This window comes from Acinonyx jubatus, chromosome D2, assembly GCF_027475565.1.
Source record: "Acinonyx jubatus isolate Ajub_Pintada_27869175 chromosome D2, VMU_Ajub_asm_v1.0, whole genome shotgun sequence".
Classification (NCBI taxonomy): Eukaryota; Metazoa; Chordata; class Mammalia; order Carnivora; family Felidae; genus Acinonyx; species Acinonyx jubatus.
In genome coordinates, this window is record NC_069393.1 from 17,530,975 (window position 1) to 17,603,063 (window position 72,089).

The window sequence follows — 72,089 nt, forward strand, 5'->3', positions numbered from 1 at the left end:
GAAATGCAAACAAAAGTTATTATGAGGTTGTGGGGAATAAGCTTAGGAATTCCCTGAGCCTGCACGATGGGTTAACAAGGCAGAAAGAATTAGACAGCCATAGGATACTCACACCCAAGTTTGGGCAAACAAGATTAGGTAAACAGGGCAAAGGCCCCCAGTATAGGACAAACGGGGCCAAGGCATCCAGTATAGGACAAAGGTATAGGAATAGGAAATCTCAGGATGAAAACATCCAAGACGTGGCAAACAAGATTAGGTATGCAGGGCAGAGATGCCCCCGAACTTAGTTCAATAGCAGAAACCTGCTTTCAAAGGAAGGAAGGACCAAATTACCAAATTAGGTAAATAGGTAAATAAGGCTATAGACCACTGCTGGGTGAAGCTGCCCAGAGCAGAGCTAATTAGCAAAAGAAAGGTGCCTTGTTGACCCTGAGGTAGCATGCTCTGTCTGTCTTGTCCCCAGACCAGTTTAGGTAAACAGAGGTGGGCCCTCGTGTCTACTGTAAACAACCATCGACTCAGCGCCAGCATTTTGTTTTATATTGACCCAAACCCCTAATACCGCATATCTTCCAAACCCCTTTCCCTCACGCCCATGAGTTAATGTTCAGTTTCACTGTCTCTTTGTGCACGTCCATCATGCTTGTAAGCCTTCCAATCCTAATAAAAACGGATCAAGGACCCCTACTAGGGGCTGTTGTCTCCTCCCAGACATTAGCCTCTCTCGCATTTTCAATCCTGTGTCCCGCTCTCTTGCTGGACAAGACAGAACTCCAGACCCAGAGTCTACGACGAGGTGGGGCAGACATACATCTAAAGATGAGTTTGGCCTTTTAGACTAAGTATTTGGGAAATAATGTAATTTGTAAATAACTTAAAGGGCACCTTTGAAATACATGAACTAAGGACACTTTAATAGTCTAATATCTCTCTGTACTGCATAAAATTAAGAACATAAGAGTGGAATCTTCAAAATGTTTTTTCAGAATTTGAAATTTGACATATTATTGCTGGATTCTTGGAGAAGGGAAGAGCAAATAGGGGATACTGTGGTATGATAATGGAAATCTATTCTGAGAGGAGAACAAGATTCTAGGAAGCATAAAACCACTTGCTGGAAGATACCAAAAAGTTCTCACTGACACAATGTGCCTGCTCATATTGCCAGCGCACCTCATCTGATATAAATGGTAAGAACCAAGCACAAAAGATCATAAGATGGTGAAGAAGAGGAGGAAGACCAAGTAAGTAATGCTATTTATTATTTTTTGGAGATTCTTTTATGTGCCAAGACCCCTGGCAAGAACAATATATATGTTTTGTTTTTATTCTTCACTACATTAACAGCGAGTTAAGGAACAGTTATCCCTATTTTAGAAATGTTCCTATTTTATCAATCAGCAGTATAACTGTTGAAGAGCTTAAACAATCTGTCCTGCTCTTGAGTAAAAGCATTTCAACAAGGGATCTGAACAAAGGACCATGCTAACATCTACGCTTGTAACCAGTTTCAAAGAGATTCCCCCAAAGAACAATAACCATGAAATTCTGTCTTCCAGAGCCACCTCTCTGTGCAGACCCATCCAGATTGCCTAGGTCAACTTTGTGAGAATGGAAAGGTCTCCAGCTCTGGAGACAGGGGACAGAAACTTGAGCAGACCAGCTTCATGTGGGATGAAAGTCTATGGCACTGACATCCCAGACCCAACTGCAGCCTTCTCTTCCTTTTGGGGGATCTCTGTTTGCAGGACCACTTTGTTTCAGACTTGTACATTCCACTACGTACCAAAGATCTCCCCCTAAGTTTACAAGGTGTCCGCAGAAAGTACCACTTTCCTCCTTTATCTTTGCTTCCCCACATTTATACTCTGTCTCTTCATAAACACAGTAATGCAGTTTCCCAGGCAGCTACATGGGCTCATTCTACCAACTTCTCCTATCTTGCCCCATCCTTCCCATCTGCCGCCCAGCCAGGCCTAATCGTTTCTTCCCTAAGCTCCTCCAGGAGCCTTCTGATGCACTCTCTTTCCCCCACCCCCTGGAACTAGGACCCACACTGATTCCATGATAGCCCTTCTGGAACATGTGTCCAGTCCTCTGCATAAGACCTCTCCATGTGCATCATGGCTCTCACAAGATTCAAAGATGTGTGCTTACGGCACGGCACAGTTCAGATCGTCTTTCATTCTCTTTAGGGTCTCTCCCATCATCCCTGCAAACTCACTGTTTCCTCCCACTGTACCCTAGATCCAAGTTTGGGGAAGATGTTACGTGTTTCACAACTTTGTGTTTTTTTGATCCATTTGCTCCTTCATCTGCCATGGTCCTTAGTCTCCTATACTCTAGACGTCAGCTTACTTACTTCTCTCTGCCGGTGGATCCTGAGTCTCTTGAGGTTAAACTAGCACCAAGCAGTTTGACATATGTGGTTACTTATCAAATATTTGAAGAGTCAAGAAAAGAAGAAAAAACAGTATTTACATCGAGCTTTCTATTATACCAAGTGTTTTCAATTTGCATAATTGGTACTTTGAAAGAGAGATTCAAGCAAAGTATCACTACAGTTCTGAAACAGAAACAAAGAGGCTAGAATAACATTCATGAGAGTGGTAGACAGTGACTTAACACCAAAGAAGAGTGAATTTTTAGTAGTGTGAGTGATATTCTAGGGCATAGGCAAAGGTCTTGTTAGGAAAGCATAGACTGTGGTCAGAAATACAAATCTAAATTCTATTTTACTGGGCATTTACACATTGTTTTGGGCAACAATGGTAGAAAGCTTAGGCCATGACATAAAACACTTTTAGAAACAAGTGATTGCTGAGGCTAGGACTTCCAACACTATGTTAAACAGCAGCGGTGAGAGTAGACATTCCTGTCGTGTTCCTGATCTCAGGGGGAAAGCTCTCAGTTTTTCCCCATGGAGGATGGAAAATCTATAACTAATTCTGAAAGCAATAGGGAGTTAGTAAAGATTACTTCTGATTTCTCTGAGACCTAATTAAATCTCTATTCAAGAGGATCATGGAAAGTTCTATGACTCAAAAATGAGATTTATCAATATCCAAACTCCCAATCTTATTTAAAAGAAAGAATATTTCAAATTATTACTATCACACAAATACATAAAATAGTTGTATGTTTACTTATTCCCACTAATAAATTATAAGCAAGCTGGATGAGAAAAGTATCTTAACTTTCTCTCCAAATCACAAAGTACCTTGTTATGTACAGAAAAGATAGCTAATAAACGCTTGCAGCATTAAACAGTCCTCAAAATATTGGCATTCAACAAAATATAGTTAACCCAGAAATGAACCTAAATCTAGTTTATTCCTCTTTTTAAATTTCTCAAGACACTCTGCAGTCATCTATATAATCATTGTAAAGATCAATTCTCACTCTTTAGAATTAAAAAAGAATGCATATGTGAGATATTTTTTTCCCGTGTTCAATTCTTAATACACTCAGTGCCTGGTAGTAAATGTTTGTTCAGGATCCGCCTCAAGTCAGACCTGTACTTACCAAACATCTCCATTCGGATTTACCTTATTATACCACATATGTAATCCATTTAAGAAGCTTTCAGTGTATTTATTATTGCACTAGACAATTCAAAGAGTTTTCTGTTGAAAGCACCAGCTTCCGTGTTATTTAGAAGATATTTCCTATACTGTCATATTCTGTTATTCCCGTAAGTATTTTTGTACTTGTTCTTCTTCTGCGCATTGTGGTTCCTCGCTGTTAGGAGGCTGAAGAAGGAGATATATACATTTGCATCACAGCTACACAGGAACTCGGTAGCTATTTTACAGTTAACATAATTCTTATATTTTCAAATCTTCTGTGTTCTTGGCTGTATTGGACACAGGATGATACAAGACAAGGGGACACAGAGTCTACAAAAGACAAGACCGAATAGGATCACTTAATATGATCCAAAACACTCAAATAGTTCTCCACGTGCAGATTATATGATCTTCCAGGGGGTCAGTGTTGCTTCGTTAACTGGCGTCCTTACATAATTGCCATCAACTAATTAAATTTAAAAAAATTTATTGAGCACCTTTTACTGTGCAAATTACTTTCCTGGGCGTCCGGAGTGAGATCTGTTTTCAAACAGGGAGTGAATATACTCTCTCCTTTGTTTTAGCTACAATTATTTTCAAAAGATCACTATCATGTCTTTAAGTCTCTGTACATATTTTCACATTTTCTTGTGGCCAAAGCTTGGGCATTTGAGAAAGTCCAGCTTAGTTTGTTGAGGATGAAACAGGGCAAAAAAGTTGACAGGTGGACTTTTTCTTTTCCTGTCCAACCATCCACTGTGCCTCCAGCAGCTGTTAACAGGCCGACGAGTTGAGTGAAATTCCCAAGACGACACGTGGAGCATGTTGCCTAGTACCGGGCGACATCACAGGAAGCCCATGAAGCTGTCCATACTCTCAAGGCGACTGCCATTACTTGTTCCCACAATGGAGCACTTAATTCGGGGTTATGCATTACTTGAATGAACTAGGTGCCGTTGGGACCCACATCCCCATGTTATAGATGCTATAACGCCCTCCCCTTTATGGATGGGAGTGTTCTCGAAGTAAACGTGTAAAGGGCAGGCTGCTAGACCTCAAGTTTCTAGCTTAGGCTCCAGCTCTGTGCTCGGCTTCTGGTAACATACTTGCTTCTGAGTCTGGAGCCAGAAGAAAATGAGCTGGGGGGTCCCACAGTGCCCAGATACCCTATTCACAGTACATCATGTTAGACACACACACACACACACACGCACACACACACACAAAATCTATTCTTTACCCACTCGAACATGAAATAGTTCAAGGAAAATCGAATCAAAGTATACTCAGTGTGATATAAGAGCTATTCTCAGAGAACAGCCTGGAGAGTTTGGGGAAGAATGTAGTTTCCTTCCTGACCTGAATTCCAGCACAACTATCTGGCAGCTGTAACAATATCCCTACGAGAAATACTGGATGTCTGCATGGCATTTAGTCTGAACTCAGTGAAAATGAAACTCCTGGAAAGACGTGTCTCTGTCGTGTGTCGAGGCCCAGTGGGTGACAGAGTCTGATATGATCCGAACCGTTAGAAGAGCTTGCTGTGCTGAGGATTTCCGTACCGAGTTAACTTACTGCCGTCATCTGCTTCCTACGCTCATTTGCAGTAACCAGCTTTGACGGGGAGTTCTTACATTTAACACCAGGAAACATGCATCTGGAAGCCAGATTTCTTGTAGTTTTTATAGACATCAATAATACACTATTAGAAAGGAGAGAAGCCATTCAGTTTTAGTTGTACAATTGAGTCACAATATTTATTATGGATTTATTTTACGTGTATGTTTATGTATTGCTTCACAATGTTTATTATGGATTTATTGTGTGTATGTTTGTATATGTGTATGTACATGCGTGTACATATAACTTTAGTTTCAGATGGCCCCTCCAACCCATAATTCATAATTTTTCATTGGTCCTGAATTATAGTCATTGAATTTTTTTCAATTTTTTTTTAACATTTATTCATTTTTGAGAGACAGAGAGAGAGCATGAGTGGGAAAGGGGCAGAGGGAGGGAGACACAGAATCCGAAGCGGGCTCCAGGCACCGAGCCATCAGCACAGAGCCGGACATGGGGCTTGAAGATCTCACGAGCCGTGAGATCACAACCTGAGCCAAAGTCGGACGCTCAACGACTGAGCCACCCGGGCGCCCAGATATAGTCAGTGAATTAAAAAAAAAAAAAAGATAGAGATTGCTATAACTGACTGTAATATAGTTTATATATTGATAGGCTTCTGTTATCTGGTAATGAGTTCATCAGTAGCTGTGAATTTTCTATATAATGGAAAGCAAAATCTTTAATGGCCACTACAACAATGTAACTTTTTCAATGAAAAATACATTATAATAGATTCTTGGTGTTCTTAAGGGAAAAGATCCTGGTAACATTGTTAACCTTACATTTTGTTAAAACTTTGATAAGTAGTTAGCTGATCCAATGGGGTAAGGTATATTCTGAATCACTCTACACTTACCAACCCAAGAAAAACAAGGTGACACTGAGTTGTGGGTGGGACAAGTGGGCTTAATCTCTTGCTGTGCCTCCTCCTTGAAATATTAATCTTGCTTAGGTTTTGTGTTTCAGGGAAATGCCAAACACTTACATAGTATTAAGCTTCAAATTAAGCCTTGAATCATAAATTCCACATCTATTAAAACCAAAAGAATTACTCTGGCTGTTTCTCTTCTCTTTTCAATTATTTCTTATTTTTGAACCATGACCTACAAGTTTGAAGTTATGATGACATAACCTTTAAGTAAAGTAAAATGTTGTTACTCTAAGCACATTACAGACTGAAAATCGTCAGTTGGGCCATTTGTGAAAAATAAGGGCTGAGGAATACAGTACTCTACATACATCCTTAAAAATACAGCATGCTTTAAAGAAATTCAGTACAAGATAATCTGAGAGGCATGTGTATTACTTAAATTATGATGATCTAAAACAGTATTTCTGAGTATTCCATAAAGGAAAAAAATTAGTTTAAAAATGATTGGAAATACATCAACTAAGAGCTACCACTTTAAGTATGGTGATTAAAACTTCATAACATAGTTAATAAAAAATCTTTTAGAGTCAACTGCACATGAGTTCAAATTCAGATTTTAGTTCTCCCTTGCTGTATAACACAATATTTCAACATCTCTAACTCTCAGTTTCTTCACATAAAAATGAAAATATAATTGTACTTTCAACGTAAGGGAGATTGGGAAGTGTTAGAGAGAGCTTCATGCATTATCAACAACCTCAGCACTCCAATATCTGCTTACAAAATCATCTGTGTATACCAGATTATGGTAGTTTTAGAGGAAATTATTAAGTAGTAGTAGAGAAGGGATCTAACTTTGTTAATCTTGATGTCTGACCAAGGAAGTAAAATAATATACAAAATACCAGGGTGCCTGGGTGGCTCAGTCATTTAAGCGTCTGACTTCAGCTCAGGTCATGATCTCACGGTCCATGGGTTCGAGCCCCGCGTCCGGGCTCTGTGCTGACAGCTCAGAGCCTGGAGCCTGCTTCGGATTCTGAGTCTTCCCCTCTCTCTCTGTCTCTCCCCCGTTCATGCTCTGTCTCTGTCTCAAAAATAAATAAATAGTAAAAAAAATGTTTTAATAATAATAATATACAAAATATAACCTACCATATGCTTAGAAAATACATGTGAATAAAATAATGAACACTTAGCATATGTCATTCTACACGACTGCCATATTCTCCTTTTTTTCGGGCACAGTAACTTATTTCTAAATTGGTAAGACCCATGGGGCACCTGGGTGGCTCAGTAAGTTAAGCCTCCATCTTTGGCTCCGGTCATGATCTCACAGTTTATGAGTTCAGGCCCCGCATCAGGCTCTGTGCTGACAGTTCAGAGCCTGGAGCCTGCTTTGGATTCTGTCTCCCTCTCTCTCTCTCTCTCTCTGCCCCTCACCCATTCATGCTCTGTCTCTATCTCTCAAAATTAAACTTAAAAAATTAAATATACATATATGCAAAATATATATATGTGTGTGTGTGTGTGTGTGTGTGTGTGTAAGACCCTTAGTTCTCAGACCAAAGATATATTAAGAGAGAATTCAATGAAAGAAAAGGAACAGGACTATAAGATTTTCCTATAATCCCTTATTTTTTTAACTGTAAATTATTTAATTTGTTTAATATTTTTTGTATAATTGACATATAAAATAATATTACTTTCAGGTATAAAACATAATAATTCAAAAAAACCCACGATGATTCAATTTTTATATATATTGCTAAATGAATGCCACAATAATTCTAGTTAACATCCTTCACCAACATAGCTACAAATTTTTTTAAATATCTTTTTAAATATATTTAAATATCGATTCTCTTAGCAACTTTCAAACATGCAATAAAGCACTGTTAACTACAGTCACCATGCATACATTACACGTACATTACGTTACATCCCCATGACTTATTCATTTTATAACTAGAAGTGTGAGCCTGCTCACCCCTTTCACTCATTTTGCCCAACCCCATGACCTGCCTCTGGAAATCACCCAGTCTGTTCTTTGTATCTATGAACTTGTTTTTCCTTTGTTTTTAAAACTGCACATATAATGAGACCATACAGTATTTGTCTTTCTCTGTCTGACTTATTTCACTTTGCCTAATGAGCTCAAGGTCCATCCACGTGGTCACAAATGGCAAGATTTCTTTCCTTTTCATAGCTATATAGTATTTCATTGTGTCTCATTTACACACACACACACACACACACACACACACACACACACACACAAACACACACACATTCAGTTGTTTCCACATCTTGGTTATTGTAAATAATGCTGCGTTGAACATGGGGATGCACATTATTTTTTTAGAATTCATTGTCTTCTTTTCCTTCAGGTAAATACACAGAAATGCAATTGCTGGGCCATGTGTTAATTCTAGTTTTAATTTTTGAGGAACCTCCCTACTGTCTTCCAGAGAGGCTGCACCAGTTTGCATTCCCACCAACATTGTCAAGGGTTCCCTTTTCTCCACATCCTCACCAGCACTTGTCATTTCTTGTCTTTTTGATAATAACCATTCTACCAGGGATGAGGTGATATCTCATGGTGGTTTTAGTTTGCATTTCCCTGATGGTTAGTGATGTTGAGCACTTTTTCATATACCTGTTGACCATTTTTATGTTTTCTTTTACTTTTTTTTTTTTGCTATTGAGTTATATGAGTTCTTTATGTATTTTACATAGTAATCCTTTAAGATATCTATAATTTGCAAATATTTTCTCCTATTCCAAAGTTGCCTTTTCATTTTGTTGATGGTTTCCTTTGCTGTGCAGAAGCTTTTTACTTTGATGTAGTCCCACTTGTTTATTTTTGTTTCCGTGTCAAATTAAAAAAAAAAATCATCACCAAGATGGATATCACAGAACTTTTTCCCTATGTTTTAATCCAAGAATTTTATAGTTTCAGGGGTATACTCAAGTCTTTAATCCATTCTGATCCGATTTTTGATTATGCCGTAAGACATAAATTAATTGACCATATAGGCATGGGTTTATTTCTAGACTCTCTATTCTGTTCCATTGGTCCATGTGTCCATTTTTATGCCAGCACCATACTGTCTTTTATTACTATACCTTTCTAACGTAGTTTGAAATCAAGAAGCATGATGCCTCCAGCATGTTCTCCTTTCTCAAGATAACTTTGGCGATTTGGAGTCTTTTGTGGTCTTACTCTCTCTTCTGGAGAGAATTCTTGAATCCCATCTGTCTGTTATTAATCACGATAGCTAATGAAGGCAATCCGTGTCGCAAAGTAAGAATTAATCTCAAACATCCCTGTCATGTAAAATTTTATCAACAATTTTTGCATCCATCCTCATCTGCCAACAAGCGAAAGTAAAATACAATAATGTATATTAATGATGAAGAACTAGGAGACCAGGTATTATTTTTAGTAGTATCCTTATAAGTGTGCAGAATCCATAAAAATTCTCCTAAATAAAAAATAAAAATCACAAGAACCTCTAGGGTCATCCTCTGATCCCTTTCTTGGCTTCACTCTAGATGCTGCTGCCGGACCATCAATGACCACAAAACACTGAAAGAAGATGGGGATGTGAGGCAAGGTCTTAACACCCAGCCAAGCCCATCCAAGCTGGTATTACTATCTATTTAACATGCAAGGTATTGCTGTGGTGATGTTAAAAATAATCATTTTTAAGTGAAAGTAGCTAGAGTTTTGCTTTCATTAAACTCATAAAATGGAAAAGATAAGATTTATCATCAGTAAGGGATTATGTAAAATACTGAATCCTTTTTTGATTCATAGACAGGTACCTGAATGAGTGTCTGACTATTTGGCACTGGGGCGTAAAGGGGGTCCTGAGAAGCTGTCAGAATTTGAAGTGGACTGAACACGTTTAGTATAGATTGTGACATTCTAGAAAAGACAGCAATTTATTCCACATAAAAAGACACAGATGTGTGAAGTAGAGAGAAAAGGAGGATGCTGATAAAGATGATGGAAATGATATTAGAATCTATATTGCATTATTTCAACAAATTTATTTATTTATTTATTTAATTTTTTTTGGATTTTTTTTTTTTTTTTTGAGAAAGAGAGGGAGAGCATGAGCAGAGGAAGGGCAGAGAGAGAGAGAGAGAGAGAGAGAGGATCCGAAGCAGGCTCTGCGCTGACAGCAGCAAGGCCAATGTGGGGCTCAAACTCACAAACCACGAGATCGTGACCTGAGCCGAAGTCAGACGCTTAACTGACTGAGCCACCCAGATGCCCCTCACCAAATTTATGATGCAGGTATTGATAGCTATTCCCATTGGACTGCTTAAGGACCTATGTCTCAGAGAGGCTGAGTTTTGCCCAATGGAACTGGTCAAATCTAAAAATTCTAAAATCTACCCTTGTAACACTGGCTGGAAGAAGAGTTTCAGTATTTCTATGACAGACAAAAACTACTGGGAAATAAAACTCATATATCCATATATCTTTTTAAAATGTTTATTTATTTTTGAGAGAGAGAGAGCGTGTGCACACAAGTGGGGGAGAGGCAGAGAGAGAGGAGAACACTGAATCCAAAGCAGGCTCCAGGCTCTGAGCTGTCAGCATTGATAGTATGACACAGGGCTTGAATGCATGAACCATGAGATCACGACCTGAGCTGAAATCGGGAGTCAGATGCTTAACCAACTGGGCCACCCTGGCACCCCTCCATATATCTTTATGGACTCTGTATTTAACAATGCATATTTGAAAAGAGTATCTGATACAAATGAAAGACATTCCATGCTCATGGATTAGAAGAACGCATATTGTTAACATTTCCACACCACCTAAAGCAATCTACAGATTTAATTCAATCCCTGTCAACATACCAACAATATTTTTCACAGAACTAGGACAAATAATCCTAAAATTTGTCTGGAACCACAAAAGACCCTGAGTAGCCAAAGCAATCTTGAGAAAGGAGAGCACAACTGGAAAGTATCACGATCCCAGATTTCAAGTTATATTACAAGGCTGCAGTAATCAAAACAGTGTGGTACTGGCCAAAAAATAGACACACAGATCAACAGAACAGAACACAGAGCCCAGAAATACCCACACTTAGATGATCAATTCATCTATAATAAAGGAGGCAAGAATAAACAATGATGACAAAGCAGTCTCTTCAATAAACAGTGCTGGGAAAACTGGGAAGCTACATGCAAAATAATGAAACTGCACCACTTTCCAACACCACATATAAAAAAAAAACACAAAAAAAACAAAAATAAACAAACAAAAAAAAACCTCAAAATAAATTAAAGACCTAAATGTGAGACCTGAAACCATAAAACTCCTAGAAGAAAACATAGGTAGTAATCTCTCTGACATCAGCGGTAGAAACATTTTTCTAGGTATGTCTCTTTAGGCAAGGGAAACAGAAGCAAAATTAAACTACTGGGACCAGAACAAAATTAAAAACTTTGCACAGCAAAGAAACCATCAACAAAACGAAAAAGCAACATACTGAATGGGAGAAGGTATTTATAAATGATGTATCTGATAAGAAGTTAATATGCAAAATATATAAAGAATTTGTACAACTCAACACCAAAAAGCTCAAATAATCCAATTAAAAATGGGCAGAATAGACATTTTTCCAAAGAAGACCTACAGATGGCCACTAGACACATGAAAAGATGCTCAACATCACTTATCACCAGGGGAATGTAAATTAAAACCACAATGAGATACCACCTCACACCTGTCAGAATGATGAAAATCAACAACATAAGAAACAATAGGCGTTGGCGAGGATGTGGAGAAAGGGAAACCCTCTTATACTGTTGGTGGGAATGAATGCAAACTGTGCAGCCAGTGTGGAGAACAGTATGGAGGTTTGTCCAAAAAGTTAAAAATAGAACTACCCTATGACCCACTATTTCCACTATTGGGAATGTACTCAAAGAAAATGAAAACAGTAATTTGAAAAGATATATGCACCTCTATGTTTATTGCAGCTTTATTTACAGCAGCCAAATTATGCAAGCAACCCAAGTATCTATCCATGGAGGAATGGATAAAGGAGATGTGGTATACACACACACACACACACACACACACACACACACACACACACACACTGGAATATTACTCAGCCATAAAAAGAATGAAATCTTGTCATTTGCAACAACATGCAGGGAGCCGGAGAGTGTAATTTTAAGTGAAGAAAATCAGTCAGAGGAAGACAAATACCATATAATTTCACTCATATGTGGAATTTGAGGAAAAAAACACAAGGAACAAACAAAGGGGAAAAAAGACAAATGAAAAGACTCTTAAATATAGAGAGCAAACCGATGGTTACCAGAAAGTGTGGCGGGGGTGGGGAGGGGGGTGATGGATTAAATAGGTGATGGATTAAAGAGGGCACTTGTTGTGATAAGTACTGAGCAATGTATAGAAGTGTTGAATCACCACATCATACCCTTGAAACTAATATAACACTGTATGTTAATTATACTTAAAGAAAAAAAGAAAAAAACATAAAAAATGAAAAATCAAAACAGAAGAGATCAACTGATAATATCAGAATTAATTAATTAATGTGCTTATTTGCCAGCTGACAGGTCACTTTTTTATTTAAATTTCTTACTTCAATAGACTTTTTCTCACCCTCTGAAATATAGAGTAGCTAAGGTAAGTCATTTTGCCACCTGAAGTCACTTTCAACCAGTTCCTAAGCAACTGAACATTTAGGGGCCATGCCTGCTTTATGCCTGTTATTTCAGTCCCTACAGGTAAACTATTAACATATAATGGAAATTACATAGTTTTGGCACTTAGGGAGAGCTGGGTCTGAATCCTGGTTGAGACCGTCACTATGTTGTGACTTAGAACAGGTAATTTGTCAAGATGAGGCAGGGTGAATGCAAAGTGTGGTACATCCACAATGCACGTCTGGCATTCTTTTACTACTAAATAGACTCAGTTTTTCTGTCTGACATTCTAACTCCCAGTGAGATAACTCCTGCTTGTAGCCTCACCGCAGTTACTTGGAATCCTTCCTTCTCCATAACTCTTCTCCAACTGATTCTGTGGGAAGCTGGACTGTGGCTTCATGCTATATGTGGACTTCTCACCAAGGACCATGGAAGACTGTGATGGCTGTTGGTCACCTGAACAACGTCTACCATGATGTTAACCTGAAGCTTCATGGATATGGCATATTGTTTGATATACAAGAGTCTTATTTTCCTCATCTCTACACAGGAACAATACTATCAACTCAATGGGTTGTTTTAATTAAATGTCTATCACCAAACATTTATCACAATGTCTGACACATAGAGACTATTCAGAATACAATAGCTAGAGTTATAACTGTCTTTAGTATGAATGGATATTCATGAATGGATATTGTAACATTGTAACATTCCTAAATGGATATTGTAACATTCCTAAACCACGTTCAGGCCCCTCATGTCCCTTTTTTCTCAAGCCTTAGATGATTAACTGCCCTAATAGAGGGAAATTCCACATTTCAGTAATTTTCCGTGGGCCCTGACTCCACTTGGTTTTGCTTCTTTTTCTTGTTATTCATTCCTATTTGTGCAACGTCAGACTGTAGCTAATTTAAATAAAGCAACGTATCCTGTACATTTGGGATTGCTCTATAATTCTCATGGTAGAAAAGAGACTTAGAATATGGTGCCCAGTACAGTGAGACTTTGCCCCACCATAGGCCATCTGAATTTGTTAAAAATAATTTAACTCTAAGGGATACCTTAGATCTTCCAATGTAAATCAACCCTCTTTTATTTATTTATTTTAAATAGAATTTATTGTCAGATTGGCTAACATACAACCCTCTTTTAACGTTAAATTATAGGAAAGGCTCAGAATGGTCTATTCATGAAATTCTTATATTTCACCTTCATATATTCTCAAAATCTCTGATTCTTTTGTAGCTGACTGAACTCAGTCCCTGGAATTCTGAAGAAGCTCTGCTCTGAGAAAACACAGGGAAGAAGTGAAACCTATCCATACATATGGTTCTTTGATTGGGTGTATGATAAAACATCTGGATTATTTTAGCATTTGTTCCACAAAGTCCTAGATGTGGAGGCAGTGGGGTAGAGTCTTCGATCCCTTCTATGTCTCCCTTTGTCAGAACGCTTGATCTAGAGCCCTGATGATCTCCTGTCCGCTGTTTCCCCCAATTCATGCTACACTGACAATGAGGAGTCCAGAATTAAATGCCTGAGTTCTAATCCTTTCTGAGGGCATATTTTTTATGACTAAATGTTTTAGCTCTAATTAGCTTACCTAATGTCTGTCACTGCAAGTAGGAAATAAAATGATGAAATTCGAATCTAAAATGTAAAGTGATGGAGATAATTGTTTAACGTGTATCTTTAGGTCTTGTTGCCATAGCTGAATGAACTAAGTCATATTGTACCAAATGAATGTGATTTGAAGACCTAAGCAATGATTCTTAACGCTCACCAGTTAATTAGGACCATGTTAAGTATAATAAGCCCCACTACTTACTGGGATTTAATGTCCAGACACATAGACTTCGGAGTCTTTGGATTCAACAGGCACCGCCTACAAGCAGGCTAGCTCCGTACAAATCCACCCCGCGACCCAGCTGCTCGACGCAGTTGTGTTTTAGGTCATTCAAATTATTTTATTATTTATTAAGAAAAATCGACCTAATACAAAAACTGCTATGTCTTTTAATCTTTGCTCCCATCCCATGATCACCAGTCATATGCTCTCAAGGGAACGTGGCCACGTGAACTGAACTGTAAATCGCATTTACACCATTGCCACTTGGGTGGTATCACTGTAACTAATAAAGCATTCTCTGTACGTTGTCAAGATTACCCTAAAATATTTTAATGTTAAGTAACGGTAAGTTTATGGAGCATATTCTTATATTTTTAGATACATTTTTTTTCAATAAAGTATCCATATTACTTAATTACACAGGTAGCATAATTCCTCCTGCTATGGACTAAATCTTCCTTGCAAAGAGATGTGATGAAGTCCTAACCTCCACTACCTCAGAATGTGACTTTATTTGGAAATAGGGTCTTTATGGAGGTAATCAAATTTTAAAATAAGGTCATTAGGGTGGGCCCTAATCCAATATGATCGGGCCCCTATGAAAAGGAACAACTTGGATACAGATATGGTATAGACAGAGGGAAGATGATGAAGAGACACAGGGAGGAAACCATATGAAGGTGGATGCAGGGATTGGGGCTATGTTGCCACAAACCGATGAACGTCTGGGGCTGCCAGAAGCTGGAAGACACAACCCCGTGGGGTCTGGATGGAGTAAAGCCCTATCAACACCTTGATTTCATACCTCTGGCCTCCCAAATCGTGAGGCAGTAAGTTTCTCTTGTTGTGAGCCACGCAATTTGTGATAGTTTGTCACTGCTGTCACAGGAATCATACATCTTTCTTCCTTCACTTATTAATTTTATTGTGTAACACTTTGGTAATGAGTCTATTCCTTTACAATTAGAGCCAATTAAGACTTATGAATTCCCTTTCTAAGTGCAAGGTTATGTTCTAAATGTTTTGCATATACAAACTCATTTAATACCCACAACAATCCTTGGAAGTAAATGCCATTATTTTGCCTTTTCCAGACGAGGAGGCAGAGTCACACAAAGGTCAAACAATAGGCTCAAAGAACCACAAAACTTTCTTGGATACGTTACGTGTGTTTGTCTTTCATATTGATGGTGGTGTATGTTTCCTATGGGCTTCACTTTGCTTGATAGATTACCAACCACTCAAGATAAATGTGAATTACTTGGGAGTCAGGTTGCTTCATCCAAGTGGTTACAACCTCTCAAGCATGAACATGTAAACATGGGAAGTGACCTCATCTTGTTATAGTTGTCATTCTCCACTTGCTCAGAAAAAGAGACCAATGGAAAGACCCGAAGAAAAGGAAAAGTCAGTCTTCTTTATCCAAGAGGCTATTATTTCCTGCCACTCCTTATGTTTTGATATGTCCCAGACAGAATGGTAAGGCAAGCAGTAAAAAAATTCCTCAAGACTCACTTAGTTTCAGTGAATTTCTTTTGATGCATTGATGTTAAATTTGACTACCAATTCAGGAAGTGTGCCAAAATGTTTCCTTCGTTCCATTTACTCACTTTCAAGAGATGTTAGCATGATATGTCATAGCACACCAGTGTGGTCTAAAACACCCTTTTTACATAGCTGTCACACATTAATAATGATTTAAAACCAGTAGAAGAAACTTGTTCCCACTAGTAATTCTATTCAACCTGTGTTTGCAAATTATTTGCAAAAGCGCATCAAAACTGTAAACAGTCTGAGATTTTGCCCTTCTTTTAAATGAGAATTTACTCCGTCACAGTATCATGAGCATTGGCAGAAGACATAGGACTCCTTGGTCAGAGACACAGGATTTTATGACTCTCAGAAACAGCAGCAGTCAGAATACTAACAGTTTCTTGTGCTGGTTCCCTAGGTGCTAATTCCCAAAGGGCTACAAGGAAAGGGCCAGATTACAGGTGGGTAGAGAGTACAAGAGAGGAAACCTGAAGTCAGATAACCCGAGTGTTTTATAAAGGGCACTAAACATGCCTGCCCTTTGCTCTGGAGGCACAGGTTATCTCTATCTTCCAAGACTGTAAGCAAACATGCCCTTTGCTTTACAGGACAATGTCAGTTCTGTCTTCCAACGAGTCTCCATGCAAACACTTTGAAAAGATAATCAAGAAGTTAGTTCCTCTGCTTACATGACACGCAGAAACATGAGAACCCATAGAGCTGTCTCCCCAAAAAGCATGCAATTAATTCATCCTGACTGACCCTTAGAAATAAATGACTTAGTTGATTTATGGAGATCTAGTAATGTGTTCGCTCAATTCCATTGACAACTCTGGAGTCAACAGTAATGAGGCTAACGAAGAAGCACATGTCACAGCAGTAAGAGCGGGACAGCAAAACGACTATGCAACAGACACGAGATCAGGAAAGGGGAGTGAAATAAGTGGATGTCAGGTCGACACCACTGGGTCTTCCACTTCTGGCTGAGACAGACTAACAGGGATAGGAATCACCCAGAACGAATGAACAACTACACAAAGACACGAAACAACGGTGGTGAGACTGTGTACAACACAGATCACTGAGGAAGGGGAAATAATGACGGTATCCCCACGATTGCCTCACCCGCTGCCTCAAGACAGCTCCCAGGCTGTGGCCCCAGCCCAGAAGTCCCCCTGAATGGAGGGGATGGAGCCGGAAGGCCAGGAGGCTGAGGAAGCCGGGGCACACGGGGAAGAATACTGGACAGGAAAGAAGTGAACAGAGAGACACCAGCTTGGGGATGTGAGAGTCCTCCTTGTGTCGATGTGTTCTGAACATGTGTGTGAAGAGGCCACTGGCCTCCAGAGAAAAAACCACCGGAACAGAGCACAGGGCGTAACCACAGAGCCACACAGGGCTAGGAACGGCCGGGCCAGAGACAATATTTGGGTGGGGCAAAGGTTTCTTACTCACAGCACCACATGCATGGGCCGTAAAAAGAAACAACTGATCAATCATAATGCATCAAAGTCAAGGATCTCTGCTCTTCAAAAGTCAAGGGAGTGAAAAAGAAAACAAACCACAAATTATTTTCAGATTGTACATTCAATAAAGAACCTATATCCACAATATATAAAGACTCACAATAAATAAGACAACTAATTTCTCACAAAGAGGCAAATGGTTTGAGCTGGCCCGTCAGCAAACAGGATACATGATGGTAAAAATGCACTTGAAAAGATGCTCGACATTAGTAGCTGCAAACCAATTAAAGAGTCAAACTCAAGGACACACCTGTTAAATCCCCATAAAAATGTCTAAAAATAACAAAGCTGCACCAAGTGTCGAGGACAGGGCACAACCGGAATTCTCGTACACGACTGTGGGATTGCAAAGGGGCAGAAACACTTGGAGAGGCTGTCAGCTTATTCAAAAGTTCCTGACACTTCCACGTAATTCAGCCCCTACAGGAATGGGGATTTACCCTTGATAAATACGAGCACATGTTCACACAACGACCGTACACGAAACGTCACAGCAACTTTACTCGTGGTAGCCAGAACCAGGGACAGCCCAAACCACAAGCCCATTAACAAGTGATGGAAGAAGAGAATTGTGACAGGTCTATATAATACATTAAAAATAAAATAAAATAAGCCAAAATGCAACAAGCAAAGGATCCACACAACGTGGCACCTCAAACTGACTCTGCTGAGTGGAAGCCAAAGAAAGAAAGAGCGGGTATTACATGATTCCCATTCTATAAAATCCTAGAAAATGCAGGCAAACTCAGGGTGACAGACAGCACATCAGCTGTGCCTGGGGACATGGTCAGTGGCTGGAGAGGTGGGCTGCGAAGGAGCCCACAGTATTCCATGTGGTACATTCGTCATCGTGACCATCATAGTTTCACCTGTGTACGTGGATGTGAAAACCAACCGGATAGTACATTCTCAATATGTGTCGTCAATTGCTCATTTGCTCATAAGGTTGTAAAAAATATGGGCGAAAGGGTCCTACAAATAGTCTTGTTGATTAAGAAACAAAATGCAAACAGCGAAAAGGGTTCATTTTGTAAAGTTTAAAGCCACAATATCCCCTTTATATGTCACTTTTACATGATCTCAGTTTAGATAATACATATATTTTTAAACCAAATCCAGAGGGAAAACAATACTCGTTTTCCCGCCAAAAGTATTTTAACGGGATTGTCATGGTGATTTTAGGAAACAGGTGTAATACACATAGATATAATTATGGAATTTTCCAAGCGAATTACTATAAAGGACTTTGGAAACTTAAAGCAGGTAGTAGGATCGTAAAAGCGCCATTGAAATACCAGCGAAGACAAGGGGTCCTCCCCCCTTTGTAACATAGTTGGCCGCGTACTATTTACCCAAACCGCCTGGAGGTCCGGTGCGGTGTGTGCTGCTTTACCCCTTCATGTTCCTAAATTCTACAAAGCACTCAACAAGGCCAAGCAACACAACGAACTTTGCCGAATAATAATAATGAAAAAGCAAACACTATTGATCACTAGGTAATAGAGACAAAAGTTCACGTTGTCAAGTATATGACTCCAGGTTTTTGACAGAAAAGTGTAATGAATATAAATTCGTGTAAAAGGAAGTAGGCGGACTGTATTTTTTCGCAGTTTTGACTTCACGTTAAAATTGAGTGGAAGTGGGGCGCCTGGGTGGCTCGGTCGGTTAAGCGTCCGACTTCGGCTCAGGTCATGATCTCACGGTCTGTGAGTTCGAGTCCCGCGTCGGGCTCTGTGCTGACAGCTCAGAGCCTGGAGCCTGTTTCAGATTCTGTGTCTCCCTCTCTCTCTGCCCCTCCCCTGTTCATGCTCTGTCTCTCTCTGTCTCAAAAATAAACATTAAAAAAATATTAAAAAAAAAAAATTGAGTGGAAGGGACAGATGTTGTCTTTTTCTTTCCAAATAATGTAAGAAACTGATATACTTTTAAAAATATATATATCATAACTGTGAATTAGAAGAAAAACCAACCTTGAGGCAACATTAGTGGAGGTCAAGGTTTGTAATTTGTGTGAACACATTATAATTTCAGTCCAAATAGTCTTTTATTGTTTGGAGACTCCCACACGGCAAAGTGCTTACTTTGGGAGTATATTGCGATGCTGTTTCTGAGGTCTGAAATCCAAGAACACAACCCATTTTTAAAGTTGCCATTTGCTATGGACCTTGAAATTCTGATAAAAGGTTATGTGCTTCAGATATATTCCCTTTGAAAAGCCACATCCTTTGAGGTTAATTTTGTTTTATGATTATCTCCTTCTGCTTTTTATAGCTACTTCCAGAACCTTCCTTGGTCCCCCCTCCTCCGTGGTCGCAGGTCACACACCACAGTAAACCCCATGCTCTCCTCCTTCCCCACTCCGTCCTAACGTCATCTCCGCACCCGACACTTATGCCCTCGCGACTCCTGGTGACTTAAATCTTCACAGGCTTCATGCTTCTACGTCTCAGCATTTCTGCCTTCGTCCTTCCCCTGACCGCAGGCACCTGCTCCCGCAAACATGCCTGTTTCTCAGGCAGGACACACCAGATGACACGTGACATCACCACCAAACGCACAGCAGCTGGAAACAACAAAAGGTTAATTCCCGTTCTCATAAAAGTTTCCATCAATCTAAGTCCTCAGGGGGGCTCTCCCCCTGCACTCGGTCAACATCCGAGGCCACCTCAGCTCATACCAGGTCCTTTCACCAACAGGACCCTTAGGTTTGTAAATGCTTCAGCCCAGAGGGCAGAAAACCACTCCCAGCTCTTCCTTTGGCCACAGCCAACCACATGGTCACGCCAATCCCCAATGGAAGGATTTGCTGAATCATGCTGTTTTCTTGGTCGAAACCGTAGTTCTGGGTAGATTCAGCCATTAGCCCACTGCATATGCATACGTGTGCACCATGTATGTGCACAACACGGCCAAGCGGAGTAACGTGGACCCTCAGTGAGGCCATCTTCCCACATCCCGGGATTGAACAGTGCTTACCTGTCCCACACAACATCTACAGACCTCGCTCTCTCCTTAAATCTCCAGCACATCCATCGAATTCTCTTTCTCGGCGGATAAAATGCCTATCTCCAGAACCATACGTTTCTTATTTTTTTATAAACCATAAGGTACACAAGTCACTGCGGAAAAGGGCGCCGATACTGCCCCACCGAACGAATAAAAGGCCTCAGAAGAGACCATCCCTCCCTCAGCGCCCACCTCCCTCCTGTGCCCTTCCCTGGCCGCCCCCCAGATCCTCTGCACCGAGATCTTGACACTCCCGTCTTTAAATGCTGGCCTCCTCCTGGGTCGTGCTTTTTTCTTCCTACCCTTGCTGAGCACACACACTCTTACGGTCACAAATGATGTCTACCGCAGAAGCATCCAAGGTTTTATTTCCACGTGGACCGCAACCTGACTGCACACTTGCGAATACAGCTGCCAACTGTCCAGCCCTGGATCTCAAACCCAACAACCCCTCGTTGAGGTCCTAGAGGTGGTACACATCTTCACACCACACCACCTGCCATATCTCAGTATGAGATGGCTTCATGTCTCCAGCTCCTCAACACAACTGTCAGAGCCCCTATTTAATGACTCTAACCAGCACCCCACCCATGATGACCCCCTTTAACCAGCATCACACCCCATGATGATTGCCTTTAACCAGCACCCACCTCATGATAATCGCCTTTAAACAGCACCCCACCCCATGATGATTCCCTTTAACCAGCACCCATCCCATGATGATCCCCTTTACTCACCACCCCACACCAGGATGACCCCCTTTAACCAGCACCCCACCCCATGATGATCCCTTTAACCAGGATCCACCCCATGATGAACTCTTTAACCAGGACCCCATCCCATGATGATCCCTTTAACCAGCACCCATCCTATGATGACCCCCTTTAGCCAGCACCCAAACGCATGATGATCCCCTTTAACCAGCACCCCACCCCATGATGACCCCCTTTAGCCACCACCCGAACCCATGATGATCCCCTTTAACCAGCACCCGAACCCACGATGATCCTGTTTAACCAACACCAACCCCATGATGATCTCCATTAACCTGCACCCCAGCCCATGATGACCCCCTTTAACCAGCATCCCAACCCATGATGACCCCCTTTAATAAGCACCCCACCCCATGATGACCCCTTTTAACCAGGACCCCACCCCATGATGTCTCCCATTAACCTGCACCCCACACCATGATGACCCCCTTTAACCAGCGCACCACCATGATGATCCCCTTTAACCAGCACCCCACCTGATGATGACCCCCTATAAGCAGCACCCCACCCCATGATGATCCCTTGTAACCACCACCCCACACCATGATGATCCCTTTTAACCAGCACCCCACCTGATGACCTCCTTTAACCAGCACCCCACCCCATGATGATACCTTTAACCGGGACCAACCCCATGATCCCCTTTAACCAGGACTTACCCCATGATGATCCCTTTTAACCAGAACCCACCCCATGATGATCCCTTTAACCTGGATCCACCCCATGATGATCCCTTTAACCAGGACCCCATCCCATGATGATCCCTTTAACCAGCACCCAACCCATGATGATCCCCCTCCTCAGCTAGTTATCCTCTCCCCAGTGCTGTATTTTTATTCTCAGCACCTTTTGCTGCTATGTTTTATTTGTCAGTCTGTTCAACACCTGCACTGAAGTGTGAGCAGCAGAATAGGGTAGAGGAAAAAAGAAGTCCTGAGCACACAACTGCCACGTAGGGACGTGGGGGAGTCAGTGCAAGGGGCTCCTCGGATTAGGAAGTGATAGGAGCAAGGAAATAAAGCTGAAAAACAGGAAAAACAAAACAAACAAAAATCACGTATCTGCAATGGTATTTTGCCTCAATGCTTGTTGACTGGAGTTCACTTCGTATACTTATGGTCATATAGAAAATACCAGGAAAGCGAATGGAGTCTAAAACCCAATACCACATTATGCTAATACTTACAGTTTATTTTACGCAGTTACCTCCATTTTGCAGTGTTTATTTAGGCCAAAGACCTTTTGGAAAAAGCTTTCTGGCATCGTAAAAAGAATGTGAGTTTGGGGAAAAGAAATGCTGACATTCTCTGTATCTGACTTCTTTAACAATTCTGCAAGTAGTCTCTCATCTGAATTATTTTTATAAATCACTACTGGGAGAAGTGTGTGCTATCGTGTGTGACTGGCAAGTAAGCGTGTCCCGAGATGCTGCACAAAAGAGCAGAGTCGAATGTAAACTGGAGATGATGTGTACCAGATGCGCCGACGGCCACGCTGGACGAGCCCGGGCCAGTGCGGTGCTTGGCAGGGAGGCCTGGCGTCCCGTCCACACCTGCTGTTGGCTTCTGGTGATGCACCAGGTTCTCAGGACGGCTGCTTGTGCAGCAACGAGGGAGGGATTGTACGGTGGGCACATTTATCTGTGAGTGCCTCAACGTGCCTCAGTGGGCTGCATCACTACTTGGCATCCAGCTCCTAGACCGTCCGTGTTTATGAGACACAAGGGGGAAAACCTGGCTAAAGTCAGTGCTTTTCTTCCTAAACGTTTTGAGGAAATGATGCTCAACATCACTCATCATCAGGGAAGTACAAATCAAAATCATGATGAGATACCACCTCACACCTATCAGAATGGCTGAAATCAACAACAGGTGTTGGTGGGGAAGTAGAGAAAGGGCAACCCTCTTCCACCGCTGGTGGGATTGCAGACTGGGGCAGCCGCTCTGGAAAACAGTGTGGAGGTGCCTCAAAAAGTTAAAAATAGAACTATCCTATGACCCAGCAATTGCACTACTGGGTATTTACCCCCAAAGTATAAAAACACTAATTCAGAGATACATGTAACCCAATGTTTATAGCAGAATTATTTACAACGGCCAAATTATGTAAACAGCCCAAGTGTCCATCGGCTGATGAATGAAGAAGCGTAATGTATACACAATGGAATATTATTCACACATAACGAAGAATGAAACCTTGCCATTTGCAACTACGTGGATGCAACGAGAGTGCACGATGTTAAGTGAAACAAGTCCGTCAGAGAAGGATAAATACCATATGATTTCACTCCTGTTTGGAATTTAAGAAACAAACGAGCAAAGGCAGGAAAAGAGAGGGGGCAAACCGAGAAACAGACTCTTAACCACAGAGCACTGATGGTCACCAGAGGGGAGGTCGGTGGGGTTTGGGTGAAACGGGAGATGGGGACTGAGGAGGGCACTTGTCTGATAGAAAAGCGTAAAAACAAATAAATACAAAAGGGAAGAAAAGAACTCAGTTTGCACATTCCCATTCTTCGTTTTCTTGAAGCCACACAAAGGCAAACAGAACCAAGACTTCAGGGAAACTGCAGCCCTAATTATCCACTCCTAAAAACAGGCACTCGGCACGAATTTACATTTAAATCCACCATCAACCCATCGGGACACAATTTCCAAAGTTAGTCACATGTAACCTTCCCAGTTTAACCTCCAACCACCATATGCATAGAGTCATGCTTTTTACCAAACAAGGTGCATTATTTGATGCTTAACCATATAAACACCTTGGGATTATGTTCCTTCAGCCCACGAATTATATTTTAAATACCAAAGACACTTCTTAGGGGCGCCTGGGTGGCTCAGTCGGTTGAGTGTCCAACTTCGGCTCAGGTCATGATCTCACAGTTCGTGAGTCCGAGCCCCGCGTCGGGGCTGGAGCCTGGTTCGGATTCTGTGTCTCCCTCTCTCTCGGCCCCTCGGCCCCTCCCTAGCTCTCACTCACACTCTGCCTCTGTCAAAAATAAATAAAATTTAAATAAATACATACATACATACATACGTACATACATACCAAAGACAATTCTTAAAAATGGGGAACAGTGCTGGTAACCCATAAATACTGAAGGTGAAAACTTAAACAGTGAAAATAACATCACTGTCTCAGCAGTTCTAGAAACACACAGCTGAATTCTCTCATTTATACTGTATTTGGTATAAAGTATATACTTTCGTGTAGTATGTGATATTTAAATACAAACAGTTGACTTGGGAAAATTTTTCTATGGTCTAACACTCCACCCGTCGAACTTTGCATGACTCTATACAAATCAAAATAAACTTTTAAAATATATGAGTAATGCATGCAAATAGTCAAATGTTCAGACAATAACAAAGATATCGAGATAAAAAGGCTATGATGAAGGAAAAAAAGGTTTTGAGAAAACTTTTAACCTTGATGATAAAATCTTGGGGCGCCTGGGTGGCTCAGTCGGTTAAGTGTCCAACTTAGCTCAGGTCACGATCTCACAGTTTGTGGGTTCAAGCCCCTCATCAGGCTCTGTTTTGGCACCTTGGAGCCGGAAGCCTGTTTCGGATTCTGTGTGTCCCTCTCTCCGCCCCTCCCCCATTCACGCTCTGTCTCTGTCTCTCAAAAATAAACCAACATTAAAAAAAAATTTTTTTTAAATCTTAATGTGAGTCACATGGGCTGGAGAGGAAATAACATCTCTTGCCCTTAAATATCACACTTCATAAGTTCTGAGGTTTTTGAGGGAAACTGTACCAAACATCTACCTCCTCAAGTGGAGGCAGCCTTCATGAGGGAAAGGTCTCACGCGTACGTTAGAAATCTGCAAGAGAAACTGAATGGCAGTATCTTTGGGAGGAAAATCCAAATGAGGTCATCTGAGAGTGGCTGCTCCCGTTTGTCCTAAGATCCGAGATGAGAACTGAGTTTAATATAAGAACCAGAAAAAACTCTCCTTTTCCTCGCAAAAATACGTTTCCAGGAGAGGATTAGAAAACCCGTTTTACTGTCAGCAGCTCCGACAATTACTGAATATCCAGCTTTTCAGAGGCCAGCTTCTTTTCTGTCCAGACCTCCTGGCGCCCACTGCACAGGGCGTCGGGACCTCGAGCTGTAAGCTCTCCTTTATCAACTAACCAGTCATTTTCAATCTCGCCGAGCCTCAGTTTCCCTATCTTTAAATTTTTTTTAATGTTTATTCATTTCTGAGAGACAGAGAGAGACAGAGTGCAAGCGGGGAGAGAGGGAGACACAGAATCCAAAGTAGGCTCCAGGCTCTGAGCCCGACACGGGGCCCGAACTCACGGACGGTGAGATCATGACCTGAGCCGAAGTCGGACACTTAACTGACTGAGCCACCCAGGTGCCCCCTAACTATCTGTAAGATAGGGTAAAGTGTCTTAAAATCTGAACTCTTGACAGATAAAATGAAAGCAGTGTATTTAGCCCAGCGTTTGGTTCCCAGATAGCAGCCTGGATTAACAAATGTAAGGGAGGACATTCCTTTGTGGTTTCAAATGTTCCTGATCAGAACCAACGTGGCCAATGGCTGGCCTCACACATTACTGACGGATCACTAATTACAGAATCAGCATGGAGGAGCGAGACAGCAAGGAGCCCAGGCCACCCGGACGTGCGTCCTGGGCGACAGTCACTTCCACGCTCCCCCACGCGGGCAGCTCTTCTCCCAGTCTACACCACCCCCAGGTCTCTGTTCCAAAGGCTGGCTGCTCACGTCTTTTAGAACAACGTGATTTCTGCAGTCAGTTTACCGGACACAACAATTTCAAATGCAAGTCACGTGTAGGCACACAAAAACGAGACAAGGCACCGGCACCGGTAGTTGCCAATGTGAGTTGGAGAATCACTCCTGATCAGAAGCCCCACGTGAATCGTCTGTGACACATTATATCACAAAGGCGCACAACTGGCTCTGCCAAACCAGAGTGTACATGGATCGTCAGGACACGAAGAAACTAAGTCACGTTTTTCCACACAACGCGCTTGGAAAAAGTACCTTCTAGGAACTCTGCACGGGCAGAAAGGAATCCCAGAGGGGGTAGTATTCTCATGGAGACTTCGGGCAAATTATACTAAAGTCATCATTTCTCCCCTTTCTCACAGTTGACTGGCCAAAACTGGGCTGATAAAAATTTCCTACCTAATGTGTATGCATTCACTTTATATTCCAATTCTCCACAATAAAATAGGATTTATAAATGTTTACTATGAATTTTCTGGAGACCTTACACACACACGGTTTTCTAGGAGAATAGAGTTTTGAACATTGTTCCTTCTTTTTGTGTTTGCTTTTTGTTCAGCTTTGAGAAATAACTGACAAATAAAATTGTAATATATTTGAAGTGTACCGTGTGATGATTTGATACACGTGTACGTTGTGGAAGGATTCCCGCCAAGTTGATGAATGCATCCATCATCCTACATATTGACCTTTTTATGGGGGGGAGGGCGCAAAGGGGAGAACACTTATGTTCTAGTCTATTAGCAGATTTCAATCACGCAATACCGTCATGTGAACTCCAGTTATCAGTGCACATTCGATCATGAGACCTTACTCGTTTTGTAACTGACAGTCTGAGCCCTTTTGCCAACTTCTCCCTATGTCTCTCCTCCCCAGCCAGGCAACCTCTATCCTAGTCTCTGTTTCTACAAGTTTGACTTTTTTAGATTTCTCATGATACCTCATGTTCTTGTTAAGATCGCTTTGGTATTCACGATCTTTTGTGGTTTCATAAGAACGCTAGGATCATTTTTTCTCTTTTCTGTGAAAAACGCTTTTGGGATTGTGATAAAGATTGAATGCAATTTGTAGACTGGTTGGGCAGCATGGATATCTTACGATATTTATTCTTCCATTTATCCCAATCCATGAACATCTGTATCTGAAGCTAAAATGTATGGGTCAAGGAACCAAGGTGTGGTGGTTAGGAGTGACCTATCTCATTATCATTCCCAGGATCCAGCGCATAATCTATACTTCTCGCCCCTATTAAATCAGTCTATGTAAACAGGTTCTGTCTTGGAGGAAGGCTGGGTGGGGGACATTCTTCGTAGCAGAGACTTGAATTTCGACACATAGAAAGCTATGACAACCAATGGTTATTTGAGTTTCTCCTGCCAGGAGACCGGCAGGTGGCCAAGAGATAAAATACTCTCCTACCGGAAGCCACTAACCCTTTGGTCGGGAGGTGGGATTGTGACAAGCAAGGACAAAGGTGGGTGTATCCGGAGCTCAGGAGATTCACTGGGGTCCCTCCTGGGCCATCCAGCCTCTGCGAAGACCTTCAGTGGGCAACTGTAGGAATCACGGTCTGGGAGCACAGAACCCAGATGTCCGTACACATGAATATCTTGATCACTTTGCGGAGCGGGCAACCTAGATCGTCACGTGTGTTGATGCTGGCTGCGGTAAATCTGGAATCTGTGGTACAAAAGGGAAAACCTGAGTGCAATACGAGAACTCTGTGTTATTTCTTAACAGTGCATGTGATTTTACAATTATTATTTAAAAACAAAGAGTTTTTGTAGGTGTGCAGTACAATCCTGAGTGGCTGTGTCCTTGCTAAAGCAAGGATGAGCCCTGAGGAGCGGAACGTGAGACCAAGGCAGACATTGGCTGCCGAGAGGGGGCCGCAGAAGCCGCCGGTGCCCTGCTCGCTCTGCTCTAGCACTGCCTTGTCTTGTACGGAACTCTGGCAGCCGAACACGCTGTGCAAGCGGACAAAGGACCAGGAGGGTCATCCTCTGAGCAACCCGAACGCAGGACGACCGGTAAACGCATATCCAGCCTGGCTTTCCTGCCGCCTGGCACACCGTACACGTTTTACACGCTGGCCCAGAGATGCGAGCGGCGGTGCCCTGATCACCTGCAGCAGCAGTGCAGGAAGGGCCTCCCTCCTTTCCCTCTCCCATGCTTTCCACACTCAAGGCCAAAGCTCCCGAGAACCGCCTCCCGAATTACGTGTGCTCAGACCCTTATGGCAGGTGGTCTGCTTGAGCCAAAGACAATTTATGCTATGACTGTATCTGAGGGGACTTACTTTTGCCTCCAGCACTTTAAGGAATATATGGAATAGGAGACAAACATGTTTGACCACACGGCATGTTGGGAAACAAAGTTAAGAGCACAGCACTATCGCTTTATTCCTGTTTCCAAGTAGGTGTGCGGGACTTGTAAGTATGCTCGCCCCTTATTAAGTCCCCCAGTTTTGCTGACACTCTTGGCCGCTCTGAAGGCTGGAAGTGGCCCAAGCCGTCTGGTGTGTCCCCCAGCCTTCATGCTCATCCCCTAATTCTTCCATGATCAAGAAGGTGATCTCTCTTGGCTCTTCTGAGGACCCACAGGCGCACGGGAATTACCTCCCCTGGGGCACATTCTGTCCTGGAAACATGATCCCAAGTCTCTCCATGTGTGACAAAGGGAATAGATCGGGATTTTATTTTTTTTAGTGTTTATTTATTTTTGGGAGACAGAGACAGTGCGTGAGCAAGGGAGGGGCAGAGAGAGGGGGAGACACAATCTGAAGTGGGCTCCAGGCTCTGAGCTGCCAGCACAGAGCCCGACGCGGGGCTCGAACCCACAAAGTGTGAGATCATGACCTGAGCCAAAGTCGGATGCCCAAGCGACTGCACCACCTAGGCGCCCCTCCAGTTGGGATTATTTTTGTTAGGATCATCATATTTCCTCCTCTTGCAGCCTTTCTGTCCAGGCCAGAAAGTTCTTTATTGTGCAAAATCATTGCTTCCTGACATTCTTATCCTGTTCAGTTCTGCAACCTTAACTGTCTACATCCACCACTGTGAATTGATCTTATTTCTAATAGTATTTCATTGAAACCACAGAACGTTAGAGTTGGAGAGAACTTTGGTTCCCCCGGCATATAGATGAGGACAGCGCGGTTCTGACGGCCTAGTTCACAGATGAAGACGGTCGCTCACATAACCTCAGGGAATCACTAAGGAGGACAGTAAGTTCACGACAGAGCTAAGACCTGAACAAATCAGAGTTTGACTGTGTTCCAGGGACGAGACAGACAGAACGTGAAAACACTGACGTGGCATGCATATACAAACATGCAGTCGTTTTTTCACTCTTAACCAAGCCAGAGGACAGCTGTTAATTCATCAGCGTAATACTTCTAATTGCATTGGTTGTAAGACTCACATGATTGTGAAGATGTTAAAATGTAAAAGCGGGCATGTTAGAATTCCGTGATGATTGACATATACAGAATGTCATGTCCAAGTGGCACACGTATGTTACCGAATCCTCACGACTTTCGTCGGTCTGCTCTATTACAAAATTAATTCCTCCTCTATACCAGCAACCCAACACTGAACTACTTGGAAATTATTTCTTCACTCTTTTAAAATTAAGAGTCCAGGGGTGCCTGGGTGGCTCAGTCGGTTAAGCGGCCAACTTCGGCTCAGGTCATGATCTGGCGGTCCATTGAGTTCGAGCCCCGCATCGGGCTCTGTGCTGACAGCTCAGAGCCTGGAGCCTGTTTCAGATTCTGTGTCTCCCTCTCTCTGACCCTCCCCCATTCATGCTCTGTCTCTCTCTGTCTCAAAAATAAATAAACGTTAAAAAAATAAATAAATAAATAATCAAAAAAAAATAAAAATAAAATTAAGAGTCCAAAGAAGTCTTACCTGTCATGTCACTACAGAAAATAAATAAATAAATAAATAAATAAATAAATAAATAAATAAATAAATAAATGCCACTGGTTCACACATTTTATTTTGCATTAACATTATCTGGAGTATTTATTAAACAGAGATTCACGTGGGGCACCTGGGGGGGCTCAGTCGGTGAAGCGAACGACTCTTTGATTTTGGCTCAGGTCATGATCTCATGGCTCATGAGTTCGAGCTCTGCGTCGGGCTCTGTGCTGGCAGTGCGAGGCCTGCATGGGAATTTTTCTCTCTCTCCCTCTCTCTCTGCCTGTCCCCTGCTCATCCTCACTCTCTCTCTCAATAAATAAAATCAACATTTAGAAAAATCCCACAGACTAACAGCCTTCACTCAGTAATCGGGGGTGGGAACTCAGAGTATTCTAAGAAGTTGCCTGCGGATGCTGCTGGTCTTCAGAGGATGCTTTAACTGGCATTTGCTTAACTGTCCTTTTTTACATTTTGTGTACATTAGTCTTTTAAGAGTTAAAAAGTCACCTTGCACGAGCGAGTTATCTAATTTGCGTGTTCTACAGTTTACATAGAGTTTGAGGGCGTATCAGTCTGTGTGCTCTCTGGTCACAGACACTAATAGGTGCCGTGATACGGGCACCGGGGTTCACAGTGTGAGCGGTCGCCTGAGGAGAAAGGGGTGCAAACTGGTAAAAAGGGCCACCAAACTTAAGCCTCCAAAGCGCAGAGCAGGGCCCCAGAGGGAGTCACCTTGAAGCTGTAACAGCAGAAAAACGAACAAGGGACAAGGTGCCGCTGTGCTTCTGCCACGTTTCTGCAACTGGCGGCTCTTCTGTTCATGCCCCATGACTTCCTGAGCGGGTGCAATGTGCCCACCATCTTGCACGTGCAACAGGCCCCTTTATCCCTTATTCCCCACCCACCACCCGCAAAGGGGATCACATAGTAGAAAGCACACTCTTCTCTGTAGTCACTGGCGTTAGGGTGTGAAAGGGAAAACTGTCACCAGAGCTACAGGACCCAGAGAACAAAGGACTCCCTCTTCACAAGTACAGTAGCACATTCCTTAGGCCTTCTAGCCTCCTTCTCCCCCCTAAACATCCCTTCCAAGACCACTGCAAAGGATGCAGCGCTTCTGACATTAGATAATCTCATTATTTAAGAAACGGTGAGGGTAGAACACCACAGAGAATAGGTTGGAATAATTTGGTCAGGACTCCAAAGCTAACATGTAATGCGGCCTTTTCTATTTATCATAACATCCTAGGCAGCTGCCAAATGATCTCATATTTATTAAGTTACTCGTAACTAGCGCATGAATAAGAGACTCAAAGACAGATCCGAACGCGTAACAGCTTTGGAGTTAGGAATAGGATAGGAAGAAAGAAAAGGACGGAAGGAGGGAGGAGAGGAGGGGTGGAGGAGGGAAGGAAAGAAGGAACCAAACACGCAGACTGAGTCCTAGTTGGGCCACATGTTCTAGGCAAGCTCTTGAGAAATTACTCGAAGGTTCACAGCTCCATTCTCTGCTTTTTAAAAACACCTGGTTTTCGAGTTTGTTGTAAACCTTAAATAAGATCAATATGGATCCCATCTGGCGGCATTCTAACAAGATCAACTGTTTCGAGTTTGATGAGAGCTTACGAATATTAATATAGCAAGATACTTGGTGTATATTAAAATTTTACAGCTGAAGCCTAATTATTTGTTTGATGCCTGACCGCTCCAGGATCTTCATCACTTGTCCTGTCCTCTAATAGCAGTGTCTCTGGTACACGTCATAGATCATTTTAAAATTCCTTCTCAAACTGCTGCATCTTATCAAGTATATTTAGTCTATGTAAATTTTTTATTAGCAATTATCTGGACTAATTTCTATCTTATTTTATACATTCCTTTACTACGTATTTATTTTTCTTTTCAGGCTTCTATTGGATTGGATGTTTTTTCCCAGAGACAAAAAACTTTATTACTCACAGCACACTGAGTAGCAAAAGCATCCCGCTCCTCGGGGCCCAGTCCCACGGGGCCAACGTGGAGGGCCCTAGTGTGAGCTACACATACAGTGGGTTTGTCACATCGGAGGAGCACAGGCCACGGGAGGCCATGGGGGTCATCTTTTACAGAAGACAGCGAACAAACCCACTTTCTCCTAGAGAGGTCACTTCCTTCCTCAAGGTGGCTGGCTGCACATACAACCCTGAGAAATCACCCAGGCAGGGTGGTCGGACTGTGCATTCTTGCCATGCCCAGCAGTGATGCTCAGGCAAGGGCTGTTTGCCTGCCCCAATATCTGACCCTGCACATTCCTGGCGGAATATTGAATATTTCTTCACATGAGTATACAGCTCCATCTGTCATCCTGATCAACCTGACCAACAGAGACTCGGGCTAAAGAGATTTAATTTGTCCTGCACAGAGTATAATTATGGCTATTATCAACAGAACTTCCAGCAGCAAGATGAGGCCAACCCATGCACCGGCTTCAACCAGGCTGCCCAGTCACTTGTGAGTCCCAGGGGGACGAGTAGGTCTTATTCAGACATCCAGGATATAGTCCAAGGCAGCATTCAGGGATCAGAACAAGACTGTGGATATTTGGAGGGCAGGTCCTGACTGCTCACCCTGACTTCCTGCCAGCTGGGGGCAAGCTACTCCGGGCGCACGCGCACGGCTGTTTGCCCCGGGGCTTGGGCTTCAGCAAAAGCTCAAGTTGCTGAGCTTAGAGATGAAATTGACTGAAATGAATCGCAAGGCATCATCTAAGCCATCCCCTGCAAGTTGTAAGGTTTCAAGTCTCCAAAGTTCCAAAATAGGTGCAGGAGGCAGGTTCCATCAGGGCCGACTGATTCCTGGTGCCTCCTACTCTGCCTGCTTCCCAGGGTCCTCTCCCTCAAGTGTCTGCATCAGCTACGTCTCACGGGGGAGCCAGGACGAAGCCGGAAGGACACCCCATGGGGGCTCAGAGGGATGGGGCCAAAAGGACACCCCACTGGGGCAGAAAGGACAGAGGCAGAAGGACACCCCACAGGGGTGGCAGAAAGGCACCGGAAGGATACCCCACGGGGGCCAGAAGGTCAGAGGCGGAAGGAAACCCCCGGTGGGCGGCAGGATGGAGGCGGAAGGACACCCCACCGGGGCCGGAAGGATACCAGCCGAAGGACACGACCACACTTTCTCACACTTGGGTCTCTGGTATTTTGCCTGAATCCAACTTATGCAAATAATAGAACCGAGTATCTTGACCAAATACAATAGTTTTTAATTCACATCAGTGAACTTCACTTTCATGAAACTTTCACGAAACACCTTTGCAAAGTTCATTAACTTTCACCTAGTTTTGAACTGTTTTATCCACACTGTGATGGATTCAGCATTTATACTTCAGTTCTCTTTTCTCTATCGTTGCTGACATTAATGAGCAGAAGTGACATAACCAACGGTGCCACATGCGTGAAAACATGAGCTAAAGAACTATCTGAAAATAACAGAAGATAGTGGCATTTCACGTTTTAATAGGATAAGGAAATAAATGGCAACACCTATTATACATTTATAAAGTGTAACAACCTTCAATTATGTATAAATTACAAGCAAACAAAACAGCATATTGATCAAAAGAAATATTTGTGGCTACTATTCATGAACATTACATTTTAACATGAAAAGTAAACTATTTATAGAATTATGCTTCCTTTTAGAAGCCTCTTCAAGTATATTCTGTGTTCTATTTTCCATGCTATGATTTCCGAAAATAAAGAAGAACCTCCTTTGTGTACACAAATTTTCTTCACGGCAGTGTTAAACACACAGGCCTCAAGTCCTAAAATAACCAATAATAATTTTTTTCGGCAGTAAGCAATATTAAAGCAAACTTATTTTCTCTGGGAATTGAAGGGCCAGTTTGTGAGTTTTCTGGATGGTTCTTGCATTTGAATACCATTGAGTTCCTTCCACCTTTATGAGCCTAGTTTATTTTTCTAGTGACCCTGAAGTTGTTTGTGGTGAGTAAGTTAAGGAATTCTCTGAGCTTGCACCAATCAGTTAACAAGGCCCAGGACAAAAGCGCCCGAGAATAGATAAACAGGGCAAAAGTGCCTCAGCATAGTATAAAAGCAGAAAGCTGCTTCCACAGGACTAAAGCCTCCAGAATAGGTAAACAGATAAAACAGGGCATACCACCACAGCACGGTGAAACTTCCAGGAGCTAATTGGTGAAAGAAAGGAGCCTTGTTGACCCTGCAGTAGCACGCACCATCTGTCTTAGCCCCTAGACCAGTTAAGATGAACAGATACGCGCCTGGTGCCTGCTGTAAACAGCCATGTGCCCCGCGCCAGGATTTTGTTTTGTACTGACCCAAACCCCTAACACCGCATATCTTCGTAACCCCCTTTCCCTCACACAAGAGTTAATGTTCAGGGTTTCACTGTCTCTTTGTGCATGTCCATCATGCTTGTAAGCCTTCTGATCCTAATAAAGACAGAGCAAGGACGCTTCCTCCCGGCTCTTGTTTCCTCCTGGACATTAGCCTCCCTCACAGTTAATTCTGCACCCGATCTCTTGCTGGACAAGAGATTACTCCAGCCTCAAAGTCTGCCACAGTTGTTCACTGTTTTTTTTTCCTTCCATATTTTCTTAGTTACATTCCTTCCATATTTTCTTATATCACGGCTTTTTCTGTCATACTCTTATAACCTTATTTATCAAAGAATTTGAGCCATATTCTCCTAGGCCAGAATCAAACGATAGTTGAGGTATATCATATAGTATTATTCTCCAAAGACGCTCCCTGCCAACAATGAGCCTTTCCTCCAGGAAAATGTCCAGAGATGGGTCTATTTTACCCTCAGGGAAAAAAGTTCACAGACAACCTGTAACACTCTGTGAAAGGCTGGGGCAGGTGCATATTGATTTAAGAATCAGATTCTGTTTCCTTAGGTCCCAGTAACTTATTCCAGTGCCCTCTTCACTATTTTCATAAGGGCTGCCTGTTGACCTAATCCAAAGTGCTCCAGGTAGCTGTGTCCTGAGTAGGTGCACAGAAAACTCTTCTCACGCTCACTTATACTGTATCAAATTTTAAATTACTATCTACACTATAAAACCACAGAGTTAGATAAAACAGAACCTTTAAAGAACATTTACTTTAACATTCTCATTTTACAGATGAGATGACGGAGTCTCCAAAACACTAGTGTTGTTATTCACCAGGTTTGGAACACGAATCCATGTTTCTCGAAAGCAGAGTCACCACCCCCTGCACTAAGACATGTGCCTTCAGGGTGAAATCCAGTCTTCAATCACAGCAAGGGAACTGATACGTCCTAGTCATCAATTTCAGTGATGTAACCATATGTACGCCACATGCAAAAGAAGGAAGCTCTTACCGCATGAACAGTAAGTGCTGCTGCGGATGACTTCCAGGACAGAACACAATGTAAACAGAGTGCAACAGACAGAGGTATAAGCCAGATGGGGGACTGAGATGTTCCAGGCCCTCCTTCCCTCCCTTAAACATTAAAATACACACACACACACACACACACACACTCTACCAAGACTGAATCGTTAAGAGATAAATCTGAATAAATCTCTAATTAACAGGTTGATTGAATCAGTAATCAAAACCTCCCCACAAAGAAAAGCCCAGCCCAGTGTCTCCAATGAATTCTGCCAAACATTTAAAAAGGAATTAAGCCAATCCTTTTCAAATTCTTCCAAAACACTGAAGAGGAGGAAACACTTCTGCTACAGATTGTTTGTGTCCTCCTAGAATTCATATGTTGAAATCTTAACATCCAAAGTGATGATATTAAAAGTTGGGGTCTTTGAAAGGCGATTAAGTCATGATGATGGAGACCTCAGGAATGGGATTCTCGCCCTTATACAAGAGAACCCACAGAGCTCCCTCATCCTTCTATCATGTAAGGACCTAATGAGGTCAGGGGTATGAATGAGAAAGAGGGTCCTTGCCAGACACTGAATCTTCTGGCACCTTGATCTTGGATTCTTCAGTCTCAACAACTGTGAAAAATAAATTTCTGTTGCTTATAAGCCACCAGTTTATGGTATTTTTGTTACAGCAGCCTGAACTAAGACAACTTCCTAACTCATTCTATGCAGCTAGCATTACTCTGATATCAAAGTGAGACAAAGAAAACCAGTAACAACAAACCTACAGACAATTATTTATCATGAACATCGATGCAAGAATCTTCAACAAAATACCATCAAACCAAAATTCAAATTATATATTAAGAGAACTATTCACAAAACCAAGTAGGATTTACTCCTGGAATGCAAAAATGGTTTAACATATGAAAAGCAAACAATGACATAAACCACATTAACAGAATGGAATAAAAAAAATGATTATCTCAATTGATTAAAAAAAAAAAAAAAGCTCGACAAAATAAAACACTCCTTCATGATAAAAGCACTCAACAAACTAGAAGAAAACCCTCTAACAAAATAAAGGCCATATATGAAAAATGCATGGTAACCACCAAATTCAAAAGTAAAAATCTGAAAGTTTTTCCTCGAAGATCAGGAACAAGGCAAGGATCCCCTCTTTCTGCTTTTATTCAACATAGTAATGGAAGTCCTAGCCAGAGCAACTAGACAAGAAAAAGAAATAAGAGGCATCCAAATAAAAGAGGAAGAAATAAAATTATTTTTGTTCACAGATGACACGATCTTACAGGCAGAAAACCCTAAATATTCCACACCAAAAAAAAAAAAAAAAAAAAGAATAAACAAATTCAGTAATGTTACCAAAAACATAATAAATCCTCACGTGTATGGTAAAATATTAGACAATGGTATCATGACCATTCAATGGGAAAAGGGTCCTTTTCAACAAATGGTGTTGGAAAACCAGATACTTGTGTGCAGAAGAATGAAGTTAGACTCTTACTTATACCATATACAAACTGACTCAAAGTGGATCAAAGGCTCAATCTAAGAACTAATTAAACTCTGAAACTTTTAGAAGAAAACACAGAGGGACAGCTTCACTACATTTGATTTGGTACTGTTTTCTTGGATAGGACACCAAAATCAAGGCAACAACAAAAAATTAGGTAAGTTGGATTTTATCAAAATTAAAAACACTTAATATTAAAATACTTTTTCAAAAGGTGCATCAGGGCACCTGGGTGGCTCAGTCAGTGAAGCATCTGACTTTTGATTTCAGCGCAGATCATGATCTCATGGTTCATGAGATCGAGCCCCTCATCAGGCTCTGTGCTGTCAGCACAGATTCTCTCTCTCGCTCCCTTTCTCTCTGCTCCTACCCTGCTCTCTCTCTTAAAATAAATATACATTAAAGAAAAAATATATTTGTGCATCAATGGCTATAACAGAGCTAAAAGGTGACTCATAGAATGGGAGAACATATCTGCATATCATATATCCAATAAGAGATAGATAGAAATAGAAAATACAGAGCTCCTACAATTCAGCAGCAAAAAATCAAATGACCCGATTAAAAAACAGTCACAGGACTGAACAGACATTTCACCTAAAAAACGACCAACTAGTTAGTATATGAAAAGATGCTCGACACTGGTCACTGGTAATTGATGGGGAAGCGCACATCAAAACCATGAGATACTACTTCATACCCATTAGTGTGGCTATTATCAAAAACAACAAGAAAAGCTAGAAAGCAACACGTTTTGGTGAAGATGTAGAGTAACTGGAACCTCTGTGCATAGCTGGTGGAAACGTCAGATGGTGCACGCACTGTGGAAAACAGTACGGTAGTTTCTCCAAAAATTGAGCCTAGGATTACCTTACTATCCAGCAATTCCACTTGCGGAATTTCAGAACAAGTGAACACAGGGACTCCTATGGGTATTTGTACATACACATTCATAGCAACGTTGTTCAAAAGAGCCTAAACGTGAAGCAACCTAAGTGCCCATTGATGAATGAACAAACACACAAAATGTGATATATACATACAGGAGGAGAATGTTATTCAGACTCAACGAAGAAAAATTTGACATTGAAAATACCGTGCTAAAAGTAAGCCAGCCACAGAGGAACAAGTGTTGCAGGATTCTACTTATATTCAGTCTCATAATAACTCTAAATATATTAAGTCTCATAATAAGTCTCATAAATTCATAGAGACACAAAGTTGATGGTGGTTGTTAGGGGCTGGCTTACTGTTACTGGGTAAGGAGTTTCGGTCTGGGAACATGAAAAAGTTCTGGAGGCAGACAGTGGTGATGGTTGTACAACAGTGTGACTGCACGAAATGCCACTTAATTGTACACTTGTAGTTAGAATGGCAAATTTTGTCATGTATGCTTTTCCACCATAAAAAAATTCCAACATCTGAGACGCCTAGGTGGGTCAGTCGGTTAAGCATCCAACTCTTGATCTCAGCTCAGGACATGAAGTCACAGTTCACGAGTTCAAGCCCTGCATCAGGCTCTGCACTGACAACGTGGAGCCTGCTTGGGATTCTCTCTCTGCCCCTCCTTGACTGTCTCTCTCTCAAAATAAACATTTTTTAAAAAATTGCAAGATCTATATATTTCAAAATGTTACGTTGTAGTACGAATAAGCCTCTCTCCTTCATTTGGAGATTTCCTGCGAGACTGCACCTGCCCCAACTCGTGTGCAATTTTAAATGTATCTTGACCCGTGCCTGGCTTGAACTGAGTCCGAGCCCCTGAGAAATAAGGCTCACAAGTTATAAGAAGAATAAGGAAAGAAACAACTCTCGGGTACCTGTAATGCGAAGAGCAGTGTATTCTGCAGTAAGAATACACAAATAAGGAAGAGAGAGTGTCAGCGATAATTTCCCTAAAACATGGGGAGTGCCAGGTGGAACCGGGCTCGGGGTGCGGAAGGTCACAGGAGCAATCTTGGGGCTCTGCTCTGAGATGTGCCAAAGATTGCTGAGGTAAGAACAGCTTTTCAAAAGGTTTGTCAAAGCGTCGCAAATATATTACATATTTTTAAGATAACAATCATAAAGTTGTGATAGTTTCACTGTCTATAAAACAACTTCTAACTGCTGATAAATGTGTACTCCACTGAAGTGTTATGAAAACATCAGTGGAAACACCGGAGAGGAGAGTACCAATTAGGAACAGACACGATCAAAACATTTCATATTTAAAGTTTTCTTGCATTTCCACCGCTAACAGGTTGCCATGGCAACTCAGTCATCTGGCGCTCCTCCGAGATTAGATTAAAACACCATACTGTTCAAAGTCAACATTTTCACTTTTACTAATTATACTTTTAACAAAAAGATGACAATTATTTGAGATTCATTATTTTTTTTTAAAAGATACTGTTGCTCATAAGGAAAGTCTTGGAGACCACTGAGGTCAGGAAGAGTCTGTGACAAACAGGGGCACCTGGGTGGCTCGGTCGTTAAGCGTCCGACTTCGGCTCAGGTCATGATCTCGCGGTTTGTGGGTTCGAGCCCCGCGTGGGGCTCTGTGCTGACAGCTAGCTCAGAGCCTGGAGCCTGTCTTCAGCTTCTGTGTCTCCCTTTCTCTCTCTGTCCCTCCCGTGCTTTCTCTCAAAAATAAATAAAACATAAAAAAAATTTAAAATTTATGCTGACAAAACTCTGCTATTTTCACTAAGATAATCTAAAAGATGACAAAATCTGTATGAAAATAAATGGATAATAGTTTAAACATCTATTCGCTTTTGTCTCTTACCTTCCAACTCCTTTTTTAAAAATCTTTTTTAATGTTTATTTTTGAGAGAGAGACAGAAACAGAGAGGGGGAGGGGCAGAGAGCGAATCTCCATGCAGAGCGTGGGGCCTGTGACCCGGGAATCATGACTCGAGCAGAGATCAAGCATCAGATGCCCAACCCCCGGGGACACTCAGGTGCCCCAAGGATAGAGAGTGTTCATCCACATTCCTGCCAAGCATGTATACTTCTGTGGGGACAGAGATGCCTGGAGGAAGACAGATTTTTAATTTTTCTATAATTTTTTATTATATATAATTTCATATACTTAACCATCTAGGAAATATTAGATAGGCTTCACCTGACATTGAACAAAATGAGTGCACTCTGTTCTTAATACAAAACTTAAAATGAGCCAGGCTGTCCATTCAGCTTCCTTAGAGGTAAACTAGATTCACAGATAAAAAATAGCAGACCATGGATAGCAATCAGTCCTACGATGAAGTGAGGAAGGTTTCCCGTAGCTTCCGGGTGCCTTCACGATTTAAATAAATGACTCCTTAAGAAATAACACAAGATAAAATTAAGCTATAAAGAAAGAACAATGCCTGCCTTCAGTTTAGAATTTATGTAAATGCACGTACACTTAAAAAATATGACACTCAAGATACTTCGCCAGGAAAAACAAAACAACACTAAACAGCTTTATAACTTAAGTTTCCAAACTAAAATTAAATATTATAACCTGTCTGACCACAAAAACTGATTTTATGGATGAGTCACTTAACAAAGACATCTCCCTTATATCGCGCTCTCGTTGACTGGGAACCAAGGTCTAGAGATAGGTGAACTACAAGGCAAGGGCCACACCTTCTCCCCCGTGGGCAGAGTGACCCCCGCAGCAGCTATACAGGCTGCCGAGGAGAGGCCCTGTCTCCAGCAGCACCTGCACATCTGAGGACCACCCATGACCGGGGGAGGGACAGGACAGGGAAAAAGGAAGACAGTGGCAAAGCACCGTGAAGAAACGGGCCTCGGGCCATCTGCTTCAGGACGTCAGCAGCAGAATGGCCCTGGGCCCCTGGAGGATACCACACCAGGCCCAGAGGGAGCCCCAGGCGCCTAGCCCACAACTGCCCGGGCTCTGCCACCAGCTCCCTGTGCGCACGCGTCTGCCAGAGGAGTCAAAGGAGAAACCACGCTCCAGCTACGGAGCCACCTTCCCAAAGAAACAAGGTTCCTAATGGCCAAACCGTTGAACTGCAAGATCCACAGTCAACAGAAAACCCTACTTAAGGAAGGTGACTTGATAGTTCAGAGGCTGAAGCACAAGTGCATGTCTCCCAACACTATGAACAATCCCAGACACGTGGTGTCACAGAAAGACAGTAATCCTCCAGCAGCACAGCTCAATGGTATGGAAAACTGCAATCCGATAACAAATTCAGAACAGCAGTCATGGAGAAATTCAACAAGCTCCAAGAAAACTCAGAACAGTAATTCAGTGAACTCAGGAACAAAATTAATGAACAGAGCACTTCTTTACAAGAGAGTAACATTATAAGGCAGAACCAAGCAAATTCTGGAACTGAAGAATTCAGTAAAGGAGGGGAGGAAGGAAGCATCGCTCCAGACAGAAGAAAGAACAAGTAACCTCAAGGTCACAGAGTGCAGCTCAATGAGGAGGCGAACGATTGTAAAGTAGGGCAGAAACCCTACAAGAGCCATCAGTTTCCATCACAAAGGTCAAAAGGGCAAATAGAAGAGTGACTGGTATACCAGAAGGACAAGAGGAGAAGGGGACAGTCTACTTAAATAATAGCTGGGAACTTCCCAAACCTGGGAAGAAATTGGCACAGGTTCACAAAGCTACTAGAACACCCTATTATCTCAATGTGAAAAGACCTCCAAGACACATTACAATGAAACTGTCGAAAATCAATGATAAAGAATCTTTCTTTAATAATTTTTTAATGTTTATTTATATTTGAGAGCGAGAGAGAGAGAGAGAGCGAGCACAAGGCAGGGAGGGACAGAGAAAGAGGGAGACACAGAATCCAAAACAGGCTCCAGGCTCCGAACTGTCAGCACAGAGCCTGACGCAGGGGCTCAAACCCACAAACCCTGTGATCACGACCTGAGCCGAAGTTAGATGCTTAACAAATTGAGCTATCCAGGCACCCCTCAATGATAAAGGACCTTAAAGGCAGCCAGGGAACGTAACCCTTAAAAAGAACCCTGTTAGGCTCTCAGCAGAAGCCCTGCGGGCCAGAAGAGAGTGGAATGGCACATTCAAAGTGCTGACAGAGAAAACTGGCCAGCCAAATATACTTTACGTGGCAAAACCACCCTTCAGATACGAAGGAGAAATAAAGGCATCCCCAGATAAATAAAAGCTGAGGAAGGTTGCCAACCACAAGAGTTGACTGGCAAGAAATGCTAACAGGAGTTCTTCAAGCTGAAATGCAAAGGTGCTAATTGGTGACAAGAAAGCAGGACAGTGCACTGCAGTTGGGTAGGTGAGAAGTAAACAGCCAGAATTAGAAAACTAACTCTGTATTGGAAAAGCACCGTGGCCACTTAACTACAGTAAAAACACTCAATAATGTACAATAAATTCACAGCATAAAATAGGTAAACTGTGACATTAAAAACATAAAAGAGGAGGAGTAATAGGGTGGAGCCTTTCCAGGGGAATGATGATAAGGTGCTTTCAGCATCAAAGAACTTTTATCTGAGATGTTTTACATAAACCTCAAGGTAACCACAAAGCAACAATCTAGATTCACAAACCATTAGAAAAAGAGGGCACTGAACACATTACCATGGAAAACAACCAGAAGGAAAACAGTAAGATGGCATTTCCAAGTCCTTACACATCAATAATCGCTCCAATGTAAGGAGACCGAATGATCCAGTCAAAAGACACAGAGTGACTCAACGGATAAAAATAGTAAGACCCAACTCTAAGCCGCCAAAAGAGACTCGTTTCAGCTCTCCACACAAATAGGCTCAAAGTGAAGAGATGGAAGACGATACTCTGTGCAAGTGGAAATCAAAACTATGGCGAGGGCAGCCATACTTACATCAGCCAAGACAGACTTCAAGCCAAAAACAGTGACAAGAGACAGAGAAGGCTGCTATATGATGATAAGAGGGTCAATACATCAAGAAGATAAAATGATCATAAACATATAGGTACCCACCATTGGGACACCTAAGTACGGTAAGCAAATGCTAACAGATATGAAGGGAGAAACAGACAATAATACAAAAATAGTAGTGAATGTCAATACTCTGCTGTCAGTTATGGATAGATGATCCAGACAGAAAATCAACAAAATAAACACTGGAAATGAACCACACTTTATAGCAAATGACTTAACCGACACAGATACAACATTCCATCCAATAGCATCAGAATACACATTCTTCTCAAATGCACGTGGACCACAGATTGTGACAGGACACAAAACAAATCTTAGCAAATTTAAGGAGACTGAAACCATACCAAGGTTGTTTTTTTTTTTTTCTCACCACAATGGTATGAAGTAGGAATGAACAAGAGAAAAGGCAGAAACTCTACAAATAAGTGGAAACTGAACGACACACTTCTGAACAACCAGTGGGTCAAAGGAAACCTCAAAAGGGAAATAAAAAATTATCTTGAAACCAAGGAAAACGGAAATATATCAGATCTTACGGGATGCTACAAAAGCAGCTCTGAGAGGAAAGCTTAGTGTTATGTGCATCTATGAACTAGATCTCAAATAAAAACCTAATTTTACACCTCAAGGAGCTAGAAAAAGAACAAATTACGTCCAAAGTTAGCAGAAAGGAGATAATAATGATCACGGTAGAAATCAGTGAAATAGAGACCAGAAAAACAACGGAAAGGATCAATGAAATTAAAAGCTGGTTTTTCAAAAAGGTAAATAAAATTGACAAACCTTTTGCTAGACTAACTAAAAAAGGGAGAAGACTCCAATAAAATTAGAAATCAACTGACACTACAGAAATACACAGGATCTTAAGAGACTACTATAAACAATTATATGCCAACAAATATAACCTACAGGAAATGGATGAATTTCTAGTAACACAGCGAATGCAAAGACTGAATAAGGAAGAAACAGAAAATCTGAACAGACCAATAACTAGTAGTAAAGTAATTGAATCAGTAATCAAAAACCTAACACAGAAAACTCCAGAACCAGGTGATTTCACTGGTGAATCCTACCAAACAATTAAAGAAGAATTAACACCAAGTCTTCTCACACTGTTCCAAAAAAACTAAACAGCAGGGAACACCTCCAAATTGATTCTACGAAGCCAAAATTACCATGTAACCAAAGTCAGAAGAGAACACTACAAGAAAGGAAAATTAAAGACTAACATCCATGATGAATATAGATGCAAACATTGTCAACAAAATATTGACAAACTAAATTCAAGAACACATTAAATAACATAAAAATGATTATATACCATGACCAAGTGGGATTTATCTCTGGATGCAAGGATGGTTCAAACACATACAAATCAATAAATGTAATACAGCACATTAACAGAATGAAAGATTTAAATAATCACATAATAACCACAATAGATGATGAAAGGGCATTTGACAAAATGCACCATCCGTTCATGATAAAACTCTTAACAGATTGGGTACCAAAGAAACATGACATATAAAAGGCCATGTATAACAAACCCATAGCTAACATTACACTCAATAGAGAAAAATCGAAAGTTTTTCCTCTGAGATCAAGAAAAAGACAAGGATGCCCACTCTCACCCCTGTTACTCAATCAATACAGTAATGAAGTCCTAGCTAGAGCATTTAGTCAAGACAAATAAAAGGCATCCAAATTGGGAAAGAAAAAGTAAAACTGTCATTATTTGTGAATGATTTCATTTTGTATATACAAAATCCCAAAGACTCTACCAAAAAACTGTTGGAACTTCAGTAAAGTTGCAGGATATAAAATCAACATACAACAATCAGTTGCAACTCTATATGCTAATGATGTAACATCCAAAAAAGAAATAAAGAAAACTATCCTAGTCACAATAGCTTCAAAAACAATAAAATACCTAGGAATAAATTTGATCAAGGAAGTGAAAATCTGTACATTCAAAAATACAAGACCTTGCTGGAAGAAGTTGAAGAATACACAAACAAATGGAAAGACATATTGTACGTGGATTGAAAGAATTAATAGTTGAAATGCCCATACTACCCAAAGCCATCTATAGATTCAACACAATCCCCATCAGAATTCCAATGGCTTCAAGTAAACTAAAAAGAAAAAAGAAAAAAATCCTAAAATTCGTATGGAACCACAAAAGGCCCTGAATAGCTAAAGCAATACTGGAGAAAGAACAAAGCTGGAGACACCTCACACGTCCTGACTATACTACAAACCACAGTAATAATACAATATGCCACTGGCATAAAAAATAGACACGTAGACCTAGAGAACAGAATACAGAGCTCAGAATTAAACTTGCACAAGAAGAGGTAACAAGTGTGGTGAGGATGTGGAGAAAAGGGAACCTTTCTGCTGATGGTGGGAATGTATATTGGTTCAGCTCCATCTCTGCGTGTACACCCAAAGGAAATGAAAACGGGGTGTCAAAGAGAGATCTGCACTCCCCTGTTCACTGCAGCATTCATCACAATAGCCAAGATGTGGGCATAACCTAAATGTTGATTGTTGGATGAATGGATAAAGAAGCAGATACGTTACACGTTATATAAAATAGTCTCCATATATATCGTACATATCCAGGTACCTACACTTATCATTATCTATTATCCAGTCATGTTAAAGAACATCTGCCATCTGAGACGTGGATGGACCTTGAGCAGTTAAGCTAAATGAGGTATGTCAGGCAAAGGCAGGTAATGTATGGGATCACTCACGTGGAATCTAAAAATGCCGAACTCGTGAAAACAGATCAGAATGATGACTACAAAGGACAGGGGCAGGGAAAACAGGATGGACACTGTTTGAAGGGACAGACTTGTAACGGGTAGTAAATAAGCCCTAGAAATCTAATGCACAGAACAAAGGAACCCAGACAATACTGTTATATAATCACCAAGCTTGCTAAGAGCCTAGAACTTAAGTATTCTAACCACTGAAAGGAATGGTTATTAATGTGACAGAGGTACTAATTATGGTAGCTTCACACAACAATGGCAATCATACTACAGTATATAAACACATCAAATTAACATGTTGTACACCTTAAGTGTATACAACGTTATGTCAAATATATTTTTATTAAAAAACGGAAGAGTAACTGACACATAGGTACTCTGAAATGTTTGTTAAGTGCATGATCAATAAATACTAACAGAACACAACTACCAGGGAGTTAGTACAATTCTGAATCTGCATGTAATTAACAACTTAGTCTCAAAACATAAAGGAATGAACGAATAGGACTGCGTGTGTGTGCGTGCGTACACACACACACACACACACACACACACATTTCAGAAAAAGAACAAACAAGGCAAGAAATTTGCCAGAAATTGTAAACCTTGTAAAGAAAATCTCACCACCACTGGCCAGACCATCCCCTGTTCGAGCTGGACAATGGCAAGGCTAAATTGCAGGCACTGTGACTCACACCAGTAACACTGTTGTAGGATGTCGAAAACAAGCAAACCCAATTCCATTATTTAGCTATAAAACAAATTGTTTTCCTTGAGGCACATGGAACTCCATAGTTTCAGTGTTTCGCCTACATAAAAGATACACCACATGCAATAATGACTATTAGAATTACCTGAATATCTACTAGCCCTTTCTTTCTGTTGTTATAAACGTAACATTGTTTTTCACTGCCTACTTCTTTAGACCACTGCCACCACCACCCTAACAGAGTTAATTAGTTCATTGGATCCTGAAAACTAAAAATCCCTGAGATGGGATAGAGATAGATGGAAGGGGGAAAATGGAAAATCTCTTCTTATGGTAGCAACCACACTTCTGTTTTAATCAAACAATATTTGTCTTTTTCTTTCTCAAAAGAGTAAGAACAGCCTGTCGCCGGCACCAGCAGTGACAAGACTGGTAACATAAAGCTCCTCTCATCTTTACATTCCGGAAGTCTCCGAATATTGTTCAATGTAATCATTAACACCAAAGTTATTATGGTAGTCACAGGGTAGTGTTTAAAAACCACAGTCATTTTGCTAATTGATGGGAAATAGTTCACCATTCTTTATCACAAACATTTTAAATTATGGCTGAGGATTTTTCCCGTTTTCAACTGTAAGTCCCTAAAACCTTGATAAGTAGCCTACACCCGAGGCACAGTGAGTGATGTTGCGTTGTGATACTTTCCAAAATTCTCACGGAGTCATGAGCTTCCAGTAACACGCCAAACAACAGTGAGCTGTGGGAGAGGCCATCCATCAGTCTAGTTGTTCTGCACTTGTCCTGACGGTAACTGTCACCAGCCGAGAGCACTACGTCATTGAGCTGCTCTAGTGACGGTCTTCCTGGGTAGAACATAGAGAGCTCGTAATCGTGATCACTACTGCACTTAGTGTGAAGCACCAGCATTCTAGAACAGAGGTCCATTCTGGCGCCTGAATGGATTTCAGCCCTCTGCTTGCTGCCACTGTGGCACGTGCAGGAGCAGGCAGTGGATGCTCAGGGAGACTGTTCACCTCCGCACAGTGAAGGCAGCGGTACCGCTTGCTACAAGGGCATGTGCCAGGATTCACAAAGCCCTCCCTGGGGGCGGGTCTTCCCTGAGACTTTCTATTTCAATGGGTTAAATGGGGCTTGGAGATTTTTTGCCAAAGGTGGAAAACACCTTGTTCAGCAGGTTTCCTTGGCTCCTGGGTAAAGGCTTGGCCTCCCCCCAGCCATCGGGGTAACGGCCTCCCTGACAGTGTGATCCAGGCTCTGCCCGGCCTCTTGTGCTCCTGAGGTCACTGGTGTCACTTTCTGTGCTTTACTGAGGACGTGGCCATCCCGGTGCTGCTGAACACGCCAGCCCTCACTCCATGAGAACAGTCAGTACTGCTTGTTAGAGTTAGTTTTTCCTTCCTGTCTCCGAATGTAAACTCAGATTGTCTTTATCATCTTCCTTTTTTTTTTTCTTTTAATTCTCAAAACTTATGTTGAGCACACAGCTGACATTCAATAAATGATGAAACCTGCCTCTGGATAATTGCATTTGTTTGAAATTGAGTTCAACGGGCAGCTCTTTGAGAAATCTTCCCTGAATATAATGCAATGAGCATTTCTTAAGTCCTTTTAAATTACGAGGGCACTGGTGTGAGTTCATTTGTGGACAAAAGTTACGCATATTCCTGAACAGAGGAATCAGAGCCAGTGTGAATGACAGGACCTGTGTCCGAGAAAAGGAGCCTGAAACCACTTCCCCCATCTGATCCACGTGTTCTCCACCTGTTTTAGGTGTGGATGTGTCCGTGTCCACGTGTTTATGTGACAAGTATTACGTACTCTGAACACACCCCTCCTTCGTGTGTTGAAAAAGGCACACCGGAACAAGGATCAGCATTTGGGTCACCATCAAGAGCAGTCTAAACACGAAATCTGCGTGTCTTTCCCACACAGTCCTGACTTCATGGTGACCAAGTGAAACAACCAGAGATAACGTTAAACTTCACTAAATGGATTACTTTAATCCCTCTTTTAACTCTAGAACATCTGGCCCAGGTAATCCAGACTTTACAAACACGGAGATGGTGGACTGGCCTCTGTGCCCGGAGTGTTTTCCCTCAAAGACATGCAAAACATGACTTCTTGTCCACTGCTAAGTTATATGAAAAACTTGAGAATTTAATATACCTCCTTTTTAAGCTAGTATTTTAATTAATGAAACATGCTCACTGTTTATGATTGGTTTGTAAGATCAGACCTGAAGTTTTTGCAATGTAATTTCATAACACTGAGAATCATGAGGATATTTTAAACTCATTCTTTCCTAAGACAAACCTCACTTTGATTACTCCAACTCACATTAGCTTCTCCTGTGATTTTTTATAGTATGTGTAAATAGAACACTTCCGTACCAGATTACGTATACACGTATAGATTTTTTATGGTTTAGTTCTTTTATAATGTTTATACGCGACAATCTCCTATAGTTCTGGATTTACTCCTTCTTTTTCCTATTTCGAAATGCTATTTTAGGTGTATAGTAATCAATCCATTTAAGCAATTATCAACTCCTCACTAGGGCGTGACAACGAAGAAATGCACGATGAACTAAATCACGCATGTCCACGTAGGTGGGTCTGCTGGAGTCCATCTGACAGTTTAGAAGTTATACGTACATGGGAACAGGCATCCAACACCTAATCTGGTATACTGAGAGCTCTGTGAAGATTTTCCTAACTACGTCAACAGTTATATAAATTCAATTTAACAACATAAATAAAAGAATGTACATGCCCTCAAAAAACTGTTTAATAAGTCCTGAAAACAAACTAAAAGATATTGATTCCTGAGACTGAGATCTAATGCCTAGGTTATCCCAAATTTCAAAAGCAAAGTTTATCAAGGCCCAAACACTAAATTCCTCAGAGCCCAATGCTCAAAGTAGCAAAAGGGGCATTTAAAGACTGGGTTAGGAATAATAATGAAATTAATTTATTTCATCCTCTGTATTAAAAATTTTTTTTAATGTTTATTTGAGAGAGAGACAGAGACAGAGTGTGAGCAGGGGAAGGGCAGAGTGAGAGGGAGAGACACAGAACTTGAAGTAGGCTCCAGGCTCTAAGCTGTCAGCACAAAGCCCCACACAGGGCTCGATCTCACAAACTGCGAGAAAATGACCTGAAGTCGGATGCTTAACCGACTGAGCCACCCAGGCGCCCCTCACCCTCTGTATTTATTTCTTTTAACATTTATTTTTTGAGAGACAGAGGAAGACAGAGCACGAGTGGGGGAAGGGTACAGACAGGGGAGGACACAGAATCCAAAGCAGGCTCCAGGCTCTAAGCCATCAGCACAGAGCCCAGCATGGGGCTCGGACCACAAGATCATGACCTGGGCCGAAGTCGCATGCTTAACTAAGCCACCCAGGTGCCCCCTCATCCTCTGTATTTTAAAACTTACGCATAATTGCCTCAAAGAAGACCCATAAAAATTACAATACAAAAAGTTGCATAAATTCTGTAAGATAGGAATGGCGTGTACTAACCAGAATGGCCAGAATAGCTTTCTTTAATTATCATGTAATTTGTTATTATTTAACACATATCATATTTTATATTATTCTATTTTAGAATAGCTTTCTTTTCACAGTAGGGTAGAATATCCAAAGTGAAATCTCGGCTTTACAAATTTTAAAATTGTAAAGATAGAATGCAAGGGATTAACTTTGCTGAAACCATCCAAGTGTTGACAAGAATTATCTTCCTGGTGGAAACAGTCACATAAAAATAGAATTCAGTAAAGAATTGTAGGGTGGCACCTTGGAAAGGAGGATAATGAAAGAACATTAAAGCAGTATTAAAATACAGCCAAAAGCTTGTGCTTTTGAAAGAGAAAATAGAAAAAAGTCTTTGAGAAATATGAATGAAAAAGAGTCTTCAACCAGCAAGAATGAGAAGTAGGAGAGACACAAGGAACATTAGCACGTCCACGAGCTACTAAAAGAAAACACACCCACCCTCTCCCCCTGTGACCAGCCACAAAGTATTCGCAACAGCGAAGTTCAATAAAAATGGACACTTGGTAGTAAAACTACATAAACCACACAAAGAAACAAGGAGCACATGAGGAAGGTGAGGACCTAGGCAGGCCCGCAAAGATGGAAACTACGCACCCTTCCAACGCCGGGGGAAGACTGGAACATGTTGTATGAGGGTCAGAAAGGATCAGCTCAAACTGTAGGCCAGAATAACACAAAAACTCCAAATAACGTAGACTGGTGTCTAACAGAGCTGCTTAAAAATTAATGACAAAAAATGAAATTAACGATTATCCAATAGGTTAGTAACATACAGTTAACAAACTAGATTTAAACAAAGAAAATGCATTCTAGAGAGAAAAAAGTAACTATAAATATGGAAGAACGTCTATATAACATGAAGAACAAAGTTAGAAAATCTAATTGATGTCTAACTCGTGTGGAAGAAGCTTATACAGAAGATACTGAAAATACTCCTAAACTGTGGAAAAGAGTGGCAATTTCAGATTTAGAAAGCCCAACAAACCACAAGCATTGTGAATGAACGAATGAATGAATGAATGAACGAACGAACGAACGAACGAACCGGATGTACAGGAAGAACTTTAAGCGGCCAGCTGACTTCCCATCAGCAACAGTGAAAGCTAGAGTGTCACGTTCTAAACGAAAGCCCTTGTGCCCTAAGCATTCTCTACGCAATGAAAACCTCTTTCCAGAATGACAACAGAATAAAAGCATTTCACAGTAAGAAACAGTGAAGTGTTGCACAGCCTACCGACCCTATAACTAAAAGAAAGTCCGACACATGTATTTCAGATGGGAAATCACCCCATGTGAAAGCTCTGACATATAAAATCAGGCAGGCAGAAAACCAAAGTGAATGAGTAAACATGACCAGAAAATGTAGGGAAGAGTCAGTCCGCTTTGTGAGGAGAGAACAGGCTGGAAGTAATGAACCAGACGGAAACATCTTACTAGTCAAGTGTGCTGACCCATCAGTGGTGCCAAGCTTCCTTTCTTGTTCAAGATCGAAGACTCTTACACTTAACTTTAGACGTTATTAACTCAAAAGCTAAACTGGGGTAACAACCAGTGACAACCTTCAGAAGAAAAAAGATAAAACGAATGAAAACAAAATGATAAAAAAATAAACAAAACCAAAGATAGAAAAATTATGAAACTGGCTTTTAAAAAATCATTCTTTAATGTGGTATAAAAGCAATAAAAATAAAAAGTGGGGGCACCTGGATAGCTCAGATGTTTGAGCGTCTGATTCGTGATTTCGGCCTCAGATCATGATCTCCTAGTTCATGGGATCGAGCCCACATCAGGCTCTGTGCTCACAGCTCGGAGACTGCTTGGGATTCTCTCTCTCTGCCTCTCCCCTGCTCTCGTTCGCTCGCTCTCTAAAAACACAACACGACAGAAGGATGAAGAGAAGTTGAAACTCACAAGGCTGTCAGAGAGGCGGATGAGGCAAAGGTACACAGGGAGCTGCAGTTTTCTTGGTACCGACGCAGGCAGATCGCAAGGCTAAGAGACACTCGCCCGTCAACAGTGGTACAGCCCGGCTCAGAGGAAGACCCACGTGTAAACTTGTGCCCTAACACAGTAGGCGCAGGGCAGGGGAAGCAGAATCTACCAGAGTCATAAGGAGATCATACTCGGAGACCTGAACACACCTCTCAGGAGGTGACATTCAGAAAACAAAAATTTGGTATCCGGGAGACAAAAACTGAAAAAATAACAAGCAAAATGTGACAGGCACATAGAAACCACCACAGGGGACAATTCCAAAACAGACGTCCTTTCAAACCCCTGCGAAGCACAAAAATAGAAAAGACAAGAGACCACATTCCTGGCTCTACCCGCATCCCTCGCCACCTTCCAAAGATTTCTTATATAGATGACATTCTCTGACCAAATTAGAGTAGACTTAGAAAGATTATCCTCCCATGCAGAGAAAACTGCAAAAGTACTTTTATAAGAAACTCACGAATCAAATAATGGGAAATAGAAAATTCTATGAACTGAATGTGAACATATTTAGAGAAAGCCACAAGAAGTGTAGCCTTACATTTTATTTGAGAAAACAAAGAACCAGATACACAAGTTTATTATCTGATAAAAATTAAAAGTTCACAAAACAAGTACATCTTCTCCACCTAGAAACAGAAGGTAGGAAATGGCCAAGCCAGGCCTACGGGCCAATGAACCAGAGCAGACACAAACAAGAGCTGGTCACAAAAGGCAATTCTGAAGCTTTAAATATGTGAAAATGAACGCACAGCTGAAGACAGATCAAAGGGAACATCAGATACGGCACAAAAATATCAGGAATACACATTAGGCCACCCTGCAACAGTGTGCACACGTTAAAAGAATAAAAAATATACTATGATGGAACACCAATATGCTTGAGAAAAGAGAAATTCCTAGAAACACGTAACAGTAGCTGGGAAGCGGGAAATTAAAGCTAGCAAAGAAAAAGCAAAGCAGTGTTTCGCCACAGAAGAATATCATGTTTAAAAGGAAAACACTATTCTTAACTAGAAGAGTTTCTCTGGTGCTGGACTGAGCCGATGTTCCGTGTTAGTTACCATGGAGACTTCGGTTAGGACAGCGCAATGGCGTCCAGACCAGCGGTTCAGGGACTGGCCTCCATCCCTCCAGCAGGTGGAAAAGAGAGCAAGTCCCCAGCAGGCAGCAGGCCCACAGGCCCACAGGCCCAAGTGCATGTATGAGACCAGGGTCCCAGGATGGTCCGTAGGGGACCGGGAGCACAGAGCACCACTACAGCCGAGACCCTGCTCATCTCGGCGAATAAAGCCCGGTCCCCCAACTGGTCAGTCCTGCAGCCACACTGGCCGGTGCAACACCAGCCCTCCCTCCCCTAGGTGTGAGACCTAGGCGTGAGGCGCGCACTGGCTCCGCCCCCACTCCGGGAGGGAAGCCTGCTGGCCAGAAGTTCAGGTGTGCTCGTGTGATCACTGCTCGTCCACCCAGCTCTTCCCTGACTGGACTGGGAGCGGCCTGGGGGGCTCCGGGGACTGTGTCTTCCTGTCCCTGCAGGCTCCATCAGCCACCAGCGTGCAGGCACCGGGCAACCCCACAGCATCCCAACCACACCCCAGAGCCCCTTAGCAGCTCTCCTCCCCAGGGCCGATGTGCCTGCTCTCCCGTGTAGAAATCCCAGGGCCCACAAGGCCACAGAGATAAGGCCGAAGGTGGGGGAGGGAGCCCCCCCAGCAAGAAGAGGGGTGGGTGGGACTGGGCACCTGGGAGCTAGAAGCCTGCTCCCTCACACATGGTAGACTGAGAAGCGTCCTCAATCCTGACCCCTCACTCAGCCCTGAGGGGGTGTTCAAACACCTCTGAGATCAGACCTATCTCACACCGAAACAACGGGGCCAACACATCTGAAAGAACACTAGGGAACTCGGGCCCTCAGAGAAGCAGAGCCAAGAGCAGGACTCAAAGACCTCCATCCATCTCCACGTGCCGGAAGGCGTCTGAAAACACAGCCCCCGAGGCTCTTCCCAGAGCCGCTGGGGTCCCGGGTCCCGCTCACTCAGGAAGGTCCCGTCCTCATATGGACGACGGGTCTTCCGCTGGGGTGGTCGCTGGTGTCTCTCACACGGCAGTCCTCACACTCCCGACAGGGACGCGCTGTCCCCCAGAGAGCGGTGCCCCCAGTGTCTCCACACCAGCCACACACTCAAGAGCAACGGAGACAGTGAACACGGAAACACACACACAAATACGGACAGAAGTAGGAGCTCAGGCAGACACAGGGCTTCTCTCTGCTCTCAGGGCTGCTCTTCATCCCGGTTGTTCTGTGCGGACCACACTGTGCGGGCAGGTGTGCGCGGCCTAGCCAGACCCGCGGCTGCCAGGCCCCGGCTCACAGCAAGGGGCCAGCCTGAGGCAGGGACGCCATCACCACTTCCGTCACTGCGCCACATCCAACCGCCTTGCACGAAGCATCCTCCTCCAGTGAATACGCTCGGCGAGCTGGATTCCCGTGGATTTGGACAAGCAGCGTCAGGGCTGCGAGCCAGGCCCCTCCCCACCTACTCGCTCTCTGTCCACACTGGTCCCGGCACCTGCTGTACTGCTAGCTCCACGTGTGGCTCTGCCCACCGACATGTGACCATGGACACAAAAGGGGGAACGGACAGAGCTCCAGGCTCGGGAGCCCACCCCACCCAGGTCCCGGTCAGAAACCAGGCTGCACTCCAGAGCCCCGAGCATCCCGCAACAAGAATGGGGGCGGGGGATGGTGAGCAGACAGACAGGGGTTCGCCCAGGGCAGGCTGGGCACAGAGCGAGGTGCTAGGCTTCAGCCACAAGATGAATCCTTGCTCCTTCCCACTTCCAGCCCCCAAGGGACAACAGCTCAGACACAGAGAGGAGGTGGACTGAGGCCGCCCCTGCCTCCATACCTGCAGTCCAGGGACACCGTGCAGCTCTAGCTACCTTTCCCGTGGCGCTGCCCCTCAGGGAGGCACGGCGAGCCTGCGTCCACAGCAGGTGGTGGGCCGTCAGCCTTGGGGACACACGGTGCGGGTGATGGGTCAGGCCTGGCTCCCAGCTCCTCTGTCCACCTCCCTGCGCCCGGCCCACCTCTCACTCACCTCGGATGGCCCAGCCCCGTCTCTCCCCACGGCATCCCCGGTGTTCCGCTGCTGGGGCTCATCCTCAGCAGGGTCCAGCTTCCGTGGGGGCTCCGTCTCTGCCTCGGGAAACGGCAGCTGACCCTGCAGGGTGTGCAGCAGCTGGAGGAAGGTCTGGTGCCTGCAGAGAAGAGGTGGCTGGTGAGGGAGGAAAACTGGGCCACACGGGGGTGTGCAGCCCACTCTCCCAGCCTCACCTCTGTAGCCTGTCCCGTTCCTGCCCTGCCTGCTGCCGTAGGGCTCCAAGCTCCTGATGCAGACGCCGGAGCTCCTGCTGGGCCCCCGTCTGCCGCAGCCTCACCTCCGCAGAAGCTTCCGCCAGCTGCTGCAGACGCTTCTCCTACCGGAGTGAGAGCAAAACGCCTCAGCAGGTGTGGAGGTCCTTCAGCCACGCTCTTAATCCCCAGCCTAGGCACGACTTGGGGTGCAGACCCACAGAGGGAAAGAGGAACTCTACTCACTTTAGGGGAAACAGGGGCCTAGAGAGGTCTAGGGGTCAGAACGAGCTATTCTAGTGCAAAGTGTTTGGAGGAAGGGGGCACACAAACAAACGTTAGTCTGTGATGTGCCAAGTACTGTTTTAAGCACTTGCTATACTGATGACGTCATCCACCTGGCTTATGGAGTAGACAAAGAAACAGCACAGGAAGTCAGGGGACACCCAAGGTCCTAACACTGTCAGTGGCGAGGCTACGATTTAACTCCCTGCTGGTGCCCGAGCAGTGAGGGCTCACAGAGAAGGGGGTGAAGGTTTTCCTGGGTAGAGGACGTGGGAAGAGGACCTGGCCCGTGGGGGGAGGCCTCACAGAGGAGAAGGGAATGGAGGTTTCCAGGGCAGAGGACATGGCCAGTGCCGCGCAGGGGTGCAGAAGGGACACTCCCCCAGGGGCCTGGACCCACCTGGTGCAGCCGCCACTGCTCCTGGGCTGTTCTCAGCTTCTCCATGGCTGCTTGCTTCTGCAAAGAAGGGGAACAAAGAAGGAAGAGTGTTTCTCTGGTTGGATTGGGGAGGTGGCCAGGGGTCCACCCCAGCGTGCCTGCCCTCCTCTCCCTCCTCCTGGCCCCACCTTGGCCTGGAGCTGTTCAAGGGCTTCCTGGAGCTGCGCCCGCTTCCTCTGGGCCTCCTCCATCCTGGGCAAGGCCAGGCTCAGGGCCCTGGTGATGGCCTCCACATGCTCTTGGTAGGTGGCCTTCAGCTCTTTCCACTGCTCCTTGGCAGCAATTGCCTTCTGCCCTGAAAGGAGCCACCGAAGACAAGAACAAAGATGAGACTGGCCTGCCTGTCTGCCTGCCACACTGGGGCCTCCGTCCTCCCATCAGCCAAATTGCTGACCTGACACACCTCCACCCCAACCCCCTTCCTGCTCACGGCTGGCGTCTTCAGAAGCCAAGGGCTCTGGTCCCTGGGCAGTGTCCTCCCGAGCCAGGAAGTTCTGCAGGAAGTCTACCACCTGCAGCTGGCTGCACAGCAGCTTGTCTTTCTTCCGGGAGTCCTGTTCAGAGAGACGGCAGAAGAGGGACGTCTGCCGAGTACCCCCACGAGGGGACCCCGGAGCTTCCCTAGCTCCCAGGCTTGCCCATACCATCACAAACTCCGCCAGGAGCTGGGCCGGCAGCTCTGCCTCCTCTTGCAGGCCTGTAGGCTCCAGGATGTGTGCCAGCTTGCCCAGGGCCCTGCCGGGGCAAGAAAAAGGGGAAAATTGGACACTCCTGGGGCGCTAGTCCTGGCCGACCTGTGCGCACAGACGCATTCGCAGGTGCGTAACAACGCTGGGTCTTGCCCTAACCAGAATCTACAGGAAGGTCTGCAGTGCTGTCTGGGGATGGAAGGGAGAGTAAAAACAAGCAGAGCAGAGGGAGTCAGGATAAGGGGCTAGGATCTTAGGCAGAAAAGGTCTCACGGAAGAGGAACCACTGGGTGGAAGGTCTGAAGGCCATCAGGGAATACGGGACAGGGAAGGAAAGGGGCAACGCTCCGATGGGCAGGAGGGGGTCTCGGGCAGGGGACACTTGGGGGCGGGGATCGGACAGAGAGCTGGGTGCCTGCTCTAGGCTCTGCGAGCCGCCTCACCAGCAGGCAGGGGTGCGGGTAGAACAGTCTCCCGAAGAGTGCGCGCTGACACAGGCCAGACCAAAATTAAGAGACCCTCCCAGACATCTGATGCCTGGATGGTGTTACCCGCTAGGGGACGCGGGGTCCTCAGGGATGGAGCGGCCTCCAGGACCCAGCTGGGTGGCATGCAGGGAGGGGGGAGATGCCTGCCTGCACGCCCCGCGGCGAAGTCCAGGGACTGGGGCTCCGCAGGGATGGAGCGGCCCCCTGGACCCAGCCGGGGTGCGTGCAGGGAGGGGGGTGCCTACACGTCCCGCGGCGAGGTCCAGGGACTCGGGGTCCGCAGGGATGAAGCGGCCCCCGGGACCCAGCCGGGGTTCGTGCAGGGAGAGGGGGGTGCCTGCCTGCACGTCCCGCGGCGAGGTCCAGGGACGCCGGGAGTACGCGGGGTCCCGCAAGGTCCTCCCAGCCCGCCCCCGGCGGCCATCCGGCGGCACACACTCACTCTAGCGCGGGGCCCCGCACCCCGTCTTCCGCCACCTCCATCCTGCCGACGGCGAGCTCCCGCTCTTCCGCCTCCAGCCTTCAGTGAGCTTTGAATTCGCCGCTGTGAGCACCGGGGCAGGCGATTGGCTACCGCGCCAGTGGGCGGGAAGCGAGGGTCAGCGTGCACTCTGATTGGCAGACGCCGACGAGCCGTTGGAGTGACGGCTGTTTAGCGCCGGCGCGGTCTTGGCTGGGCGTGGCCGGCGCGCCGGCGCTCTGCGCCTGCGCGCGCTGCCCGTAGGCGGTGCTGGAGCCTGGGGGCGTGGTGTGGGCCGGGCAGAGTAGTTGAGCTGGTTTTAGTCCAGCGGGAGACCGACGGCCAAGTTTGAGTTTGGGCTCTGGGGAGACACTCGGCATCCAGTTGGCTTAAACTATGTTGGGGTGAAGGAAAGCACTGGGTCTACCTCCCCAGATGCTTGGCCTCAGTCGGGAAGAACACATATCCCGGAGGCGCAGCGGTCTTCGGGCGGGTGCCGGGGGCCGCCCAGGAGGTGGGGGTCCGCCCCCCGGGCCCTCCCGGAACTGGCTCAGGGAACGTGGAATAAACAGCCGGGGCAGTTTCCTCCCATCAGGATGGGAGCCTCAGCGGCCGCGGGCCCTGCGCTGAGAGAGCTCTGACCGGTGTGCCTTCGCGGCAGGGAGCAGGTAGCGCTGGACTGCTAGCACATCACCAAGTAAGTGGCAGGCCAGAGCAAAGTAATATTTATAGAAACAAAAATGTCCAGCTGCCAGTATCACACAATTTACAGTGTCCAGCAGCCAAATAAAAACTACCAAGTTTGCAAAAAAAGAGGTAAAGAAAATCCATAATAAGAAGTAAAAAAAAAAAAAAAAATCACTGATCAGAGCAAATAGAATCAAACAGGCAAGGATATTAAAAACAGTTATGTTCAAAAAATAAGAAGAGATAATGAAAAAGATGATAAAAGGTGAGGACGTGCGGAAAGCGGAATGTTCACGTTGCTGGTGGGAATATGAAATGATGCATCTGGGGGCGCCTGGGTGGCTCAGGTTGCTGTGTCCCACTCTTGATTTCAGGTCAGGTCATGATCTCACAGTTGGTGTGTTTGGGTCCCCCCTCCCCCACTCTGCTTTGAATTCTGTCTCTCTGCCCCTCCCCCACTCACTCTCAAAGAAAAAAAAACCATTAAAGAAAACTTACAGTGATCACCTAGGGGGCACCTGGGGGGCTCAGTCGGTTAAGGGTAGGACTTCGGATCAGGTCATGATCTCATGGTTTCTGGGTTTAAGCCCCCATGGGGTTGTGTGCTGACAATTTGGAGCCAGGAGCCTGTTTTGGATTCTGTGTCTCCCTCTGTCTCTGCTCCTCCCCTGCTTGCACTCTGTCTCTCTCTGTCTCTGAAAAGTAAAATGTTTAAAAAAAGTTTTTTTTAAATGATTCATCTGCCTGGGGAAACAGTATAGTTGTTCCTCAAAATGTTAAACATGAGTGACCATATGGACCACAGTCCTTCTTGTAGGGATAGATCTGAGAGGAAGGAAACTGTGTTCACAAAAACTTACACACATGTGCCCACAGCAGCATGATTTACAAAAGTCAAACAGTAGAAACAATCCAAATGTCCATCAGCTGGTGAACTGGAAAACAAATCTGCATCCACTCAACGGGGTATTTGCAGAAATAAAAGAATGAGATATACTTACTGAAGCATGGATGAACGTCGAAAACATTGTGGTAAGCGGCAGAAACCAGTCACAAAAGAGTACATGTTGTATGATTCCATCTACATGAAATACCCAGATTAGGCACTTGTAAAGAGAATCAGAAAGCCAGCTAGTGGTCATCCAGGGTTGGGGTGGGGGCAGGGGAGCAGGAGGGTGGGGAGATGGGCATTGGTTGCCTGCTGAGAGCAACTGCAGGAGGACATGGGGTTTCTTTTAGGAGGTAAATGTGGAGAAGGTTACATTTTCTAAAATGTGGAGAAGGTTACATAATTGTAAATAAAAGCTATTCAAGGGGCACCTGGGTGGCTCCATCTGTTAAGTATCAGACCCATAATTTCCGCTAGGGTCACGACCTCAGGGGTCTTGGGTTGGAGCGGCACACTCTGCTGACAACCCCCCCCCCCCCCCCCCGCTGTACTTTCTCTCTCTGTAAACAAATAAACATTAAAACATTAAAAAACTATCCCAAGACATACCATGATTGCACAGCTTGAAATCACCCATAGGAGAAAACCTTGAAAGCAGCTTTGTGTGGGAGGATATGTTATATACAAAGGAACAACAATAAGGATTGCAGTAACTTTCTTATTGCAACCATGGAAAAAACATGACACTAGAGCCCCATCTTCAAAGCACTGCTAGAAAGTTACAGGAAACATACCTTCCAAAAACAAAGGTTAAGTAAAGACACTTCAGACATACAAAAGCTGAAGGAATTTGTCATTAGCAGATCCATGCTACAAGAAATGGGTGAGACATCTTTTAACTTAGAAGGAAGCGGCATTAGATTGAAATCTGAATGTATGCAAAGAAATGGACAGTGCCAGAAATGGCAACTACGTGAATAAAAATGTCTTTTTTTTTAACCACTAAATCTTTTTTAAAAGTTAATAAACTATATTAATAAAAATAGCAATCGGGGGAATCGTATGCACAAGTAAAATGTAGCCCCCAAAAAAGTGTGGGGAGAAAAGAAACACAAGTAAACTACACATCTTTGTTGTTTATTTAAAGTTTTGTGTGTGAGGTGAAAGTAGACTGGGCTAAAGATAAAGCTGTGGACTGTGATCTCTTTAAGAAGTGGTGTGACCCGCCCCAGGGAGGCCACTAGTGAGTCACTCCCTAGTGTAATCTGTTTGAGTGAAGGTGAAACTTGTGACTTGTTTCTAAACAACAGAATATAGTACTGGTGATGGGGTATCAATCTGTTGATTAGGCTGCATTAAGCAAATCACACACTCGTGTGATGCCCTTTCGTTGTATAATGTTCCCCAGCAAACCAAAGGAGAGAGCTCTCCTGCCGGCCTCGGGGAAGCAAACAGGCGGGTTGCAAAGGCCAGCGGCGAGGATCACGTGGGATCCAGGGCTGGCGAAGAGATCCTAGCGGATAGCTGGTAAGATGGGGCCCTCCTTCACACAACCACAAGAGGCTGAACTCTGCCAACAGTCTAGATAAGCTTGGAAGCCGATTCTTCCCTAATTGAGCCTCCCGAGAAGAACGCTGCTGGGTTAACATCTTGATTGCAACCTTAGAGTCCCCCGAGAAGAATATAAAATCCTGTCCCAGAGAAACTGCCTGAAATCCTGACCTACAGAAACTGAGACATGACATATGAGTGTTGTTTCAAGATGCTAAATTGTGGTGATTTGTTGTACAGCAATAGAAAACTAATATAAGCAACTCCTAAAATATGAAAGTAAAGAGTCACAGCTAATAACCCCCCAAAAAAGATAAATTTGAATCTGAATAATACCACATTTGAAAGAAGGCAGAAAAAGGAAAGGAGGAAAAGATGAGGGAAACAGAAAACAAATAGCAAAACGATAGACTTTAAGGCTAATTATATGAATAGTTACATTAACTGTAAGTGCCTTAAATACACAAAAGGCAGGGGCGCCTGGGTGGCGCAGTCGGTTAAGCGTCCGACTTCAGCCAGGTCACTATCTCGCGGTCCGTGAGTTCGAGCCCCGTGTCAGGCTCTGGGCTGATGGCTCGGAGCCTGGAGCCTGTTTCCGATTCTGTGTCTCCCTCTCTCTCTGCCCCTCCCCCGTTCATGCTCTGTCTCTCTCTGTCCCAAAAATAAATAAAAAAACGTTGAAAAAAAAATTAAAAAAAAAATACACAAAAGGCAGAGATGATCAGATTGGATCCAAAAACAAAACAATTACATTAAGAAATGCACTAAATATAAAGACAAATAGATACAAGTAAAAGGGCGGGAACACTTTACGTGCTAATGCTAACTAAAAGAATGTTAGGGTGGTTATTTTAGTATATATACATATACTCAAAACAAAACATACTACCAGAAATAAAAAAGGTAATTTCATAGTGATAAAGTGGTCAGCTCATCATTTGAATTTAATAATCATAAAAGTTTCTGCACACCTAATAAGAAACCGTCAAAACATATGAATCAAACCTAGCTGATTTGCAAGGAGAAATGACTGAGGTTTAATAAATCTATAGTCACAGTTAGGATTTCAGTAAGCCATTTACAATATTTGATAGAATACTACCCCTAACAGGAGAATATCCATTCTTCCCCAGTGCACATCACATGGTCAAACAAGTCCATACTATTGGTCATAAAATGCATCTTATAAATGAGTAGAACCATGCAAAGTGTGTTTTATTTCTGTAAAGGATCTAAATAATTTCCTCTATGTTTTTAAAATGATGATGTACTCTAAAGACGGAGCAACTGTTTTTAATTTTTTTTAATTAAAGTTAACTCTTAATCTTTCTTTAGATTTCTGCTCAAAATCCTTTACCTATGAGCCTAGATGAAGCCTCTTTATCATAGGTTCACAAAACTCTGTGGACTTTTTAATACTACAGTTAATTGTTACATTTCACTACAGAATTATTTGAAATTTTTTTACCATTTATTCATTTTTGAGAGAGAGAGAGACAGAGCTTGAGCGGGGGAGGGGAAGAGAGAGAGGGAGACAGAATCTGAAGCAGGCTCCTGGCTCTGAGCTGTCAGCACAGAGCCCATCGTGGGGCTCAAACGCACCAACTGCGAGATCATGACCTGAGCCGAAGTTGGATGCTTAACCCACTGAGCCAACAAGGCACCCTGAATTATAGACTTATTTGATTGATATCTTTCTCCTTTCCTAATCAGCAAGCTCACTGAGGGTGTGAGATGGATATATGTTTGCTCATAACCAATGGTAAGCAATTAATAATTTGTTACATGCACGTTATAAGAGAGGTAGTTTATGCCAGGTCTTAGTAGGCTGTTTTAAGGATGCTGGTTTTATCATAAGAGGAGTTAAAAGCTATTGAAGGTTTCTTGGTTATTAGATGGCAAGTCAGATTTCAGTATAGTAAATTTAAACCTGAATTCTGGGTAAAAAAAAAAAAAAAGAAAAAGAAAGAAAAGAAGGAAGAAAGAAAGAAAAGACTGGAAGATGATACCATTCCATTAGTTTTAGAAAAGATGAGAACATTTGTGGAGGATGACTCTGTCTGGTGCAGGGGCAGTGGAGGTGGGAATAACTTGATGTGTTCAAGTGGAATTATCCATACATGTTATGATTGAGTGGATCTGGATAGACTGAAATTGCTAAACTGTGTATCAAGTGTGAGCTTAGATTTCTGACTCTGCGACAGGATGAATTATGTTATAATTTCTTAGATAATGGTTCTAACAAGAAGAGAGTCCTGTGTGGGGAATGACGGGGAAAGATCCTTGACTTGTTCCTGTTGACCTTCTAGGAATTTTGGCTAACCAAATAGGTATTTTTAAGGCACATGGACAAGTAAGCTTAGGATGTGGAAGAAGGTCAGAACAGGAAATATATGTTTCATAGTTGTAAATATACAGGAACTTGAAACCATGGAAATGGATGCTATTCTCTAGGTTGACAATATATAGTGAAAAGGAACAGATGGCTGGAACCAGTATAGTTGAGCAACCCTGGTAGCTTATGGATTTATGGAGAAAAGATGGTTTTTAATGAAAGAGAAAAGTCTAGAGTGGTAAAAGAAAATGCAATCAAGTGTGGTGTGCTGTTAGTCAAGGGAAAAGATGGTTTCCAAAAAAGAGAAATACTGAGAGGTCGAGTAAGATGGGGTGGAAGTTACCAGCTGGATTTAACAGCAGGGTGATTGTTAGAATTTATTGAGAGAAATGTTTGATAAAGCGGTAAGAACCTAGAAGCCAGATTATATAGAGTGAATACAAAGCAGATTATATAGAAGCATTAAAGCAAAGAAATGGAGGTATGTACTATGGAAAGTTCTCAGAAAAATTTTGGCGGAATACATTGGGATGCATTCGTGCCAGCTCTCAAATCGGTAGTTTTGCACTGAGGTTTTAATAAAGCTCCACTGTAATTTGTGTTTTGTACATACTTCTAGTCTAATGAGAAATGCTTTCCCTGTGCTAGCAGTAAGGAATCTTCCTGGGGAGCCAGGTGGCTCAGTCAGTTGAGAATCCAACTCTTAATTTTGGCTCAGGTCATGATCTCACAGTCATGAGATGGAGCCCCACATCAGGCTCTGTGCTAAGCAATGAGCACGGAGCCTGCTTGGGATTCTTTCTCTCCACCTCCCTCTTCCCCTTCCCCAAATCATTCTCTCCCTCTCTCTCAAAATAAATAAATGAACATGTAAAAAAGTTTTCCGTGGAAATATTGACTTTCGAATCATTTTTTCCCCAAATATAGTAAATGACCTCACTTTAGGTCTAAATTTAAATATTGTTAGGGTAAACTAAATAAAATTAAAAATTTAGTTTCTAAATGACATTAGCCACATTTCAACGCTCAGTGGCGATGTATGCCTAATGGTTTCCATACCAGACAATACAAATTTTATAATCTTTCCATTGGTAGAAAGTTCAATTGGACAGTAATGGTTCAAAGAAACTTTTAGGTACACTAGATATGAATATCCTGTATTATAAGTGCACAAAGTTTACATTTACATTAATTTCAACATAACCAACAGGTTAAAATAATTCCATAGTTTAGTCACATTTGCAGCAAAGAAGTTGCAAATACACAAATTGTGTTTATAGGTTTAAAGAGTGCTTGTTTGCAGCTAATCAAACTCTGATGCCCTCCATAAATTATATATAGAAATTTTGTTTCACTCTTCCTCTGTTGCAGAAAAATAATAGCACAACTAGGAAGGAAGTGAATTCCCTTCCCATGTAATTGATATGGGCATTATATTTTCATTATTAGGATGGTAACATCTATTCAGTCACTGAACAAATGGAAGATAAAAAATAAAGCATATGTTCCTGGAAACAAAATTTCCTCACTCATGTTGAAGCTTTTATGTAGCGCATGTGAAATGGTTTTGAAAATAGTACTTATGTTAGCGTTCAAATGGAACATCAACTGTTTTATTGGGATGCATGAAGTGATTATGGGGCAGATTCATCTGAAATTCATCGAGCATTAAGTAAATATAAGTAATGTCATAAGACAGATCTTTGCAATTGTCTACAGAAAAATGCCTCTAGTACTTTATAAAACATTTAAAGACAATATATCATATTTTAGAGGCTGATTTCCCATTGCACAGAAACTTCTGGTTGGTATGTCCAGCTCTCCCAGCATTGTTTTAGGACTTGAAGTTGTGTTTCCAGACTTTGCCCTGTGGCAAGTTCCTCTAAGTGAATCATGGGAAATCCAATGAATAAAACATTATATATAAATAGGTCTGTATATTCATATATACATTACCTATCTATCTCTCTATCTACCTTTTGATCTATCTCTGTCTTCACACATGTCTTCATATGTGTGTTTGTGTATCTTACACCATAAACATTAGCTGAAAAGTAATATTTTAAAATCTCTTAAATTTTCTCCTATAGTTTTAACACTAGACCCTTTTCTCTACAGAATCACTGACTTTTTTGCTTTCCACATCACATATCACACACAGATTACTAAAATGTAATTCCATTGTGATTTGCATTAATTCAGAGGCTGCAATAATAGTGATTTAGGTAAATAAAGCACCAGGATATTTTCAAAAAATCCCTAAATATGTATTAAATTTTATTCATTATGGGTGATATAACTGTCAAGAGTGTTTCCTCTTTCCTATATGCCTAAACATAGGAATATTTCTATGTTTATATCATTTTAGACCATTGGCTGATGGATTTTTTTCTATGTCTCAAATATTCTCCAAGTAGGACCTCAGAACTTACACAATTTAGCTTGCTGAATTTTTTAAAGTTATTTTGGTAATAGTAACTTATAGGGTGTTTTTCAATAGCTACTATTATGAAATACATAGTGAAAATTTTATTTAAAAATTTGATAAATATTCCTTTGGTGCAGGTGTTTTAATGCATTAAGGCAAATTGTATATCTGATGGGAACATCTACGTAGTAAGGTAATCATCTGGCAGAATACAGTTATTCTAAAGGTGTTCATAGCAGCTCAAAGTCTTGAGGAAAACTTTTGTGTTTATCAACCAATAAACTAATAAATATTATCAACCAATAATATTTGAAGTGTGTGTTGTGTGCATGTGTGTGTGTGTGTCTTCACTTTTGCTCTAGGAATAAGGACTTCCAATTGGCTTACTTAATTTTTAAAATAGCTTTATTGAAATATGAATTATTAATTAAAATGTAACATTCAATGATGTTATTATATCTACAGGATTGTACAATCAGTTTTGTCATTTCCTTCGCCCCTACGAGATCTGTTTTGCCTGTTTGCACTGAATCTCTGTTCCTGCCCAGAGTCCCAGACCAGCAGTGATGTATTTTTTTTTGTCTCTATAGAGACTTGCCTTTCTTGGAGAGTCCAGAATCATAGTATATGTAGAGTTTGCTTGCATCTGGCTTCTTTGCCTTAGCACAATGTTGTAAGGGTGCTCCATATTGTAGCATGCATCGGGAATTTGTCCCTTTTTACTGATGAATGTATTCCAATGTATAGACATACCACATGCAGATTATCTGTTCACCAGTGAAATTGGAAATCGGATTGCTTCTAGTTATTGACATTTATGAATAATGCTGCTCTGAAAATTCCCTAAAAAGTTTTTACGCAAACAGGTGTACATTGCTCTTGAGTAGATCCCTAGTAATGGAGGTGTGCCCAGTAGTTTCGAGTATAACCATCTAGTGGGTGTAAAGTGGTATCTTGTGGTTTTAATGTGCATTTTCCTCTAAAGACTAATGAGGATGACCATCTTCTCATATCTTTATTATCCATTTGCATACCTTCCTGGGTAAAATATCTTTTCAAATGTTCTGCTCATTTAAAAAAATGGTTATTTGTTTAGTTAATGTTGAGCTGTAAGAGTTATTTCTATCCTACATAGAAGTCTTTTCTATCGGGTATATGATTTGAAAATATCTTTTTCCCAGCCTGTGGCTTGTCTTTCATTTTCTTAACCGGGTCTTTTAAACTGTTAAGAATACTTCGGCTAGCAGAAGTTATAAAATGTTTTTTCTTCTGTTTTCTTCTCAAAGACTTTTAGTTTTAATCCTTGCATTTACATTTATGACTCATTTTGAGTTAATTTTTGTGAACAGTGCGTGGTACGACTGTATGTGGATACGGACGCCCCAGTTAGTAAACCACCACTTGTCAAAACGACTATTCTTTCGGGATGGAATTGTCTTGGCACCGTTTGCTAAAAATCAATTGGCCATAATACATTGTGTTTCCTGAACTGTCGATTCTGTTTCATTGATCAACTTTCTTATTCTTACAGTGGCACCACATTGTTCGGACTACTGCACCTTCCTAATCCATTTAGAAATTGGGAAGTATATGTCTTGTAGCTTTTTCTTCATTTCCAGAAATGACTTGGCTATTCTAGATCCTTTGCATTCCTAGATATGCAGTAGCTGATCTATTTCTCCCAAAAGGCCTGGTGGGGAATGTTATGGATTGCACTGAATTAGGCTGGAAGATATGTGGTCTGGTTTCCATTTGCCTGGTTTTTCTTTTGTTTTTGTTTTTTATTTTTGTTTGTTTTTGGGGGGTTTCTGTTTGCTTGTTTGCTTGCTTGCTTGCTTTTTTACCTTGTTGGTACCACTGTGTGACATTTCAAAGCTTGGCTGCCAGTAATTTTTAGAGAAGACTTAGTCCCCTTACTCAAGAGACACGGGATCAACTGTTACCAGGTGTCCTGGAGCTGGTGACACCAAATTCCAGGCCAGTAAACTCTTGTTTCTCCAGATAAATATCTTAAACACAAACAGGGTTGGACCAGTTACACTTCTGGAAAGAATTTTATATTCAAGTCAAAGAACTTGACACAATTACTCAACATGTTTAAAAGAAAGTAGGCATGGGGGCACCTGGGTGGCTCAGTCGGTTGAGCATCTGACTTCGGCTCAGGTCGTGATCTCGCAGTTCATGAGTTCAAGCACCGCATCAGGCTCTGTCCTGACAGCTCAGAGCCTGGAGCCTGCTTCGGATACTGTGTCTCCCTCTCTCTCTGCTCCTCCTCTGCTCACACTCTGTCTGTCTCTCTCTCAAAAAAAATAAACATTTAAAAAATTAAAAAAAAAAAAAAAGAAGAAGGTAGGCATGAAGATTGAATACTTCAGTAACAGGACACCAATATGTATTGACAAAGTCAAGACATACTAGGTACTTTTCTCCTTCATAAAAATGTAAAAAAAAAACAAAAAACCCTACCCTCTCTGAAAATTCCATGACCCAGTCATCTTAGTGTTTTGAAAAAAGCAACAGCAAATTCTAAACCAAGGTGCATATTTTGAGATTTGGAAAAGAAAATGGGCCACACCTGGCACCTGTGGAAACCTTGTGCCGGATGGATGAAGTTCACATTTATTCATCCGAAAGCTCTAAACTCGAATTTTAAAAGTAAGAAATACGCTCTCACTTAACTGCCACCCAGAAGCTCTCTGAACTTTTATTATTCCAAACTAATAGAAAGGGCACAGAAGCTCAAGAAAGCATAACCAGAGTAACTTAACCACGCCCACAGAGCTAGTAAGTTGCAAAACTAAATCTGGAAAAAATCCGTGCAACACCAAAGTCTGCTCTTTCCCTTACCTGTGCTCAGTGGAGTTACCTGCACCCACCTGAGGGGTTTGGGCCATGAAACCAGGCTTTGTGGAAGACTGTCTTCCCTCCAGGCATCAGCATCTTAAGCCCTCCCTGGTTCTCAGTAGAAGGTTTAAAGTGGATTTGAAGTTGCTTTGCTCTTTTGTTCCTGTCCCGTTCTACGTACTTGCATTAGTAGTGGTTTCCCCCCAAAGCACAGATGCCTTATATTTGTGGTTTCTAGAACTTTAAAAACGTTATGTACTGATAGCTTCAGACACTGAGAGGGTGGAGAGGGCCTATGTTAATTACCTGTCAGTTACAGCGCTCCAACAACTAGCTTATTCATCATTTTATACCTTCAACTATATTTTCTATACATTTCAGATGATTAAAGATATTTCATCAGAGGAGATTACTTGTTCCCTGAGGTGCTGAAAACCAGGTCTCTAACAGCACAGTTCATAGCAAAATGTGAAGAACGTGGTCTTTGTACTCAGAGATTGAGATTCAATCTTAGTTTAACTATCTGGGAGATTTGTGACCTTGGACAATTTAAGTAAAATCAAGAATTTGATTTCCTCATTTATTAAATAGGGATAGTGATGAGCAGCTTTCTTGCGAAGAACTAAGCTAAATGATTTTTGGAAGGTATCCTGATGTGTGTCTGGCACAGAGGGTAATATTAACGTGAGCTCCCACTTCCATAAGCCTCCTTTGAGAGCCATATTTGCACAGAGTTAGAACATGAACGGCTGCAGGAACTCTTAGGAACAGCCTGTCCTGTAAGTGCTCTCAGTAAATGCTTCAGTGTATACCACATGGATTAGACTTGTTTTCCAGTGAACTCTCTCTCTCCCAGCTGCATAAATGTTCAGCACGATTTACAGTCTTTACCTCTCGTGGTTTCCCATCATTCACTTTTTAATGTCGACTTGCTCAGTAAACTTCAAACTCGAATTTTGGTTTCACTAAAACAGCAATTAAGAAATAACCTTCCCCAGGGTGCCGGGTGGCTCAGTCCGTTAAGCGTCCGACTTCAGCTCAGGTCATGATCTTGTGGTCTGTGAGTTCAGGACACGCATCTGGCTCTGTGCTGACGGCTGAGAGCCTGGAGCCTCTGATTCTGTGTCTCCCTCTCTCTCTGCCCCTGACCCACTCACGTTCTGTGTCTGTCTCTCTCTCTCTCTCTCTCTCTCTCTCTCTCTCTCTCAAAAATCAATAAACATTAAAATTTTTTTTGGAAAAACAGAAAAAAGAAACACCTTTCCGAGCCTTACCCTTGAACTCATAAAACTATTATTACTACTTGCCCATGAACTGTGGTGTTGAGAGTTGGCAACAGTTTAGAGTCAGCTACAGCCGGGCTTTGCTGGAGTTTTCAGATCAACACACGACTTCTCATTTTAGAGGAAGCTCCATGGGTAGCATGTAAATTGAGAATCATAAGGCAATTCTTACCTTGCTTTGCTAGTTCCAGATGCATAGATTGTCACTTGCACCCTGTTCTGTTCCCTGTTTTAGTGTGTCATTCTATCAAAACTCAGCATCCATGCCATTTGGACACAGACCATCAACCAAACTGCGAGACCTCCATAAGGAAGGATGTCTCGCTAGGAGCAAATGCCCACGAACGCCTTTTGAATCTTTTCTAATCATGATCTGACCGTCCAGCTTCTTACGCTTTGTTTTCTGACAGTCATGAACCAAAACACGGGGACAAAAGCCTGAAAGCTAAAGGGATTATTTTCAGTTCTCAAACTCATGTTTATGGATCTGTTGCACTTCTAATCATGTTTAGATTGTCCCTGTTGCTTTCCCTCTAATTTTCAAGGGAGAAAATTTCTCTTCATATAAATATTTTCCTTTCATTTCAACAAAAGTTATGTTTCCCTTCGCAGATTAAGCTGAGTGCTGGGCTGATTTGGTTTTTACCGCTCAGTAGCCACGGAGATTCACCGAGGGATTGGTGTGTCCCGCAGGCATGAAAGCCAGGGGCTTGGGGAAGCCTAATTCGGCGATTTCCCCCATTTCATTCATAGCCATCTACTGTCCAATATTGCAATATTTCCACAGAGATTGCCAATCCCTGTGAAAGCTTTTTTTCTGTTTAAACATGATAATGGGGGGAAAAGTCACAAATCTTCAGGTAACTTCACATTTGCATTAGATAAGGTGCATTAAATGATGAAACTCAGTCTCTCCTGGCCGTTTCCAATATCTCTTTGTATCGCAAAGGACACGATTTCCAAAACCAACATGATTTGGACAGTTTTTTGGTTTCCGAGGAAGTGAAAATGTTTAAAAATCTTGGTGATTGCAGTAAAGGCTTTCACTATTTCAATGTCACAGTGTACTGTGCCATTTTAAAAGTAGCAATTTACCAGTATTTTTGTCAGTTCTAAATATATGGCTATCCATATTTTTTAAATTAAGGTATACAAAGGTACTTATTTCCCGTATTAAAATTTTTAAATGAATAAAGGTGCATCAAAAAACTCTCCACTCATTAAAAATTTCCCAATTATTGTGTTACTTTAATGATATTTCCCTTGGTATCTCTAGAAATTCTATCACTATAAACTTTGTCAAATACAAACAGTATTGTATGTGGGAAAGGGAAAGATTCTCTACGTTTGAGAAATTTATTACTAATTAATAGCTGACCGTGCCCCTTAGATATGGTGAAAATGTACCACCTTTATTCCTTTGAGAAAGAAGGAAGCACACTACAAAAATGATGTGATTAACGCGTCTGTTGTAAGTGTTCATCCAGGACATAACTATTCTGCAAAGCTCCCAGGTGGGGTTGACACCTCTGAATACACCATGGAGTGGGAAAAATAACACCAAATAAGCCATACGCTGAAAACAAAATAGAAATTAAAGACCAAAAAACAAATCCAGCTGTTCTAGATTTCAGGGGTGACTTAGCTGAGTTCCCATACCCGAGTCACTCGACCTCTCTGGCTCTTACCTCTAAAACGGGAATAATTCTTTCTGAGGCTAAAGGCAAGGGGCTGTGAACATCTTTGTGGGCTTCATTCCTACCGTTATTTGTGTTCATAAACTCTGGAAGCCTGGCTCTTCATCTTATAATTGTTACGATTATTCACTTTCTTCTGCTGAGACGGTTTAAATGTTGAATTCAGCCTATTTATTTCCTTGATTTTTTCCCATAATCAAAACGAAACCAAACTGTGTTCCAGCCGTAAGTCCTTTTTACCCTTTACTCTCCTTCCTAGCTCTGGTTTTACACAGACAAATTCCTGCATAACTGCAGATTTTAATAATTAATTACAGCAACGCAGGATATGTATGCATCATATGGTTAGACACCCACTCACCTCTTAATATCTGCCAACATGTTTACTTTGTTTCTGACTTCACTGATTTTGGTATCTTCTCCAAAACTGACTCCCCTTCTCTGCAGACAGTGTATATTCTCCATGTTGCTAAGCTCAGGATTCGTATTTGCACGTTCAGAGTCCCGTTAGTGCCCCTGCTAAAGGTAAGACTGTACGTCTGTACTCGTTTCATTGCCTTTGGAAGTGAGAGGGGCCGTCAAGAACTCGGAACTTTCAGTCTTCCGTC

The 72,089-nt window shown here is 42.6% G+C and overlaps 1 protein-coding gene across 4 annotated transcripts; it reads right to left on the reverse strand.

Moving 5' to 3' along the window:
* Positions 1-22,211: 22,211 nt before the first annotated feature.
* On the reverse strand, positions 22,212-57,876 carry ZWINT (ZW10 interacting kinetochore protein). 4 transcript variants are annotated; one of them, XM_027049839.2, is made up of 9 exons: positions 57,750-57,876; positions 56,775-56,865; positions 56,561-56,684; positions 56,259-56,425; positions 56,092-56,148; positions 55,389-55,531; positions 55,153-55,312; positions 54,961-55,064; positions 22,212-27,918 (listed from the first exon to the last, which is right to left on the reverse strand). In XM_027049839.2, exons 1-8 carry the CDS (start codon positions 57,788-57,790, stop codon positions 54,987-54,989), a joined length of 861 nt encoding a protein of 286 aa, XP_026905640.2. In that variant the 5' UTR covers positions 57,791-57,876; the 3' UTR covers positions 22,212-27,918; positions 54,961-54,986. The 4 variants fall into 4 exon arrangements, with proteins under 4 accessions (XP_026905640.2, XP_026905642.2, XP_026905645.2 ...); XM_027049841.2 differs by lacking the exon at positions 22,212-27,918 and adding an exon at positions 39,533-40,379; XM_027049844.2 differs by lacking the exon at positions 22,212-27,918 and adding an exon at positions 41,805-51,921.
* Between the last annotated feature and the right edge of the window lie 14,213 nt (positions 57,877-72,089).

Excerpts from the sequence above, each read along its gene's own strand:
- ZWINT (XM_027049839.2), bottom strand. The coding sequence starts at position 57,790 with ATGGAGGTGGCGGAAGACGGGGTGCGGGGCCCCGCGCTAGA. Across the intron at positions 56,866-57,749 it reads GTGCGGGGCCCCGCGCTAGA|GGCCCTGGGCAAGCTGGCAC; the intron begins GTGAGTGTGTGC and ends TTGCCCCGGCAG. Across the intron at positions 55,065-55,152 it reads ACGGGGCTGGGCCATCCGAG|GCTGACGGCCCACCACCTGC; the intron begins GTGAGTGAGAGG and ends TGTGTCCCCAAG.